The sequence below is a fragment of the Carya illinoinensis genome, chromosome 1 (assembly GCF_018687715.1).
Source record: "Carya illinoinensis cultivar Pawnee chromosome 1, C.illinoinensisPawnee_v1, whole genome shotgun sequence".
Taxonomy (NCBI): domain Eukaryota; kingdom Viridiplantae; phylum Streptophyta; class Magnoliopsida; order Fagales; family Juglandaceae; genus Carya; species Carya illinoinensis.
The window spans coordinates 46,523,667-46,595,409 of record NC_056752.1 but is presented as its reverse complement, the minus strand read 5'-3'; the positions used below and the strand labels follow the sequence as shown (position 1 = coordinate 46,595,409).

At 34.8% G+C, this 71,743-nt stretch overlaps 7 protein-coding genes across 11 annotated transcripts; 3 read left to right on the top strand and 4 right to left on the bottom strand.

Moving 5' to 3' along the window:
• Positions 1-21,157: 21,157 nt before the first annotated feature.
• Positions 21,158-22,553, bottom strand: LOC122277805. Its single transcript, XM_043087975.1, has 2 exons — positions 22,213-22,553; positions 21,158-21,454 (listed from the first exon to the last, which is right to left on the bottom strand). Exons 1-2 carry the CDS (start codon positions 22,339-22,341, stop codon positions 21,353-21,355), a joined length of 231 nt encoding a protein of 76 aa, XP_042943909.1. The 5' UTR covers positions 22,342-22,553; the 3' UTR covers positions 21,158-21,352.
• A 7,889-nt stretch (positions 22,554-30,442) lies between these two features.
• LOC122277798 (CBL-interacting serine/threonine-protein kinase 7-like) lies at positions 30,443-32,298 on the top strand. Its single transcript, XM_043087963.1, has one exon. It carries the CDS (start codon positions 30,678-30,680, stop codon positions 31,983-31,985), a length of 1,308 nt encoding a protein of 435 aa, XP_042943897.1. The 5' UTR covers positions 30,443-30,677; the 3' UTR covers positions 31,986-32,298.
• A 387-nt stretch (positions 32,299-32,685) lies between these two features.
• On the bottom strand, positions 32,686-36,545 carry LOC122277810 (pentatricopeptide repeat-containing protein At3g23020). Its single transcript, XM_043087988.1, has one exon. The coding sequence runs from the start codon at positions 36,285-36,287 to the stop codon at positions 33,705-33,707; it is 2,583 nt and encodes an 860-aa protein (XP_042943922.1). The 5' UTR covers positions 36,288-36,545; the 3' UTR covers positions 32,686-33,704.
• A 6,079-nt stretch (positions 36,546-42,624) lies between these two features.
• Positions 42,625-51,273, bottom strand: LOC122277781 (acylamino-acid-releasing enzyme). 5 transcript variants are annotated; one of them, XM_043087925.1, is made up of 18 exons: positions 51,099-51,273; positions 49,550-49,722; positions 49,122-49,431; positions 48,526-48,747; positions 48,223-48,441; positions 48,018-48,092; positions 47,551-47,689; positions 47,006-47,157; positions 46,824-46,906; positions 46,628-46,749; positions 46,446-46,524; positions 45,507-45,684; positions 44,797-44,857; positions 44,544-44,666; positions 43,996-44,193; positions 43,397-43,465; positions 43,058-43,134; positions 42,625-42,931 (listed from the first exon to the last, which is right to left on the bottom strand). In XM_043087925.1, the coding sequence occupies exons 1-18, from the start codon at positions 51,227-51,229 to the stop codon at positions 42,868-42,870; spliced, it is 2,475 nt and encodes an 824-aa protein (XP_042943859.1). In that variant the 5' UTR covers positions 51,230-51,273; the 3' UTR covers positions 42,625-42,867. The 5 variants fall into 5 exon arrangements, with proteins under 5 accessions (XP_042943859.1, XP_042943867.1, XP_042943876.1 ...); XM_043087933.1 differs by having other exon boundaries at positions 49,550-49,719; XM_043087942.1 differs by having other exon boundaries at positions 49,550-49,719; positions 51,067-51,222.
• A 672-nt stretch (positions 51,274-51,945) lies between these two features.
• On the top strand, positions 51,946-54,657 carry LOC122277776 (photosynthetic NDH subunit of subcomplex B 5, chloroplastic). The gene is made up of 5 exons (XM_043087915.1): positions 51,946-52,241; positions 52,324-52,384; positions 53,917-53,979; positions 54,058-54,116; positions 54,243-54,657. Exons 1-5 carry the CDS (start codon positions 51,990-51,992, stop codon positions 54,471-54,473), a joined length of 666 nt encoding a protein of 221 aa, XP_042943849.1. The 5' UTR covers positions 51,946-51,989; the 3' UTR covers positions 54,474-54,657.
• A 4,274-nt stretch (positions 54,658-58,931) lies between these two features.
• On the top strand, positions 58,932-63,253 carry LOC122277767 (serine/threonine receptor-like kinase NFP). The gene is made up of 2 exons (XM_043087902.1): positions 58,932-60,280; positions 62,368-63,253. The coding sequence occupies exons 1-2, from the start codon at positions 58,964-58,966 to the stop codon at positions 63,100-63,102; spliced, it is 2,052 nt and encodes a 683-aa protein (XP_042943836.1). The 5' UTR covers positions 58,932-58,963; the 3' UTR covers positions 63,103-63,253.
• Positions 63,254-69,474: 6,221 nt separating this feature from the next.
• On the bottom strand, positions 69,475-71,079 carry LOC122277758 (auxin-induced protein 22B-like). Its single transcript, XM_043087891.1, has 4 exons — positions 70,637-71,079; positions 70,277-70,482; positions 70,069-70,168; positions 69,475-69,976 (listed from the first exon to the last, which is right to left on the bottom strand). The coding sequence occupies exons 1-4, from the start codon at positions 70,843-70,845 to the stop codon at positions 69,901-69,903; spliced, it is 591 nt and encodes a 196-aa protein (XP_042943825.1). The 5' UTR covers positions 70,846-71,079; the 3' UTR covers positions 69,475-69,900.
• Between the last annotated feature and the right edge of the window lie 664 nt (positions 71,080-71,743).

Sequence of the window (71,743 nt, the reverse complement as noted above, 5' to 3'; positions counted from 1 at the left end):
TATATATTATTTTTTACAAATAATCATTTTATAAAATTAGACAAACGTGCTTTACACGTTACTCCCACCTAGTATATATATATATATATATATTATATCTATTAGGCCGACATTCATATTGTAAATTAATTAAATGAAAGATGTATCGAAGGTGGAAGACAAGTAGAAAAAATTGGCCATTCATGGCCGTCCGATCGAGGACGGTTGGAAAGAGCTCATGGCCCTACTCATTTATAGAGATCCATTTAGGTGTTAGAGCGGAAAACGACATAATTAATATCATTATCTTTACACCACGCACTGGCTATACATAATTTTTTTTATTTTATTTTTCTTAACAAATATATGATATATTAATGATGAGTAGATGAAATTAATTATTTTAAAAAAATAAAATCAAAAAAATAAAAATAAGTGTAATGTGTATTGTATGAAAATAATGAATATCAAAATTGTTTCTAGAATACAACCCACGTGTGAAAGCAGACGGCCAAATGGATATGAAATTATATATGGGTCTGGTAACAGGTATATTATTATATAAGAAATAAATTAATGCCTCCCAGCTTTATCTTTCTAAAAAAAATGCGTTACGTTTGAGGCACATTCATATGAAAACTACATTAAACAAACTGATCAAATTGCACCATTGTCTCTTAAATGCTCAAACTTCCAACCAAATCTGTACCAATTTATGTAATTTTTGCGAACCGAACACGGTTGGATACAACCACATCTGCCCTATATATAATTAGATAATGGATGGAACACCACACACACGATATTACGTCGTCACTTGTGCTCAATTCGAAGGAGCCATGCATCATATGCATGTCGTCCCGCTGATCTGCCAGCTAATTAGAAGGGCTAGTTGCTAGCTGCGTATGAGCCACATGATATATACATCTACGGCAGCTGAAAATTATAATTATAAAGAAACATTGTGGTGGGGTACGATGTAACATCATGAGCGTCCACAACAAGTTAGAAAGGTCGGTAGACAAGAAATAATCCCCACACGAAATCTTCCATATATACTATATATTAATAATATTCTTGATCACTTCTTTGACCTCGTACTTTCTTGGTGGGTGATACCTAGCTAGGTATGGTACGTACGTACTACTCCATTTTAATTTATAAATTCAAAAGTTGTTTATTTATTATTTTTGATTGTTGAGTGTTGCTTAGCTAAATATTGCCTGCATGTCCAACCACCTGCATTAATGTTGGTTCGATTAATCCTTGCTTAACAAGTAATTGATGGATGGCACTTTTTTGACTTGGTAAGTCTGTCCCTGCATTCTAATATGTAAGCTATGTTCGCATAGAACGTACGGGCCTTCATGCTCAGGAGAACTGGGAAAAAAAAAAAAAAAAAAAAAGGAAAGAAGGCAATTGCAAGGGGACCTCGAGTTCATCGTCATGGCCGTAAGGTTAGAAGTCAGCTGGCCTGTAGATGTGCTGCTTTTTTAAATTTCGGCATATTATAGGTCAAAGTGGCTAATTATTTAGGTTTAAGGTCAAAGCAAAGGAACTAAATAGAGCATTTATAAGATTATGTTTGGTAGGAGATCGAGGTCGACAACGGGTGGAATTATTAATGGAGAGAAGAATTAAAGGGATCAGGGACACATGCGTGCAGGTCGATCGTTTGGTATAGATATATTACTTTCTCCTTCCACTTCTATCAATTTATACTTACACGTTGATGTAACATTATTTATTAACCATTAGATTAGTTTTTTTTTTAAATAACAGAATTAAGGAATAATACACCTAATATCAAATAATTAATCTGCATGACAGTAGCATATATATCTATATATATTACAATTTATAATTTGGTGTATTAAGTTTTATTGTAATATGTTATTTTTACTGTGTCCTTACATGTAATTATGCCTGTCGTACATCTGGAGTTTTACTTTACTCTTTGTAACTAGTATAAATATCTTGTATTATTTTTACCAATTAATGCAATACATAAAATATTCCTTTCAACGTGTTTAGATTTAATATGGTATCAAATTTCTAGAGTCTTCCACCCAATTTCGCGATTTTCATTTTTCTCTCATGGCCTCAAACCCTCCTTCCTCTTCGATGGCAGAATCCTCCAGTCCTTTCTTTCTTCATCCAGGAGATAGTCCTGGCATTGTTCTTATTACTCAATCTCTCAATGGTGATAATTATCACTCATGGTCTCGCTCGATGCACATGGCGTTATCAGCAAAGAACAAGTTAGGGTTTGTTGATGGATCTATTCTCAAACTTTCAAATTCAACCGATCCAACGCTTGCTTCTTGGCTACGCTATAATAATATGGTAATCACCTGGATTCTTAACTCTGTTTCATTTGAGATTTCTGCTAGTATCATCTATATCAATACGACATATGAGATTTGGAATGATCTCAATAAGCGATTCTATCAAAAGAATGGCCCCTGTATTTTTTAGTTACAGAAGTCGATTTCGACTCTTACTCAAGGCTAGTTGACTATTGGTGCCTATTTCACTAAGTTGAAAGGTCTTTGGGATAAATTAATCAATTACAAATCGATTCCAGTTTCTTCTTGTGGAGTTGTTCAAACACTTAATTCATATGTTCAACAAAAGCATATACTTTAGTTTCTTGTTGGTTTGAATTAGTCCTAGAATGAGTCCTATGTCTCTTAAGGGCTCAAATTCTTCTAATGGAGTTGTTGCCTCCTCTTAACAAGGTTTTCAGCCTTGTTTTACAAGAGGAACAATAGTGTGAGATTTTGATTCTTTTTGCTTCTGCACATGATAATCATGCTTTTGCTGTTAAGTATGATGCTAATAGATTTGTGAACCTTGTGTTCAAGAAAGAGCATCCTCTGTGCAAGCATTTTGGTCTTGTTGGCCATGTCATCGAAAAGTGTTTCAAGCTTCATGGCTTTCTTCCTAGATACAAGTTCAAGCCACAGCAACAATCCATGGTCAATCAAGTTGTTTCTGACAACACTTGTTCGGTTGCATCTCCTATTTCATTAACTGAGTCTCAATATCAGCAGTTATTGGTTATGCTTCAGACTTCTGATCTTGCTATCCTCTGCCAATTCACAACACATTACTAATGCAGTTTCCTCTCTTCCAACTGTTGGTATAGGCTTCTCTCATATTCCTTCTATTTTTTCTTCCCCTTGTATTATACCTACGAACCTTTTTCTTGAATTCTTAATTCGGGTGCCACAAATCACATGGTTCCATCTACATTTTTTTTTTCATCCTTCATTCCAGTTCTTAATACTAAAGTCAAACTTCCAAATGACCAAAGTGTATCTGTAACACATATTGGCATTGTCCACATTTCTAAGGATTTGATACTTAGATATGTTCTTTGTATTCTAGTTTTTTTCTTCAATTTAATTTCTGTTAGTAAGTTAACCTCGACTCTGACTTGCTATTTGTCTTTTTTTTTTTGCTGATATTGTTTTTATATAGGACCTGACTCAATGGAAGCTAATTGGAGTGGGTAGACACAAGGGAGACCTTTACCTTCTGCAACCATCAGGCTTTTCTCCTAGTGATTTACTTCAATCTCACTATTTGTCTGTACTTTCTTTCAATTTAGCTAAACAATTACTAAATAAATCATCAAAGCATGCCTTGTTTGAACTTTGGCATCATAAATTAGGTCATCCTTCTGTTTCAAGGATGAAATTACTAAATAAATTTGTTCCTGATATGTTAGTTACTGATTTTCCATGCCTTGTTTGTCCTATGGCCAAACAGAAAAAATTACCTTTTCCTCATAACTCTCATTTTTCTGCACTTCCATTTGATTTAATTGATTCATTGTGATGTGTGAGGACCTTTTTCTACCTCTATTGTTGAAGGTCATAAATTTTTTCTAACAATTGTTGACGATTGTACATAGACCACATGGATTTATCTTTTAAAATGCAAATATGAAGTTTCTTCTCTTATTTCTCAATTCTTCAAACTCATTAAAACACAATTCCACACAAAAGTTAAGAAAATTCGTACTGATTATGGTACTAAATTTTTCTTAACATCATTTTTTCAATCTAAAGGTGTTATACATCATTTGAGTTGTGTTGAAGCTCCTCGACATAATTCTATTGTTGAGCGTAAATATCAACACATTCTAAACACTACTAGGGCCTTAATGTTTCAGCCTAATTTACCTCTTCCTTTCTAGGGTGATGCCATTCTTATAGCTATTCACCTCATAAACAGATTGCTTACGCCTACATTTGGCAATAAATCACCTTGTGAACTACTTTTTCAATCCCCTCTCACTTATGATTATCTTAGAACATTTGGGTGTCTTTGTTTTGCATCTTCTCTACTTAGATCACGATCTAAGTTTGATCCTAGAGTATGACAATGTATATTTCTTGGATATCTTTTTGGCATAAAGGGCTATAAGCTATTAGATCTTGCTACAAAAACTACATTTGTTTCAAGATATGTTGTTTTTCATGAACATGTTTTTCCTTATAAAGCTTCTCTTTCCTTACCTTTTGCATCACCTTCTAATTCATCTTTAGTGCATTTTAATTTTTTTTCCATTGCCTTCTCCAAGTCAACCATCAACATTTGAACAATATCTTGTATCTTCAACTGTGCGTTCACCTGCTGCTATAGATTCTCTCTCACTAGATATAACTTTTCCCAATTGTTGCCCAGATGACTAACACAAGAGGGGGAGTGAATTGAGTTGTATTAAAAAAATAACAATTATAAATCAAATATATAATATAAAATATAAACAAAATATGAAATAACAATAAATACAAAGAGTAAGGGTAAGAGAGAAGCAAACTCAGTATGTTAACGAGGTTCGGCCCTACTGCCTACGTCCTCGCCTCAAGCTACCCCTTGAGGATTCCCAAATTTACTATTCAACCTCCTTCAGGTGGAGATAGAAACCTATTACACTTTTGAACAACACCCTTACAAAGGATCCGTGTAGAACACCCTCTACACTTGCAATCACCTTACACATGGTGATTTAACTATTTCCCGTGTAGAATACTTGCTACACACACAAGGGTTATACACACCCTTTTTCTGATACAAGAGCTGATAGTGGGTAGGTTATCAGAAAACACTCCTCAATGAGTGACATAAGAACAATACAGCGCAAACTATATCTCTCAAAATGAACAAGGATTAAGGCTCAATGCTTAGAGAAGAGAGAATGAAAGTTTTGAATGAATGTCGTATGCTCTTGGTGTTGTCAATGTGAAGTTCTCAAATGATCTATTTATAGGCATATGAAACTTCATATTCAAATTAAAAAAGATTCACATGTCAAAAACAACATCATTCACTTTTTCAAAAAATTCAAATAAAAGGTTCTTCTTTTTCAATTGTCAAAGACAACATCATTCACTTTTTCAAAAAAATCAAACCTAATATTTTACTTTTGGCATATGACAAAAAGAGTACACTTTACTTTTCAAAAAATTCAAACCTAATATTTTACTTTTTGCATATGACAAAAAGAGCACACTTTCATTTTCAAAAAATTCAAACCTAATCTTTTACTTTTTGTATATGACAAAAGGAGCACACTTTACTTTTCAAATTTTTCAAACAAAATCATCTACCTTTTGTATAAGTCTAAAAAAGCATCAATCACTTTTGAAAATATTCAAATAAAACATGCACATGTGAAATATGACAATCAATCATTTTTAATATTTTCAAAGTTCAAACCTTTAATCAAGGCATGCACATGTAAAAGATGACAATCAATCATCTTTAATATTTTCAAAATTTAATTTTCAAAAATATTCATGCACATGTAGAAAATGTATTTTAATACTTTATGATAAAATATTAATTTTGAGCATTAATCTTAATTTCAAATTTTAAGAGATTTACAACATTACTCTATGATTTTAATGTGGACTTGTTTCCTTCTTGCGCATGCTTGGTTCTTTGATGTGCTTAACTCCATTGTGTGGACAACTTGAGCTTGAAACTCCTTTATTTTTTGAATTCATTTGTTATCATCAAAATCCATGTGTAGATTTATAATCACATGAAACTTGAAACCTTGGGTTCAACAATCTCCCCATTTTTTATGATGACAAACACTTGATAGAACTTGAAACCTGTATTAATACTTAAGCCCTCCCTGAAAATATGCATTAGTTTTTCAAGCAAAAGTATAAATATAATTCCAAGCATATATAACAAGTTTAGCAATTTAAACAATGTTAATGTTATAGTCTAAAACTTCTCTCCCTTTTGGCATCATTAAAAAGGATCCGCAACAAGTAAATGGACCTGAAGAAAACGGTGCGTTAGTAGACACTGTAGATAGTTAAAAAAAATAAATAAATTTCATCCGTCTGTGACCCGACAAGTGCGGCTGGAGATTTGAAAAAATCGCCTGATGTTGTTGACAAACGAGATTGAAGGCTCCGAGTTTCTAAAAAATGTCATTTTCACCGATTGGGAAAAAATACATTGCTCTTTGACTTGGATGATAGCTTGTCTTGTTCTTTATGCTATCTCTATAAAATCAGTCCTGAAGTTCATCCAATCCGCATCAAGTTTTCTTCTCATCTTTATAACTCATCTGCATTCCTTCAACATTCTCGTTTTAAGCCTTCTATTCTTTTCTCAATGGCTCATTCTTCTAACATTTCTCTAGATCCATTCATGAGGCATTCTGCATCTCAACCTCCTGTCCTTTCTGCAGCTGCCATTGGTGCCATGTTGTAGCAAGAAAATAATAATCTAACTAATAAGTCAGATTCTGATGCTATTTATGACTTGGTGAATCTTGGGACTCGCTACTCTTTCTCTATTGTTGCTTTTTCTCAGCGGCTATAAGCCAAAAATCACGAAGTTGAAAAGCTCAAAGAACAAATTGTTGTACTTCAACGAATTGTTTAAGAGTCTCACACAAGGGAAGGAATCATTCGGCAGAAGAATAAACAGTTGAAATCTTTATTAGATTTTTCATTCCGCTTGCCGGTTCCCATGGATAAGAATGATATGATATTGTATGAAGAGAATGAGCGTCTCAAACATGAGACTAAGAATCTCAAGTTTATGTAAAAGTATTTAAAAAATCTATCTCTATTTTTATTGACTTTGGTCTATCTTTTAAGAGATATTCATAGCATGCATCATACCTATTTCTCTTATGATCATACATAATCTATCTTCTGGTAAAGGTTTTGTGAAAATATCTGCTAACTGATCGTGTGTGTTTGTGAATTCTAGTACTATATCGCCTTTCTGCACATGATTTCGAAGAAAATGATATCTTATTTCAATATGTTTAGTTCTAGAATGTTGTATCGGGTTCTTTAAAAGATTTCTAGCACTTGTATTATCATATTTGATTGGAATGTAATTATACATGAGTTTAAAATCTTCAAGTTGTTGCTTCATGTAGAGAACTTGAACACAACAACTACCTGCAGCAACATATTCTGCCTCAGCAGTAGATAGTGCAACAGAATTTTGTTTTTTACTAAACCAGGAAACTAGTGCATGACCTAAGAAATGACATGCTCCACTAGTGCTTTTTCGATCTATTTTACAGCCAGCATAATCTGCATCTGTGTAGCTGATTAGATCGAAAGATGTGTGCTTAGGGTACCACTAAGATATCTAAGAATGCGCTTAACTGCAATTAAATGTGATTCTTTTGGAGATAATTGAAAGCGTGCACATAAGCACACACTAAACATAATATCTGGTCTACTGGCTGTTAAATATAGAAGCTACCAATCATACCTCGATATATTTTTGAGTCAACTGGCTTACCGGATTCATTTTTATCAAGTTTAGTTGATGAGCTCATTGGTGTTCCAATTTCCTTAGCATTTTCCATCCCAAACTTCTTCAATAATTCCTTAATATATTTTGATTGATTGATGAATGTCCCACTTTTTACTTGCTTAATTTGCAATCCGAGAAAGAATATAAGTTCTCCCATCATGCTCATCTCAAATTTTTCCTGCATAGTCTTAGCAAAAACTTGATACATATTTTCATTAGTAGCACCGAATATTATATCATCAACATAAATCTGAATCAAAAGAATATCATCATTTTCATATTTAATGAAAAGAGTTGCGTCGATTTTTCCTCTTGAAAAACTTTTTTCAATCAAGAAACCACTGAGTCTCTCGTACCAAGCTCTAGGAGCTTGTTTAAGTCCATATAGTGCTTTTGTGAGTTTGAAAACATGATTTGGGGAAATATGATTTTCAAAACCTGGAAGTTGCTCAACATATACCTCTTCATTTATAAAACCATTTAAGAAAGCATTTTTAACATCCATTTGAAAAAGTTTAAAATCTTTATAACAAGCATATGCAAGTAGCATTCGAATAGCTTCTAATCTTACGACAGGTGCATATGTCTCATCATAATCGATTCCTTCTTCTTGATTAAAATCTTGGGCTACAAGTCGAGTTTTATTTCTAGTAATAACTCCGGACTCATCTTTCTTGTTTCTAAAAATCCATTTTGTTCCAATAATAGTATGATTTTTAGGTCTAGGAACAAGTGTCCAAACATCATTTCTTTCAAATTGATTCAACTCTTCTTGCATAGCTAGAATTCAAGATTCATCAAGAAGTGTGTCATCAATATTTTTGGGTTCAATTTGAGATAGAAAAGCAGTATGATTGCAAATATTTCTAAGAGATGATCGAGTACTTACACCTTGTGAAGGTTCTCCCAAAATTTGTTCCACTGGATGATCTTTCACAAATTTCTACTGTTTGGTTGCATCTTGTATTAAATTTTGATGATCTTTCCTGATGGCTCCATGTTGAACTTCCTCTATTGTTTTCTCTTTGTTGAGATTGAGACTTTCCGTGTTATTTATACCTCTTGTTTCTTCATCAATAGATTTTTTGGAGAGTGGAGAATTAGATTCATCAAATACTACATGCATAGATTCTTGTACAGTCAAAGTCTTTTTATTGAATACTCTATAAGCTTTACTATTAGTAGAATACTCGAGAAAGATACCTTCATCAGATTTTGCATCAAATTTGCCTAAATTATCCCTGTCATTCAAAATAAAACATTTGCATCCAAATACATGAAAGTAACCAATGTTGGGCTTTTTCTCATTCCAAAGCTCATATGGGGTTTTATCTAACTTAGACCTTACCATAACTCTATTTATAACATAACATGCAGTACTTACCGTTTCGGTCCAAAAATAACTAGGCAAGTTGTTCTCATTGAGCATTGTTCGTGTCATCTCTTGAAGAGATCTATTTTTCCTCTCTACTACCCCATTTTGTTGAGGAGTTCGAGGAGCAGAAAAATTATGCACAAAATCATTTTCATCACAAAATGTTTCAATATTTTTATTAACAAACTCTTTTCCCCTATCACTTCGGATACTTGAAATAGTATAGCCCTTTTCATTTTGAATTCTCTTGCATAACTTGGTAAAAACATTATGTGCCTCATCTTTATGAGCAAGAAAGATGACCCAAGTATATCTAGAGAAATCATCAACAATAACAAATGCATAATATTTTCCTCCTAGACTTGCAATTTTATTTGGTCCAAAAAGATCCATGTGTATCAGTTGCAATGGTCTAGTAGTGGAAATATGTTTCTTAGTTTTAAAAGAAGTTTTTGTTTGTTTACCAAATTGACATGCATCACAAATTTTATCTTTAAAAAAATTTATTTTTGGTAAACCTCTCACAAGATCATTTTTTGAAAGTTTGGAAATAAGTTCCATGTTGGCATGACCTAATCTTCTATGCCATAACCAACTAGTTTCATTTTGAGCTGAAAAGCAAATAGCATCTTGTGAGGTAATTTCTTCAAAATCAATTGTATAAACATTATTTTTTCTAAAAACAATAAAACAAATATTACAATCATGATCATTCAAAATAATGCACTTATCCATTTTGAAAGTAACTGTAAATCCTTTATCACATAATTGACTTATGCTCAAAAAATTATGTTTTAGACCTTCAACAAGTAGAACATCTTCAATTATGAGAGAAGATTCATTACCAATTTTACCTATTCCCACGATCTTCCCTTTCGAGTTGTCTCCAAATGTCACGTGTCATTCTTCTTTAGATCTAAGATCAAAGAACTTAGTCTTGTCTCCCGTCATGTGTCTTGAACATCCACTATCTAAAAACCACTTGTTTTTGCTTGTGGATGACTTCATGCATACCTATAAAAACAATTAAAATGATTTTTCTTGGTACCCAAATTCTTTGGGTCCTTTATTTCTTAGTATTAGAAGAAACAAGATTTTTAAGTACCCATATGGTCATTGTATGATTTCTTCTAATAGGACAAGTATGATAATTATGACCATTTCTATTACAGAAATTGCAAATAGCATGTGACATATATGAAGAACTTGAATGATTATAATAATATCTTTTTTTGACAAAATTATTTTTATGAAAAGAATTTTGATTATTGGTTTTTGATATAAAAGGATTATCAAAGAAATTTTTATAAGGTTTGTATTTTTGTTTTGGCATATATCCCAAGTCTGACTTGTCAAAAACACATATTTGACTACCAAGAAATTTTTCAAAATTTCTTTTTCCATTCGTAAAGTTTTCAACAATATTTTCTAAATCGGTTTTTTTCTTATTCAATTCAAGATTTTCATCTTTCAAAATGATATTTTCTTTTCTTAAAATATCAATTTCATTTGTTAAAGAAAAAATTTTCTTTTTCAAAGCAGTATATTTGGTACCCAATTTTTCAAATTCTTCATAAACCTCTTCTAAAATATTTTGCAATTCTTCATATGAAAGATTTTCAATATTATCAAGATTTGTTACCTCAATGTCATCTTTAGCCATAAGACAAAAATTTGTTGATTCTCCATTGCTTGCTTCACTATCTGAGCTACTTGAATCATCATCTCATGTAACTTTTATTGCTTTCTTGCCCTTGTTTCGATCTTTATTTAGCAGAGTACAATCTGGTTTGATATGACCAGGCTTCTTACATTTATAACAAATTAAAGTGTCATTTTTACCTGAATCTTTCTTGGAAAACTTTTTGAAGGATTTCCTCGGAGGAATTTTTTTTTTCTTTAAGAACCTCTGAATTCTTCTTGTTATCATCGTAACTTTTTCATCTTTATCTTCATTTTCCTCATCTTCATCACTTTCACTTTCATGAGGAACAGCTTTAAGTGCCAAGCTCTTCTTTGGCTTTCCTTCTTCTTCTCCTCTTTTCAATGTGTACTCATGTGTGATAAGTGACCCGATGAGTTCATTCACTTCGAGTTTCTTGAGGTCTCTAGCTTCAAAAATCGCTGTCACTTTTGATTCCCAGCATTTTGGTAGAGAGTTGAGAATTTTTCTTACTATCTCCACCTTGGAATAAATTTTGCCAAGAGCTGTCAAACTGTTTATGATGTTAGTAAAACGAGTGTGCATACTAGAAATAGATTCATCATCATTCATCTTAAACATTTCATATTCATGAGTAAGAATATAAATTTTTGATTCCTTGACTTGCGAAGTTCCTTCATAAGTAACTTCCAAGTTATCCCAAATTTTTTTTGCCGTAGCACAGGTCATTATTCTATTAAACTCATTTCCATTGAGAGCATTAAATAATAAATCATAGCAGTTAAATTCAAAGTATAAAGTCTATCGTCTTCATGATCAAACTCTTCTTCTTCCTTTTTGACTTTTATTCCATCAACCACTTTTGTTGGAATATAAGGTCCATTTACAATACATTTCCAGATTTCTCGACCTTGAGGCTGAAGGAATATTCTCATTCTAACTTTCCAGAATGAGTAATTATCTCTACAAAAGAGTGGAGGCCGACTGCTAGATTGACCTTCACCAAATGAAGCTGAAATGTTAGCCATAAGATCTTAACTCAAAAGATAGTTAATCTTATAATAGAGCTCTTAGCTCTGATACTAATTGTTGCCTAGATAACTAACATAAGATGGAGGTGAATTGAGTTGTATTAAAAAAATAACAATTATAAATCAAATATATAATATAAATATAAACAAAATATGAAATAACAATAAATATAAAGAGTAAGGGTAAGAGAGAAGCAAACTCAGTATGTTAACGAGATTCGGCTCCACTGCATACGTCCTCGCCTCAAGCTACCCCTTGAGGATTCCCAAATTCACTATTCAACCTCCTTCAGGTGGAGATAGAAATCTATTACACCTTTGAACAACACCGCTACAAAGGATCCGTGTAGAACACCCTATACACTTGCAATCACCTTACACGTGGTGATTCAACTATTCCCCGTGTAGAATACTTTCTACATACACAAGGGTTATACACACCATTTTTCTGATACAAGAGCTGATAGTTGGTAGGTTATCAGAAAACACTCCTCAATGAGTGAAATAAGAACAATACAACACAAACTATATCTCTCAAAATGAACAAGGATTAAGGCTCAATGCTTAGAGAAGAGAGAATGAAAACTTTGAATGAATGTTATATGCTCTTGGTGTTGTCAATGTGAAGCTCTCAAATGATCTATTTATAGGCATATGAGACTTCATATTCAAATTAAAAAAGATTCACATGTCAAAAACAACATCATTCACTTTTTCAAAAAATTCAAATAAAATGTTCTTTTTTTTCAATTGTCAAAGACAACATCATTCACTTTTTCAAAAAAATCAAACCTAATATTTTACTTTTGGCATGTGACAAAATGAGCACACTTTCCTTTTCAAAAAATTCAAACCTAATCTTTTACTTTTTGCATATGACAAAAAGAGCACACTTTCATTTTCAAAAAATTCAAACCTAATCTTTTACTTTTTGTATATGACAAAAGGAGCACACTTTACTTTTCAAATTTTTCAAACAAAATCATCTACCTTTTGTATAAGTCTAAAAAAGCATCAATCACTTTTAAAAATATTCAAATAAAACATGCACATGTGAAATATGACAATCAATCATCTTTAATATTTTCAAAATTCAACCATTTAATCAAGGCATGCACATGTAAAAGATGACAATCAATCATCTTTAATATTTTCAAAATTTAATTTTCAAAAATATTCATGCACATGTGGAAAATGTATTTTAATGCTTTATGATAAAATATTGATTTTGAGCATTAATCCTAATTTCGAATTTTAAGAGATTTACAACATTACTCTATGATTTTAATGTGAACTTGTTTCCTTCTTGCTCATGCTTGGTTCTTTGATGTGCTTGACTCCATTGTGTGGACAACTTGAGTTTGAAACTCCTTTATTTTTTGAATTCATTTGATATCATCAAAATCCATGTGTAGATTTATAATCACATGAAACTTGAAACCTTGGGTTCAACACCAATACATCACAAATTTATACAGCTCTTGAACCATCCTTATCATCCGCAGATTCTTAAACACTCTCTCTTCCTATCCGTAAATCATCTAGACTTAAAGGAGCCCCTTGTTATTTGCAGCATTATTATTGCAACTCCCTTACTACACACTCTGCATCAAATTACACAGGTTTTGTTCCTATACCGGCAGGTACTTAATCCGAGATTCTAGCCTTCGAAAATAATAATATTTGGACTATTACCTCTTTACCTACTGAAAAAAAAAAAAAAAAAATCATTGGAAGTAAATGAGTCTATAAAACCAAATATATAGCCGATGGTTCTATTGAGCATTACAAAGTACGATTGGTTGCTAAGGGTATACCCAACGTGAAGGTTTGGACTACTCTGAAACTTTTTTCCCTATGACAAAAATGGTTACTATTCGTACACTTCTTGCCATAGCCGCTGTTCATAATTGGTTTTTTATTCAACTTGATGTGTATAACTATTTTTTAGAGGGTGATTTACTAAAGGAAGTCTATATTACTCTTCCTCCTAGTTTTCATACTAAGGGGGAGTCTAAAGTGTGCAAATTAAACAAATCTCTTTATGGATTAAAGCAAACATCTCGTCAATAGTTTTCCAAGTTTTCTAATACTCTTCTTGAACTTGGTTTTAAAGCGTTCAAAGCTTATTATTCTTTGTTCACTCGTTCCAATGGTGATTCTTTTATTGCACTCTTTGCGTATGTCAATGATATCCTGATTGCCAGTAATGATTCACATGTTGTTGATGATTTGAAACTGTTATTAGACACTAAATTTAAGCTAAAAAATTTGGGACAACTTAAATACTTTGTTGATTTGGAAGTTGCAAAGTCTCTTCAATGTATTTCTTTATGTCAACGTAAGTATGCACTTGAAATACTATAAGATACTAGGTTTCTTGGTGCTAAACCAACATCTTTTCCGATGGAACAGAATTTGAAACTTAGTAAAGACAGTGGTACCTTATTAGCTGATCCTACTGTTTTTCAAAAATTGATTGATAGATTGTTATATCTTACCATTACACGGCCAAATCTCACTATTTATCGGCTTAGTCAGTATATGGATAAGCCCCATGAGCCTCACTTACAAGCTGCTCATCATGTTTTGCAATATGTCAAGTCCACTCCAGGACAAGGTTTGTTTATTCCAGTTGACTCTTATTTTCAGATTAAAGCTTTCACAAACTCTGATTGGGGTTCCTGCCCTAATACTCGAAGGTCTGTCACGGGTTACCGTGTGTTTCTTGGAGATTCCTTGGTGTCCTAGAAATTTAAGAAACAACATATCGTTTCTCATTCATCTGTAGAAGCATAATATCGTTCGATGGCCACTACAACTTATGAAATTGTTTGACTTCTTTCCTTACTTTCAAATTTTAGAGTTTCTCATTCTAATAGTGCTCATTTGTTTTATGATAATATAGCTGCTCTTCATATTGTTGCCAATCCCATTTTCCACAAGTGCATATAACATATTGAGCTTTATTGTCATTTTGTACAGGACAAGCTTCGAGTTGGGGTTATTAAGACATTTCATGTTTCTTCCCAACATCAACTTGCTTACGTTCTTACTAAAGCTTTGGGCAACCAGCAGTTTTCTACATTAATAACTAAGATGGCTTCATTCCATTTACTCTACATATTGAGGGGGAGTATTACAATTTATAATTAGGTGCATTAAGTTTTATTGTAATATGTTATTTTTAATGTCCTTACATGTAATTACACCTATTGTACATTTAGAGTTTTACTTTGCTCTTTGTAACTAGTATAAATACCTTGTATTATTTTTACCAATTAATGCAATATAGAAAGTATTCCCTTCAACATGTTTAGATTTAATAATATATATATATATATATAATTTTGGTAAGTAAGTATATAACATGATTTTAATTACTTAAATTCGATGTGGGTGGTACGTTAGTTGGGGTAAGACTGGGCAAGAGACGGCGGCATGAGGGAGAGGGCCAAGGCGAACCTTCAGTGATCCTATGATGAGGCCTATCTCGTACGCTGGTGCAGGGGTCTTGGCGGGGGAAGATGCAGAGGAAGAAAAGAGGAGATACAGGTGGCGGCGGCAGAAAATGTTTTGGAAACCCTAACGAGTTTGGGCCCCCACAAGCACTCAATCTGGGCTTTTGTCTCAGGCTGGGCCAGTTGACTTTACAGCCCATAGCCAGTTTTTTATTTGTTTTTTTGCATTTGTATTTGTTAGTTTTAGTTTAGTTTTTATTAATAAAAAAGATATAGTTTGTGTCCCACTTCTCTTTTGGAGGATGAAGGTGGGTGTTAGTCATACTCCTCCTTTAGAGGAAGGTAGGTGTTTGTACTCTTCCTCTTTGGGAGGAGAGAGTGTGGTAGTACTCCTTCTCCTTAGGAGGATAGAGCGTAAGTGTACCTCTCTTCTTTGGAAGAAATGTCGTTTAGCTCTGTTTTGACAGAGCGCTTTCTCTTTTGACTGCTGTCAGGAGAGAAGGTGTAGAAATTTAGACAATGTCCGTCACAAAGAAATTTGTTGATGGAGAAGCTCCTGAGTAGTTTCATTAGTTGACTTATAGTCTGGTTTTCCTGTATTGATAAGTCACAGTTGTAACTTCGTTTATGAATGAATGCAATGAAGCATATTCCCATAAAAAAAAAAGTATATAACATGATTTTAATTACTTAAACTCGATGTGGGTGGTAATTTAGTTCTTATATGTATATATATATGGTGGCGTGGGGTTGGATTCGATCTACATGTACATCCCAGCTTTAATTTCCACTCTCTAGCTAGTCTTTTCCCAGCCTCTAGTTGATTCTACCTCTCCATGCATTCCCTTTCTGTCCTCGATTGCGCACATCCCACCAAACATGAAAAGGTCAGGCTATATATCATGTGCAATTAAAATGATCAAAGCGCACTAAGTGTGTGTGTGTGTGTGTGTGTATATATATATATAAATATATATATAATATAAGGTATATATATGTATATGTACGTATAAAACATGATCAACGCAGTGATTTAATCTATCCTTTTGTTGAATGAAAGAAGATTAGTGGAAGAGAATATCTTCCTGCAGGTCACGCCGGTCTCATTTCAAAAACGGCATCTAATAAAAACATGACACATAGACACCTCATTTTCATACAATGTGACCGCAATGCATACGAAATTCTCAACTTCCTCCCTCCCGCGACCTCCCTCTCCCCTCTCCCTTGAGCCCTAGCCCTCACCCCCTCCTTCCCTCTCGTGACCTCTCATCTCCCCTCTCCCTCAGGAACCCATCCCTCGAGCCCTAGCCCCTTACCCCCTCCTTCCCTCCCACGACCTCTCCTCCATCCTCTCCCTCTGGAACAAGCACCTGTAGAACACCCATCGCCAGCTGTGCTGACATTTCCGCGGAGGATACCCGAGGAATTGCCAGAATCGAGCTACGAACTCATTCAACGGCAACGAGTACCTGGAATTGGGGAAGAGCTTCGGCGAGTACGTACTCGCCGTTATGGCACGGCTAATCGTCGTAAGGCGATAAAGCTCGTCAGATCGACCTCATTATTCCGTTTCACAAAGCATACACATCCACATATCTAGTAAAACCCATAAAAAATTCCCACTTGTAGTCTAAGAGAACGATTGATTCGTTGTGAGTTTCAATTTTTAGGAAAAGAAAGAAATGAAGAAGAGGCAGAGAGAGATAATGATGGTGTTGCAGTGAGAAAAAAGTGCACAACTGGGTGGGTTTGCGCTTGTAGAAAGACGAGAGCTTGGTAAATAAGAAGCTACTACAAAGGCGTTGAGTGCGAGGCAGGAGAGAGGGCGTCGAGTCACGGCATGAACAGTTGTTGAAAACGGCAGAACTCTACGCTCCTCTGCTTCCTTCTTTCTCCACTCATCGATCAAATAATCACACTATTCCCTAATTAATCCGGACTACTAATTGTTTCCCAGAATGGGTTTCGATTACTCTACTTTCAACTAAATTAAAAAGGAGTCAACTTTAACATAATATATGAAAGAAAACTCAAATGGCACAAGAGTATATTTTCCTGCAGGTCACACCGGTTTGAACTGGAGGCTGCGATATTGAGAGAACCACCGGAACGATTTTCTCTTTATTTTTACAAATTTGATTTATCTCCTGTGGTGTGGTTCATGAAATTAGGATGAGAATCTCTTACGTGTCAGGCTCTTAATGGTTGTCGCTTAAGTGTTGAGAACGACATGACTGCTCATAAGAGAAACTGTTAATGGAAAGCAAAGCAAAGAAAAGGTCGACGAAATAAATATAATAAAAGAAAGAAAGATGGAGACGTACAAGATCTCAACCACCTTGAGACAAGAATCAAAACAACGTCGTACGTACAGCTAGCTAGCTAATATATGATGATCAATTGCTGTATGTTTGCGTACGCAAGCAATTAAGCTGCGTGGCGAGTGCATGCATGGGGTGATCAGTGAGCAATTATTATATATAGCTAACCCAATTTATAATAAACTTTGCTATAATATTATTAATATTGAAAGGATGATATGACCCAGCTTGAAGTGTACCGCTCTATATAAGTGACCTTAATTAAGCTCTACTTAAATGCCAACCCCCCAAGTCTAGGTCCCTCTGTACGAGCAATTGTCTACCACATTTTCGCGACATGATCTATATATACATATATATATTTATATTTATATAATATTAATTGGCTTTTATGCCCAGGTTAGGTATTAGAAGTGATAGATGATTATCCTCAACAATTTTGCTTCTTCCGCTTTTGCTTTCAAGAAAAGAAATAATATTTGTAATTATAAAGTACGTAAAAGTCATACAATTTTTTTAAAAAATAAATGTATAAATTTTAAACCTATATAAAAAAATTAGTAGATCCTACTTTTTTTCAATTTTCTTTTTTAAAAATGATTAAACAGTACTTACACATTTCACGACTGCACGTAATATTATTTAATAAATAGTTACTACACGTTGATTGTATATTTCTTGATATTATTATTTTCTATTACTTCGAGTTATCAAAGAGCACTAAGGTTTCAATAGAAAAATCTAGTTACAAGCACACGTGTACAAATATGTGCACTTATCTAATGTGATTAGTCAAAAAGTAAATTTTATTAAAAACAGTACTAATTTAAATTTTGAATATGAAGAAATCAGTATTAGTACGTAAATTAATATATAACTTTATTTGTATATAACAAAACTCTACTTACATTCATATATATTGAAAATAATCATTTATTTGTCAAAAAAGAGCTCCAATAGATCATGTATTTTATTTTTATTTTTCATTTTACTAAAGCGATCCCGCTACATTTAATAAGCATTTTTCATCCAAGTAAATTTTTTTTTTTATTCATTTCTCTTTATCTTAATTTTAACATTTGCTAGATGAAATGGGCTTTAATATTTTTCTAGATGCATGACTGGGAATGAAATGATCCATCTACTACTTCTAATTTTTTTTTTCTCATAATATATGTCACATTGTTTTTTATTTTTTGATTCTATTTTCAAATTTTTGCTTATAATTTTTTTTTTAATTTTGTGTATATAGGAAGAAATAATATTATATTGTATATGAATATCTATTGCAAATATAAAATATATATATATATATATATATATAAATATGGAGATATTGCAAAGTCATTTGTAGTTACAAAGAATATTTGATATTAATAAAATACCTAAAAAAATATTTAAATGATATAAAGAAAAACAGATAAACTAATATATGGTATATTGTAAAAATTATTAATTAAAATAGAAAAAATTAATTTTAATAATGTATTATAAAGAACATATTTTAGGAATGCTCTATAGTTTGTTGAAACTTCAATAAAACAATGAAACAACTACAATGTCCCACTTGAGTGAATAAAAAAAAAAAAAAACTTTCAATGTCCCAGGCTTCAGGAAGTTAGGTACACGAATTTCAAACCAACATAGTATAAGAATTATTCTTCGAAGAATGCGGCATGTCAATGAAGTGTGCCTCACAATGCCCGGGTGATCGATGGCTGTTCCTCATTTCATACAGACAAAATATTTTAAATAATAATAAAATTTTTGAGTAAACACGAGATAAAAGAATTTATTAAAAAAATATATTTAAACAATGATGTAAGATGAGATAATTTTTATTTTTTAAAATTTTAAAAATGTATAAATGGCACGATTTGGAGAGTATCCATTCACTTGATATTTTGACTATTCATTTATTGTTCACTTCTTGTTTTTGTTAGTTTTGTATTATTTATTTATTGTTTTGCATTGTTCATTATAAGTTTTATGCTGTTTTACTTATTTTTTTTTATTTTTATAAATGTTTTCAAAATTTAAAAATAAAATACACCGTTTGGATAGGCAAAGCTTCTAATACCTTACAGCTCCAAATGAGATAAGCTAACCAAACCTGGCCTAAAAAGGTTGTTTGAGAAATGATAGAATTTCAAATCTCAAAATTTTTTATAATTTTTTTTTCATAAACATCGTTTTATAAACATAAATACTTTTTAATTTTAAATATTTAATTTTTTTTTCATTTATTCATTACAACTTTTTCAAATTTCTAAATAATTTTTTAAAATTTTAAAATAAAAATTATATTCTAACAATATTATAACTGTATAATATTTTTATTCAACTTTTTCTCACTTTTTTTAAAATTCAATAAAACATCTTAACTTAAACCATTTCAATACTACTTCATTAGTATTCACAAAATTTTCATTTCATCCCACTTCCCAAACTTGCTGTTATATTCTTCTTCAAATCTTACAAAGGCATTTTCTCAAAAGTCTACAAAAATGCAAATTAAAACACAATCTTTACTTTCAAAGAGAGTGATAGAATTAAATTTTCTTTCATTCTATTAGAATTTATCATAATATTCAGTAGCTTATCACACTATTATAAGATCTTATAATTACTTTGTTGGGAAATATTTTTCAATATCCTAATTTTTGTCATCTATAATTACACCAGTTGTTGTGACGTTTTATAAGCGCCATCTCTAAGATTGCGTTTGGATGATGAATTCATTTGTGAATAGTAATATGTTGAAAATCCTATTGAGATGTATTTTAATGTATAAAATAGATCAAAATATATGTTTGAATGAATAAAATAGAATGAGATATATTTAAATTTTTATGAGAAGTTGAAAAAGTAATGAGTCCATTAATAATTAGTTTGAGATAGGTTAAGATGGGTTTGACGCCCTCGGAGCATTGTTTCTTTTACCTCGACCTGACTCCTTTCAACCCATCAATTCAGAAGTTCAAGAAAGTTCTATGGCAGTTTCCCGGGCACATCTCTGAAAACTTAACCGTAGATATAATAAACTCAGAAAGACCAACCACTGACTCATAGATTGTTACAAGTGAATCATCTAGCGAGCCTACATATATGAGAATTTGAGTCAAATAAGACAAAATTAGAGAAGGACTCAGTTGCAGTGGCAGTAAACTATATACGGGGCAACTGAATAATCACATCAAAATGTTTTTCAGCTTCAACAGAAACAAGTATAACTTAAAAAGTTAACCACATCTTCTCTCTCACAATTAGTCACACAAAGTTATTGTTTCTAAAGTTCCACACTTGACTTCCAAGCTCACCTTTCAAGCTAGTTACAGAAAGATCTCTATTTCGTATAGCGTCAGCATGAGATTGCTGTGAAATTATGCAGATCTTTGAGGTATACAGATTTCAAGGGTGGGTTCCATTAGAATGATTTCATCATGCAAGAATTCTTTCGCCAAGTCCCTTAAGCTTTGCCCATGAAGAAAAACACACATCTCTTAAGCCAATAAAAGTATAAACGAAAGTGATTTATAAACAATATGAAAACCATACAAATTATTCTACTTCAAAAATGAACTCCACTGGGTCCATTTTCGCATATTACATGTATTATGACTTTTTAAGAGGCACTAGTAAATAGTAATACAACTGAACAGACACAAATGGTCACTTACAAATCCAAAGAACATTGATCAGCGGTTTTTGTTCTTGCGAGCTAGTTCACGGGCCATCTCCCTTAGTTCCTCTGGCGAGGGAGGCCTTGGTCCCTCAGGGGGATACACTACATATGAACGCTTCACACCAAAAATAATCAACAACATTATCGGCCATTGACAATAGATCAAGAAACAACCCCACCCCCCCCCCCCCCCCAAAAAAAAAAAAAAAAAAAAACCATAAGAACCTATACAGTAATAATTTAGGCCACAAGATACACCTATAATCAAAGGGAGCAGATAATGTATCAGGCATAATGAAATGAAATGGTTCCATAAACCTAAACATGTTTCCAGTTTGTTAATTTATATATGAAATTCCAGCAGCATGAGGGCTCTCGCTAAATCAAATTCCAACACATGACCACATCCCAATGGGGATAACCCAATCTCTTCGTGAAATTTCGCTGAAAAGGATTATGTATTTTTTCGAGTAATGTTAGCCCAAAGCTAAACCACCAAATTATGCAAAAAGGACTCCTCTATATCACGCACACACATAAACTGCATGTGAATTGATGCATATTACTGACTATCAGTAAAGAGGACGTTTTTTTCCATCGTATAAGAAGTTGAATTCTTGCGAAACTTAAACAGAAATTGTTGATTCTGAAACACAAGCAGTACCACCTACCATAAATAGTAATAAATGTTTTTTATAATACTATACAATCGAAGATTTTAGCAATTCCTACAACACAAGACAAAGTTCCCATAAAACCACGACGCTTTCTCGGAAACTAATCAAATTCTGATCCGTAAATTGGAAAGAAAAGTCCAAAAACAAACCCATTTACAAAAACATTCAGACAGAGAGAGAAAGAAGGGGGGCTTACATTTCCCATAAATTTCTGAAGATTCTTAGTATTGTTAGCGAAGGCGTACATAAGAACGATCGGCACGGAAACATAGATCCCGAACTTCGCGATCTCAAGGACTCCCTTCGAAGTTCCCAGAGAGGACATTTTTCCACCGTCAAAATACCAATACTAAATTAAACGAAAACTACTTCGTGGAAAATTTAATTCAACTCCCACAACCCGAAAGTCTAGTAAAATGCTTCGCCCAGAGAGAGAGAGAGAGAGAGAGAGAGAGGAGCTGCACTGTGGTGAAGGGTTTGTAAAGCCGAGGATGAGGATGAAACCTTGGCGACGTGGGGGCTTCGGGAGAGTTACGAGTGTAGCTACGAAATTAGGCCGACTATAAGATGAACTCTTCACAGCTTTAAGTGGGCTCAAATTTTAGGATCCCATACGTCCATAATAAATCTGGGCCTCCTACCTAGGTCTCAAAAGTGGTGGAGTTATTTATGAAATGATAGTGTTTCCTATCAAAAAAAAAAAGTGATAAAGAGTTCTACGATTTCAATAATTATTTTTAATCAAATACTTTCAGCATTTATCGTTTTTAAAAAATATTCAATATTTTTTTTTATTCTTTTGTATCTAACCAAATTATATGTTTTGTTAACGAAATAATAACCATATATTTAAAAATATATTCGGGTTTTATTTTTTTTCTGTCTAAATATGCTTAGCTTGTACATATTCAGTCCAGGAGGTTATGGCTTTATGGCACAGATAATCACCCAAAAGAGGCCTAAACCGTGCGTTGTGATTGGTCAGTGGAGGTGTTAACATTGGTTTCGCCCAAATTAGAGCCCAAGGCCCATCATTCCTAAAATAGATAATCACTCAACTGAGTCGTGTAGTTTCATACAGGCTTAGGCTCCTAGCTATCCTGCTTATTAGGAGGGATGAAACCTTAGCCTATAAATATTCATGACATAACAATTAGATAATTATGATATATTAGGATAATCATTCTAATGGCTAAGTATTGCATAAAGTAATATATTTATGGCACTCATCCAATGGGTCTCTACACTTATATATAAAAGCGACAGATAATTCTTAAATCATTTTATTATTCATTCTTAAATTATTATCTCTCATTAGTTATTGATTTAAGTATTGAGATTGTCATAGGCACGTAGTAGCACGTACATAGCGACTTGCAGGTTAACAATCACGATTAATGGTGATACGAGTCCTTTACAAACAGTGTCAAATTAAAAGGAATACGTGCACTATAGACAATTTGAAAAATAGTTCTAAAGTTGCCTAAAAAATGCAAAGCAACTTCATGAGATTGGCCAAAAAGTTAAAACGTCTTTGTCAAATATACCATCAAAAAATGAAATATAAAATTTTGAGCAGTTAATTGCTTTATATATTTGGCTCGAGATATTTAGAGTTGGGATTAAGCAAAGCAAATGGTTTTACCTGAAGCTCATTGTTTTTGGTGTGCAATAATATTAAGCATTGATCACGTACATTATTAATTTATCTAACAGTCGCGCGCGCGCACACATATATATATATACTAGGTGGGAGTAATGTGCAAAGCATGTTTGTCTAATTTTATGAAATAATTATTTGTAAAACATAATATATATTTTATAAAAATTATTGATGTCACTTAATAATTTAAGGCATATTGGAGAAAATAAAAAAATTAGTTCAAAATATCATATAGTCCAATACATGTTTATAACATCTATAATTTTAGTAAAGATGTATACGAAAAATTTAATAAAAGTCTAACACAAACGGTAGTTCAAAATATGTGTCGTTTGACATTTGTATTATAATTCATCAATTTATGTCATCCTGTAGACAATCAATAGAGACAACATTGAAATTCTTATTTTGCTGTTGGTTGAGTCGATTAGGGACAACATAAAGTTAAAACATAATCTTTTTATAAAATTTGTGGTATAATATTTTCTATATATAGCATATATATAAATCATAAAATATATTTTGAAATTGTTGGCCGAATTTACTCTTTTTTTATTAGCTCAAGGATCACGGCCTTTGTCACGTGCCTATCATAGCAAACCCATTTATGGAATATGACTTAGCGGAAGCTACGTCCTACTACCATGGGGAAAAAAAAAACACTTTGATTAAACACACTTGTATTATATGTTATATGAGATTTTTAAATTTGGAATACTCAATAATCTGAGTTAATGAAACGTATAATACACGTATATTATACTTAGGATTCACGTCTTATGCACCTAATACACGTGTATATGTTAAGGAGAAAGAGAAAAATATAATAACTAATCTTTAATTACTTATTATTATATAAACTATTAAGTATTATAATTATTGAGATTAATAAATCATATAACAACATTGAATGTTATCTCTCTCAACATTTATGTTTTTATTTTATGTGTCAAACCGTTAAAACAAACGGTGTTAATTTTAACGGAAAAACAAGAAAAACCGTTAAAACAAGATTTTCCATTTCATACACACTTTTTATATATTGAAGATATATATATATTTAATACTCTATTCCAAGTGATCGAACGAGACACATGAATATTGGCATCTGAATTCATTAAAAAAGGGAAGGTCTACGCCTCAAATTAATTAAAATATAAGATAATGATTTAAATATATAATTATGTCAATGCATTATAGTTAACATGAGGTACTACTGGACGATAACTCCCAAACACATCTTGTTCTTAATCTTTTCTCTTTTAACAATCCATGTCGTTGCTCATCGCCACCCCAGTGACTGGAACCAATGAGTCAACTACAACTCGGACGACGCCAAACCGGCCGGTTCAGTTGATTCAATTTGGTTTTTGGGACAGAAACAAACTGACCGACCTATTTTTTATCCCTAATTTTAAACTAACTTTAATTAATAAATTTTGTTACATACATATAAAGTTACATACTAATCTGCATATCAATATTAATTACTTCATATTTAAAATTTAAATTAGTATTATTTTTAATAAAATTTACTTTTTGACTAATCACATTAAATTGATACACATATTAATACGTAATTATATTTATAATTAGATTTTTCCTTAATTAATTTATCGAACGTAAGAGTCTATATACATTAATCATTTCTTATAAAAGTTCCCATGAAAATATCTAAAATTTACCAGTTTTAAATAGCTTTTATGCCTTGACGGTAAATCGTTTTACCGATCGGGCTCCTTTTTTTGGTTCAGCTTGTCGTTTATCATACAGAAATTAGGCATAAACATGCATAGTTATTTCCAAGGAAAATTCTATGTGCAGTCATTTTTGCGGACTCCTTTGTGCACTCCAGTGATATGATTGGTTGTGTATTAAAAAAAAATTAATCCAGCCAATCATATCAATGGAGTGCACAGGGAGTACACAAAAATAACTGTATGTAGCATTACTCTATTTCCAAAAGTCTCAAATTGTTGGATGATAGTGAATCACGTCTTTTCATCAATTTTTTAAATTATAATCCGGTACGGCAGAAATTGAAAACATTGCTTTTCATCATCTTCTTCTTGCTTCGCCCAATAAACATCAACTTTAAATTGTTCTGGGTCCCTAGCTCCTTTCTTTGATTTGTTTGTGACATTGATATAAGAAATAATATAAAATACCATGTACCCCAACGATCGAGGCACACTAGCATGATCAAATAACCTGTTCTTAGGGATCCGAATGGATAGCATTGTCCAATCAAAACGACAAGGTCTATGGCCCAAAAATAGAAAACAAAATCCCCACTTGCATTATACTACAAGGATTTATATCCCCTTTTTTAAAAAAAAAAATCATTAGAACATAGTTTTCGTGAAGTAAACTATAGCTTTCCAAAACCACTAGGAGTGCAAGTGGAAGAAGGTGCATCGGTGGGTATATTAATTGGAATATTCAAGCAGCAATTCATGGTATATTCTCTGCACAGAAACCCCCGTCAACTTATCACATTCTCTGTACATACTGCTTTTGGCAATATGATAATATCCCCTGATAATGGCGATGGCTTCCCTCTCTTAATGCAAAAGATGACAAGATACATAAATTTCTCTCTCTCTCTCTCTCTCTCTCTCTCTCTCTCTCTCTCTCTCTCTCTCAATAATTTTCAACGATCGTGAATGAACCCCCTTTGTTTTTATTAAAGGTCGCAATCATTTATTTGCCCCCTAAACAGACCTTTTGTTTTTATTTTTCTTTTTCAACTCATTCCAAAGAAAAATTCATGTACGAATACTTCTATAACTCTGTTTGGACGGTGCTACAGGCACCGCTGGTGGCTCCCGCTGGGAGTCACCGTTAGGCAAAAAAATTTTTTTGCCTTTTTGATTTTTTTTTTTAAATTATTTTTTAATATTTTTAAACATTTTAAAAAAATATAAAAAAATTATAATAATATTATAAAAAAATTACTTAATCATTAAAAAAAAAAAAATTAAAAAAAAAATAAAATAGGGCCAGCGGTGGCCCCCAGCGGGAGCCACCAGCGGTGGCCTATCATTTTCCAACTCTGTTTATTTGTTTGTTTTTTTTCAAAATTCGAACGACATGATATGATATGGATGTCAATTCTAATAAATCTTTCAGGTTAGTCGTAAAAAGGGCCCATTCTACCAATTATCGACTCACTCTGTGGCTTAAAGAAGAAGTCTCTCGTATTAATGGACAAAGAGCCAATAACCGTTAAGCCAATAATATTAGAAGTCCCATAGATTTGATTACCCTTTGGAAAATATATACTCAACATATATTAAGCCTGGTTAAACAGTTAAAAATGAGATGATATAAGATAAAATATTTTATTAAAAGTTAAATAAAATATTATTATAATATAATTTTTTAATATTTATTTTATTTTATAATTTAAAAATTATTTTATTATATTTTGTATGAAAATTTAAAAAAACTATAATAATTATATGAAATGAGATAGTTTGATTTTAAACTAGTCTTAAGTACTAATATGAATATACAAAATCTCTAGTTCAAAACTCTTTATACACACATATATATATATATATATATACATATGATAACCTCTTGTTGGAAGAAGAAATGAAGAGAAGCTATATTGATACTGTGATATCTTATATGATAAAAATAAGGGTATGCAATATATAAAATCTCACATTATATAGAAATAAGAAGTTTTTTATTTTTATAAGATTTTAATGATATTTTAATTATATCATTAACTAATCATTTTAAAGTATAAATCATATAATTTAGACCTTACGTTGATACATTACATATACATACCAAAAGGTCGTGTCCATCCAACGATTGCATGCACTCAATCTTCAATGCACGACACATCTTGACAATTTGGCAATTGAATTATTTTATGTTTAAGTTTGTGTGTTGCCGTGTTGGGTCCAGTTGCTTAACACGTTTTTTCGTTGATTTTCCAAATCAAGTCGTTGATTAAATAGTTCAGATGAGATATTTTGAATAGTAAAAAATAAAATATTATTATAATATAATTTTTTAATATTAATTTTATATTAAAATTTAAAAAATTAAATTATTTATTATATTTTGTATAAAAATTTAAAAAATTTATAATAATTAAATGAGATGAGATGAGATAAATTTATTTAATTTTAGTTAACCAATCCGACAACTGCAACTAAATATTGAAACCGGCTAAAATTAATGGAGAACTGATTCATTAACGGTCCAGGTGAAAACTTATTAAAATAGACTCAATTCTCGATTTGCCGGACATATATAATTAGTGCATTAGATAAAATTTAATTTATAGGATTCAAATTATATTTTATTTTTTTAAATCAAATTATAACATATAAATATTTTATTACGTTTGTTATCAAAGTTAATTTATTTATATAACTTTTCTTGATAATTATGATGTTTTGTATTCAATATCTTAATTAGAAAGCTGTTTATTTGTTTTAACTTTTAATTGTATATTGTGAATTATTATTGAAAGATAAAAGAAAAAGAGTTTGAGAAGAGAAAAAAGAATTGGACGGTGCTAGTCCCACGTGGCACGTAGGAAGGCCACCGAAACACTCATCGAATAGGTCAATTTTTTTTTTATAAATATTTTTTAAAATTCATTAAATAAATTTTTTAAAAATAAAAAATTATAATTTCATTAAAAAATAGTAAAAAAAAAAAAAAAATCTACAGTCGGTGGCCACCATCCTTCTGTAGAAGCAATTCCCTTCTAACTTTGGAGAGGTACCTTCCAGCCCCTTCAATTTTAATATATTTTTTTTCCTTAGCTCCTACTTCTCAATTATTTGTTGGTTTTTTATGTTAGGTGCGTACAGTAGAATGCGCGCTCAATCTGTCAGTACTCAGAACACTTGACATGTGTCAGTACCCAGCCTTAAAAATGGGTCATGAGTTATTGACGTGGCAGGTTTTCCGCCGTCAACTGTTGATTCAACAACCTCGTCCTGGTTTTGAGACACAACAGAGACAGCTCGTATCTCACGCCTTGCGAATTGCGAATTGCGAGTTGCGAAACCTGGAGCACCCTTCTCAATAATTCTACTGCCCGAGTACCACCTTGGGAGAGTGATGAAACTCCTACGCAATTGCAAATACCCTTGGTCTCACTCTCACCCGTAATGACTGAAACGCCACTATGGCGGCTCCGGACTTCCACCATTTGACCCCATTCCAAAAATAGAGGAAAATAAAAACGTGAAATTTCTGCGCTATAGCCTGTGAAATTTCGGAGACAACTTGGAAAGGTGAATAGAGAGAGAGAGAGAGAGAAGGTGGGTGGCGATTTCAGATTTGACTAACATTGAGGTGCCAAGTTACGGCTCAAAATGGCCCCCTAAAAAATAATATCTACGAGTACGTAAGCAAGCCTGGTATGGTGATGGCCAGTTAATCATCGACTAGATGCTTGATTTCATTGATTTGCACTAACATTGATATATATATATATATATTTATTTATGAGAGAAAAGTCTCGCTTTTGTGGGCTTAAAAGGATAAACAAAAGATTTTTCTTAATTTTTCTAAGAGAGATGCCGACTTTCAATTTGGCATTAATGCCTTTATTATTAGCGCCAATACCTTTCACAGCCTGCCTTTTTCCTTCAGGTTTTGTTGATTTGATTTGCACTTTGTTTATTTCCACCAACTTGAAATTAAAAAAAAGGGCTTTCCCCTATCAGAATAGACAACCTCCTCCCCCCCTTTCTCCACCCATGTTTATTTAGCATTTGGTAGTCTCATTTCATTGAGGGGTTTATTATTATTATTAATTTTTTTTTATTTACCAAAAATTATTACCAAATTACAAAACAGTTGTATATTGATGTATCCAAAAATGAAATATAGATATCTTATGAAAATAAGGTTTCAGATAATATATCTTTCTAAATAAACATAAGACTAGCATATCCTAAAGTTGTTCTAAAAAATTGTGGTCCATAAAAAAAAAAGGTACAAAAACATGATCAATCACAAATTCAAGAAAAACTGGAGCATTATTTACCATAAAAGGGGGATACCAGTCTATTCAAATCAGATTCAGTACACAAATATTAAGAAACAAAAAAATCTTGAGCTGTATGTATCATCAAGTGCAAATTTGATTATTGGAAAGGAAGTGGAAAATGCTAGTTTGGTCTCTAAGTTTGATCTTTGAATTTGATCGTTATTTTATTTTATTTTATTTTTAAATGTTTTAAAAAGTAATTATTATTAAATTTGTATATTTTATAAAAAATTTTACTACATACAATCACTTTTATATATTTTTTATGTATTATACTAATATGATTAGTCAAAACAGTTATTTTATATTAAAAAAATGACGTAACTAATCATATTAGTGTAGTGTACAAAAAATACAAAAAAATGATTATATATAAAGTTTTTATTTTATAAAAAAATATTTAAAATAAAAAATGAAATTGAACTAGGGTACATGGTTGGCACAGTAGAAGGATTCAATCCCTAAAGAAAAATCCTAGTGTGCCTAATGAATTTGCCCCCTCATTTTGATTGATTATGTATTTTAATTTTTTATTATTATTTTTATTTAATAGTTAAAAAAATAAATATTAGTGTATTGAAATATATATATTTTTAAAAAATATTTAAAAATATTTTTAAAATGTGGAAAAATATTTACCATGCGCACGCCCAGCGGCGGCAGAGTAGCATTACCCATCCCTATATAAAGAAAATAAAGAGCCATTCATGGAGACACCATTAATGGGGCGATTTATAATACAAACAGTTATAAAGACGAGTGATAGAACAAAGAGCAAAATAAGGGGTAGTTTAGGAAATAAAGTAGAACCACACCGCCTGGATCTGAGCAAATGCCAGTGCTACTGCTAGCCAGCTCCAACTGCGTTATGCTATATATATGCGCAAAATACCACGATTCTTGAAACCCGTCCCGTGCATCTCTTAGGTTTTTTTCCCTTCTCTCTCTCTAGCCCCCTCGAGCTATGGAACCAGAGGTTGCGCCTACCCCAACACCATCACCAGCATCCAACACCACTACCCTACTGGGGAAGTACCAATTGGGGCGGCTACTCGGACGAGGCAGCTTCGCCAAGGTGTACCAAGCACGGTCAATAGTGGACGACACAGCTGTGGCCGTGAAGATCATCGACAAGTCCAAAACCGTCGACGCCGCCATGGAACCACGGATAATCCGAGAGATCATGGCCATGCGTCGCCTCCAGGACCACCCCAACATCCTCAAAATCCTCGAGGTCATGGCCACCAAGACCAAGATCTATCTCGTCGTGGAGCTCGCCACGGGCGGTGAGCTTTTCTCCAAGATCTCGCGCCGCGGCAAGCTGTCTGAGCCGTCCGCGCGGCGGTACTTCCAGCAGCTGGTATCGGCGCTGCATTTCTGCCACCAAAACGGCGTCGCCCACCGCGACGTGAAGCCTCAGAACCTCCTCCTGGACAAGGACGGCAACCTGAAGGTCTCGGACTTCGGGCTCTCGGCTCTCCCCGAGCAGCTCAAGAACGGATTGCTCCATACGGCGTGCGGTACCCCGGCTTACACGGCCCCAGAGGTCGTCCGCCGGCGCGGCTACGACGGTTCTAAAGCCGATGCATGGTCTTGCGGGGTCATCCTCTTCGTGTTACTCGCAGGGTACCTCCCATTCGACGATAGCAGTATCGTAGCCATGTACAAGAAGATTCACCACCGAGACTATCAGTTCCCGGCTTGGTTCTCCAAGCGGGCGAGCTACGTGATCTTTCAGCTCCTCGATCCGAACCCCGACACGAGAATGGGCATCGAAGCCCTCATGCAGAACGCGTGGTTCAAGAAGTCGTTACGAGATAGATCCCAAAACCAGAGTCTATTCAATTCAGCCAGTAACTGCAAATACGAAAAATTGGCAAGCATGAACGCGTTCGATATAATATCGTTGTCGTCAGGGCTAGACTTGTCGGGGCTGTTTGAAACGACGTCGAGCCGGACTGGGAAAGAGAAGCGGTTCACCTCGAACGTTTCCGGGGAGGTGGTGATAGAGAGAGTGAGGGAGGTGGGTGGGAGATTAGGATATAAAGTAGAGGAAGGGAAGGCTGGGAGTAGTTTAGGGTTGGGGAAAGGGAGGGTGGTTTTGTTGATTGGAGTGTCAGAAATCGCGACCGAGTTGGTTTTGGGTGAGGTTAAGGTGATCGAGGGTGGGGTGGAGTTTGAGGAACTTAATCAGTGGGGAGACTTGAAGGCTGGGCTTCAAGACATTGTTGTCGCTTGGCACAGCGATAATCTTAATGGTGGGGATGGTTAATTTTAATTTGCTGCGGGTGAATTAATTGCATGCGTTTGAGGTATAGGATGATTGGGATGGGGAGCACGGACGGTTGGATCTATATATGCACATGACAAATATTCAGTTAAGGTTGTAGGTTTTGGCCGGATGGGATTGACGAATAGTTTTAAGGTTTGTTTCTCGTATGAATTTGTACACTGAAAATCATCTTTAGCATCAGAATAGTAATAGTACTCTTTTCTATGTGTTTCTTTAGCCTTTTGTAGCTTGTTTAAATGTTGGAGGCCATTTTTCTTTCCAAATCAAACACGAATCCTTCCTTGTATTTGCAGCGCTGTGGCCTACCTACCTTTTTGTACAATTTTGTTTGGCATATATTTTATATATATATATATATGTTCTCAGAAATGTTCTAGCAATCCTGTGTCAGTACAGGTAAGAGCAAAAGAATTGGCGAAGTCAGCATATCTGCAATTCGAGTGTAAAAATAACTTGTAAAGGGGGAGTAGTTCTTCAGCTAGATGTCCTCCTGCCCCACTTAAGTCCTCCATATAACAAACAATAAGAGTACGATTATCCTTTAGAACTACTTACGGTGGTCAATCAAAGTTGCCTATTAATATGTGTCGCAGTTTCAGTAGCAAACATACTTGGGGTCTGCTCTGCTGCATGAACGAAAGCAAGTAGGGTTTTTATGCAAAAGCAAGTCTCTGGTATGTAAAGGAATGCATGGATGCAGGATGGAATATGCATAATCCAGTTTCAGATGTCTATACATTAGTGCTACAAAAGGAAATCGTAGTATAACGCAGCAATGGAGACAGAAAGCTACTAGGATTTTACTAATCAGATTTTTCAAGCCAACCACTGACGTAAGCGATTTACTAACTGGTGCCACGCATCTTGTAATATTCAAATAAGGATTCCAGATTATGAAAGATCCGGGACACTCTGCAAATTGATAGAGAAACCATGTGACACTCTCTGCAAATTAATATACAAACTTCGCTGCTCACGCGGGATGTTAAGAAGCTGCCATGGTTGCTACAAAGCAGCGACTGTTACAGAAAATCAGCAATTCCCGGGTCAATGGCATGATCCACAGCTTAATCACTGAAAACCTGCCCGGCAGAGGCTAGAAACAATGGAGAGGATCCTAAAGCTTGAAGACGGGCAAAATAGAGATAATGCTCCAATATCTAGTGCAAATATGTAATCTACTTCCTGGCCATATCCAGAGAAAGTTGAAGTCGCGGCCAAAAAATATTCAGACGAATCTGAGATTTCTATGCAAAAATGCTAGCAAGGACAGACACGTCAAATGCCCAGCCGGCAAATATTACAACCATTAGACCACACCATTGGCATCCTTTAGTTAATCCTGTTGTGTAGGTTTATCATAGAGGTGGATATACAAAACGCCCGATTTGACTCAACGAAACCTTTTTTCTAACCACTTGGGGGTTGGGTATACATACACTGTGTAGACAATCAACTCTATACAAGGCCATTTCTTCTACAAAGAACAGGCCATACGTTTCTCCACATAGCCTCGATACATGTACTTGTTGGGCTTCTTTCTGGTCCTTCTAGGCCCTTCAGATAAATTTTCGTTGACATGTTGAATATAGGATCCTCGACATTTTCAATATCACAATTGATTTCTAGCTTTACACTCGTGAATTGCAACCTTAAATCATATAGCCCTGTTGAAAAAACCGGCCGAGGATAAAGTAACTATATGTCTTCATAATTATCCACTCCAACCACAGACGAGAGAGTTGACACCCATGCCTGCAAACCACTCCGAGCATCCTTCTTCATATCTAGTTCCAGCTTTCCAACAGCTTGCTTTGGAACTCCACACTTCACAAGCACAACTCCAAGTAATTTGAATGTACAATTGTTGGGTTGAATCGCAGTTTCTATCATTTCATTGAAGGTTTCCACTGCCTCCTTGAACCTGCCATCCATTGCATACAACCCAAGCACATTATTATAACTCAACAGATCTGTTAGAAGTCCCAGCTCTCTCATTTGTCTAACAATTTGAATGGCTTCTTCAAGCCTCCCAATTTTCTTGTACATGCACAACATCATTGCAAAAGTAAATTCATTTGCATCCCCCTTTCTCTTCAAGCTGTTAAAAATCTCTTCTGCTTGTTTAACCATAGATCGCTCACAATAAAGATCAATCATGCAATTCGAAGAATATACAGCTGGACCCTCCTCTAATGATTGGAACATTTTGTATATTTCTTCTGCTTCCTTCAAGTAGCCAACTTTGGTATAAAGCTTAATCAGGGAGTTATATATAACCGTATTTCCAGGCAAACCTGCGCTTTTCATTGCATCAACATAACCAATGGCTTCTTTGACACTTCCAATGTCAGCAAAAGCATTTATCATTACCCCATAAACTATAACATCGGGCTGTACATCAAATCCGATCATCTCCTTGTATAGTTCCTCTGCCATTTCCAGTTGACCTAATTTTGCAAAGCCTGAGATCACAGAACAATATTGGATGCAATCACTTACAAGTCCTGCTTCCTGCATCCTCCTCAGATAGGGTCTTGCTATGTGAGGCATATCAGCGCTAGCCAAAATTTGTATTAAAGAAATATAGCTGCATTTGTCAGGAAACACCCCATAACTCTCCATTCTATCAAACAACTCACAGGCTTTATCATAGTGCTTTCCTATTCCATAAGCTTTAATCATCACATTGAACTGAAGGACACTCAACTTCATTTTGTCTTTGCAACAAATGAAAACCTTTTCAGCTTCCAAAATATGGCCACCCTCACCATATGCATCAATATTAGCAGAATAGCACTCAGAACTCATATTCCCTGCAAGATGAAACCTCCTGAACCATAACCATGACTTCTCAAGCATCCCAGCTCCTATATACATTCTAGTAAGAGCTGATTGACTGTATTCATCAATCTCAAACCCCCTTCCATCCATCTCTGATATCAGGTCTTCAGCTTGGGGAACCATATGCCTTATTGAGTAAGCATACAAGAGGGTGCGATAACTCACAAGGTCTGGCTTGAGGTGAGCCTCCTTCATCTTATCAAAGTAGTTTGCTGCCATCTTTATATCATCATGCCTAGCATGAAGGAAAATGAGAATATTATACGTTCTTGTGTCAGGTGGGCATTGGAGCTCCTCCATTTTCTGAATCAGCAAAGCCACCTCATCTAGTTGGCCATGGTTGCCACAAATGTGAATCATTGTGTTGAATGTTACTGTGTTTGGAGCTATCCCATCCTTGAGCATCTGCGCAAAAGTCTCTGATGCTTCTTTAAGTTGCCCGGCCTTCCCAAATGTGTCTATCAACGTATTATACGTATGTGAGCTCAAACTACCATGGGAATGCAAAGCACTCCCCACTTCAGTAGTAGTTGTAGCAGTACTATTCTCGTTCCTCAAAGCGTCAATGGCTGACCACTTCTTGAAAAAGTCCTCGGCCTTTTGAAATTCTCCTGACTTCTTATACAACTGAATAACAGTCCCCATAGTGACCTCATCAGGTACCATCCCCTGTTTTTTCATCCGCTCAAGCCAAAGAAGAGCTTCTTCCTTAAGCCCACCTTTGCTATAAACATCAATCAGAGTTCCATATGTAGAATTTATCGGCACAATTCCCTTAACTTTCATCTCATCCCACAAATTCTCAACATGGTTCCACTTTTGTGCTTTCCCAAGAACCCGAAGCATAATGTTATAGTGAATCACATTTAGTTCATAACAACCCTTTCTCTTAAACCACTCAAAAATCTCCAAGGCCCTCTTCCAACTCCGCTGCTCCTTCAAAATTATGCTCCTTTCCTTATTACCAATCTTGTCTTCCCATGGCCTCAAAGCCTCGTCCAAATCCTGAACCAAATCCAACATTTGTAATATCGCTGGAATACATCCACCGTAGGAGACCCATTTTGTCGAACACCTAGAATGCGCTTTCTCCAATAATCCATTTTCTACACCCAACCTAAATTTAACCTGAAAATCCCCCCTTTCCCCAATTCTACCACTATCCCGCTTGCCCCTTCGCTGCTTTCTATCTGGGTTATTCGCGGAACTCTGTTTCTTCAATCCTGGCCCAGGAATAACACCAGTTTTTCTGTGAACTACACCAAAACTTTTGGATTCTCCATTCGGACATTTAAGTAGTCTTTGTTCTCCGTGTTTCTTGGTAATGGGCTCAACTTGGTCTAGTCGCGAAACGGAGACTCCGATGCTGGGTGAGGTCCTCGAGGAAGCCAATATGTGGAGGCAATTGGTATCTAAAAGCTGGAACTTCACAAGCATTTCCACGAAAGGGTGCGTGCCAAATATTTTGAAGAAAATGTCGAGAATTGTTAAGAAAACAACACGGTTTCGGGGAACTAGTAGCGGGTAATTCACCTTCTTGGAAGTATTGGAGTGGTCTTCTGCTCGTTCGTTCGTTCGTTCAGGTCAGCATTTCAAAAGTATATATGATGGAATTTTGAGAAGTCCAGTAAAATCCGTAGTTGAGGCGATATCCTTTGACGTGATATCCATCCCAAGTCCGACTTTGGAGTTTTGAAGACTCCACTGGGTGGTCTTTGTTTTCACAAATTTTATCAATTTATTTTATTTAATTATTATAATTTTTTTTAAATTTTTATAAAATAAAATAAATAATTTAATTTTTTTAAATTTTAAAATAAAAATAATATTAAAAAATAAATTTTAATAATATTTTATTTAACTTTTATTTCAATTTAATAAAAACAAACCAGCTTTTAATATATACGGACCAACTTTTAATATATTCTGGTATTCAAAAGAGTAGTGCTAGAGGCAGGCACATATGTGTGCCTGCATGCGGACTCCACTGACGTGGCATTTTGCCACATCAGCATTTATATTAAAAAAAAAAAAGCAAACCAGCGAGAATTATGACATTTCAAGCTCGATGGATAGCAGGAAATACATTCAGAAGCATTGCAGATCTCTTCTCTCTTGTACCTTTCATCCTTCACTTCTCATAAAAAGTGTTCAAGCTTAGCATAGCAGGGGAAATCAGATTCTCGGTTCAGGAGGCAGAAAATCGATAAAAGAAAAGCTAACAAGGAGGTAATCTTCTCATATCTAAGATTTAGAAATTTTTTTTGTATATTTCTATCTCTAGATTTTTAACGTTTACCAATGGAGTATTTCTATAGAGTGAGAAGGTTGGAGAAGTGAATATAGAAGGAAAATGAAGGAGAAGAAGAGCATTGAGGAAGCCTTCATAAGGCCGTTTCTATTTTAGTAGATTCAAGATTAAGAATTTTAATTTTTCTAGATTATTTTAGTCACTAAAATATGATAAATGAGAAGGTAAAGAGAGTTCTGAAAAATTTATTAAATGATAAGGACACCCACTTGCTTTCAAAGTTGTTAAATAAATAATTAAATTCAAAATTAGTTTCTACCAATAGTAACTAATTTGAGGAACACGCTACTTTTGTCCTATCAACAACATTGAAATCCTTGTGACCAACCAATAATACGATGTTAAGTTTTGTATTTATCTTGCAATTTAACAACTTTCAAGGTCAAGATGGTTTGGATTTATAGGCAGTTTGTCTAGATTGAATATTGTCTAGATGTTTTTTTTTTTTTTTTGTTGAGAGAGAGAATATTTTCTAAATGTTAGTTCCAATAACCTATATAAAAACACACTTAAATTGCTTCTTTTGACTGAAAAGATAGGTGTATAGAGATTGATGGTGCAACTATCCACTCACAATAAATAGGAGGAGACAAAAAAGAAGAAAGTAAATGAGGTTAAGCAGGAACAATAAATGAAATTCTTAATAACATAATAAAAAAAAAGCAAGTTAATGGCACAAATGAAACATTTATCCATATTCCTTTTGTTGAACGCTATTTAATATGAAAAAAAGGATGAAATTCCATAGAAATAAATCTCCAATTTTTCAAATATTCAGTCCATAGTTTGGTATTTTTTACACACTTTATTAATATAATTATATGTGTCATTCTTGACAACCACCCACTCGCTTTCATTGTTGATGTAGTTTTATTTGAAATTGTGTAGATGGAAAAAAAGAAAGAAGACGTATCCTGCATAACACCTCCTATCACTAATCCATCAACCACGGTATTGTACACCTCTTTCAACAGTTGGCGTGTGTTTATTTTATGTGTAGTCATTGGTTACTTGAGTTGATTAACATTATATTACTACATGTTAGGACATATCACGACCACTTTATCCAAGCATTTCAAACTACATGCCAAGTTATTACGGTCCAGTACCTCATGCGTGGTTACCACCTTTTATGCCTCCTCCAAGTGCCAACCCATATCCATTGAGCAACCAGGTGATCGTTGGATCATAGTTTTAATTTTATGAACTTGAATATTTGGTCTAATTATTTATTTTTAAATTTTCTTTGGGGATAACTATAGCAACTGCCATGGAACTCTACAACTACTGCTGCGTCAAGTATTGCTGCCTTAAGTAGTTCCGCTACCTTGCATAGTTCCGCCATACCAATGATGGGACCTCCTCTAAATACCTACCCATATCTATAGAGCAATCAAGTGATTATTTCTTGGAATATCTATTGTAGTTAGTGTGTTTTAATTTTTTTTCCTATACAATATTTAGTTTAAGTATTTATGTTAAATTTTTATTTGAAAAACTGCAGCAACAAACATGGAACTCTACGATCGCTCCCATGTCTAGTTCCCCAACCAATGTCAGCTCTAGTGTAGCTGCCAGTTGTAGTGTACAAAGCAACGCTAGTTTAGCCTCTAACTCTTGTAAGGCTTTACCAACATTTGTTCCTCCGACGAATGCCAACCCATATCCATGTGGTAGCGAGGTAATGTGTTTGATTTTCCATTTGCGTTGTCTTTTACATTATTTAGAACATATATTGTCATATAATACTTTTTTCTCCTAATTTGCAGGAAAATAAAGTGCAGCAAAGTAACTCTATTGAAGAGATTAGTGAGGCATCTTTAGAATCGATAGACTGTGAAGAGGAGTCTACTGCCTCTTTGGGTAATACTGTTGAGACCAAAGAGGCTGGCAGTTCTGGGTCACTTCATGTCCAGCAAACTGATGGGGGTGATATCGCTGAGGATCCAAAGCCAAATCGGAGAATGCATTAATGACTTATTATAAACAGTATGGAAAACAAGAAGGTTTTCCGGTTATGACACAAAGGAGTAAAAGAGAGAAAGATGAGAGTATCAAATATGTTGCTCTGGGATGTGCTCGTGGTGGAAAGGCACGGAATAGGGCGTCAAATGTCTCGAAACCTCGGCCAACAAGCAAGACAGAATGCAAGGCAAGGATGAATGTGATGTTCAAGAATGGAAAGTTGTGTATCACATCAGTTTTTAACACACACAATCATGTACTCAGTCCAAGAAAAGCAAGATTCTTTAGATACAACAGAGAAGTTAATAAATCAGTTAGAAGGGTGTTGGATACAAATGATATGGCTGACATACGGATGAATAAGAGTTTTCAAGCTATTGTGACTGAGGTGGGTGGGTTTGAGAATGTACCATTTGGAGAAAAAGATTTCCGTAACTATATTGATAAGGCACGACACCTGCGTCTTGGTAAAGGTGGTGCTCAAGCATTGCTGAAATATTTTAGAAGGATGCAATACAAGAATGATGGATTTTTCGGCATCATGGATGTGGATGAGGAGGATAGGATGAAAAATATGTTTTGGGCGGATGCTCGTATTAGAGGGGCCTATAACTATTTTGGAGATATGGTAACATTCAATACCACATACCTGACAAGAGATGCTGAAGAAACTGATGATGACATCCTTAATTCTTTTCCTTGATGAATATATAGGACTATAGGTTTAGAACTTGATAGCTAGTTTGTAAGAAGATACAACATGTATTATTATTGGTCAAATAATAAGAAATGTAAGCTTTTTACTTTTTATCATTGTAGTGAAAATAAGGCAACTGCACGCATGCATATGATACTCCCGAGCCCAATAACTTCATGCATGTCATTTGTACATTAGTTGCTTAGCTTTTTAGTAGTGTTTTAATTTACTGCTTAATGAAGTTACTACCAAAATCAAGGAAAATATTAAAATAAAGAAAAAAGAATATTTCGCACAAAAAAATAGCCTGGTAATTAAATGACAAACAACAGACCTGAAAATAAGAACCTTTTCAAATGACAAGAGTAGAGGTCATGATATATATCCAGAGTAGGTGAATAGCAGAATATTCATGACAGTCCAAAGATGTAAAACAATCTCTATATTTTCCCATTAGCCTGTTTATTCAATGAACTTTAAACAATGTTCTTTAGAGTGCTTCAACCTTCCCATTAGCCTGTTTATTCAATGAACTTTTCGTTCCTATTAGGCTTATGGCTTCACCCCTATCCCATTAACAGAATCAAATTTCTGGTTACGTAAATAGATATTGTCATATGGATTGAAAAACAAACTGTGTGGGTTTGTACTTGCTTAATGTCTAGTTGCAAAACAATGAGGCTTTTTCTTTGTCTCCAATTTTCAAGTTAAAGCAAAAAAATTCCCTAGTACAAAGGCAAATCAATTTTCATATTGGACATTGCAACAAAACTCATTGCGAAAATAATTCATTGCCACAACCAAGTGAAAAAAAATTAAGAAAAAGTCTAAATGTAGGCACAACGGAGGCCTCCCCACGAACGGCATCCTACGTGGAGTCAAACGCACTGTTTTATTTATTCTAAAACGGTGCGTTTGGTTGAAGTTTGATGCCATGTAAGGTACGAGAGAGAGGAGATCTGCAATGCTTCTGAATGTATTTCCTGCTATCCATCGAGTTTGAAATGTTATAATTCCTGCTGGTTTGCTTTTTTTTTTTTAATATAAATGCTGACGTGGCAAAATGCCACGTCAGTGAAGTCCGCATGCAGGCACACATTTGTGCCTGCCTCTAGCACTACTCAAAGATTAATACCATTTTTATTGGTAGAATTTTTATTCACCGTACCTCGTTCAAAATCTAAAGTGGGGCTTTGCAGCCTTCAGAAAAGGGAGGAAATTAGTCATACTTTGATTCCTGGTTGGAAATGGAGAATTGTAAAAGTTCCCCCTACTCCAAAAAAAAAAAAAAATTTGTGACTAAATTAAAATTAAATAGCAATACAGCTCTCTCTGGTTCATGGTTAAAGAGCAAAACAAGTAGACATCCAAAAAGAGCAATTCATTGACTCGTGTCCAAACAAAAATACATGTAAGAATGGAAAGAAACAGAAACATCAACTATTATGGTTTCGTGCCTATCCCTGGAATATTCTGCTTTGGAAAATTCATGAAGAGAAATCAACCTCCCCATTTCCACAAAGCAGGCTTTGATGAAAATTAGCCTTTTATTCACCGTACCTCATGCAAAGATAAAAAGTGGAGTAGTGAGTTACGCACCTTGTTGCCACCATTTAGGGTGAGGGTTGGGTATGGGATCTCACAGAGGCAGGGAAGGGGAGGGAGGGTTAGGGTTGGGAATGAGAGGGAAGGGGAGGGAGAGCACGGTGTCCCTTACGAAATACCAAACACACCGTTTCGTGTTTGCAATTTACATGGCATCAAACTTCAACCAAACGCACCATTTTAGAATAAATAAAACGGTGCGTTTGACTTCACGTAGGATGCCTTTCACAGGGAGGCCTCCATTATGCCTGCATTTAGACTTTTTGTATTCAAAGAATGCGTCGTTACCAAGGAATTTGTCAGGAAGATAACCATAACGACAAGTTGTAGAGGTATAAGGGCTAGAAATTGTCGCCATAGTAACTTGTTTTAAGTGAAGGTAAATTTTTCACGCATTAAGAAATGAAAATATATTTCTTCAAATTTGTATTAGAAAACTCATAAATTCCAATTTTTTCAAATACCAGAAGATTTTATGTTTGATATTTATTTAATTTTAGTTTTTCGTATCTGAGTTTGTGATATACTCGTGATGCTAACGGTTAAAACGTGATTTGTTTATTCTATTGTTAATATACCCTTAAACAAAATATATAAGATTTACATGAAGAAACTAATGTGCATTATTTAAAAGCATGTACAACAGTGAAGAAGAGGATATATCTTCCATGTTAACTTACAAATATAATTTGAGCACTGCAATGTATACTTATAATTTTACGTATAGATCTCATTTTGTTAGTTTTCTTTTAAAATATAAGATTTGAATTTTAAATTTAATAACTTTTAGCATATCAATATTTGGTATGTGGAGAAGTAAATTTTTGTATAAATTCTTCTCATATAATTAAACATTTTCATGCCTTGATTCGTTTATAGTACATGAACAGACTAGATTGGTTTTATTTTGTACAAGACGTGTAGTAAGAGACTCGAGCTGAGTTTAATGTTTTTGATGGAATAACGAATGTTGGAAAATTATTCAGTTCGAAAGAGTTCTACTATATATAATCATTTTTGCATACTTCTTACACATTCCACTGATATGATTAACCAAAACAGTTATTTTATATATATAAAAAAAAAAAATACCAATTACACCAGTGGAGTGTGCAAAAAATATATAAAAATAACTGGACATAAAATTTTTGCTGGTGGAATGGAACAACGGCACGAAGCCAAATGGAGATGTAGCATTCATGCAATACGTATATAAATCTCTTAAAATAGCAACCAATAGAGTTCTAGAGGAAGCAATCAATGACATAAGTTTTATTATAAGTTTATTATAATAAACTTATAAGTTCACCTCTAAGATGAAGGTGAAGGGTTTTATACTTCGATTATAAGTTTGAGTCGACAACCTTTCAAGGTCACATTCAATACATTTGGACATAATAACCAAACCCATAGGCACAACACAGGCAGGCAACACCTGCTTATTTACAGTACTTTCGGAACCAAACCCCGATATTAAGAAAGCTTTCGAAGTGGGATTGTGGCCTGCAATTCAAGCCCAAAAAAAAAGGGGGAAGAGAATTCATCAGACTGCAAGATATTGTGCAACATCAGCTTTGAGATAAGTTGTATTGACTAGAATGTAGGAGCTCATGTAGGAATAATGTTCACCTTTCAATTCCATGAACATCGTTGGGAAACACAATAACTTTAACCTCGACACCTTTCTCTCTGAGTGCCCGGGCATACTGCACATTTCAAACACCAATATCTTTATGTAATCATATAAGGTAACAATCTATAGTCAAACACCCCAACCCCCCCCCCCCCCCCTCAAAAAAAAAAAAAAAAAAAAAAAAAGAACAAGAGGAGACTCTAAAATATATTCAATCGTCTCAGTTTTTGTTTTGATTCCAGCCTATCAGAGCGACTATCTGTGAAACAGAGATAATTGAAATAAAAACTTCAACAATGCCAGTCATCATTTAAAAGAGGAACAGAATATCTTACTTGCAATCCATTAGAAACCGGAACCCGGAGATCCTGGGCACCTAAAAGAAAAATTGTTGGTGTTTTGACCTGCGGAGACAATCAAGCTAAAGTAAATGACAACACATTTATTTCAAGCAGAAACCTCCTAAATATAAGTGTAAGGGTGAACAATTCGACTCTTTAGTTTGGTCTGAGGCTCAAACCATAAACCGAATTGAGCTTCAAATTTCTAGGTTTTGTCATCTGGACTGCTGTCAGTGGTGTGGTGCCACCCAGATTGCTACCAATTGAACACCCTCATAATTGTGAAAAGAATGCATACTACCTAAAAGGAAACTAGATGCAAGTTTTACGATTCCTGATTGAAGAATATAGACTTGATACCAGCAAGATGTTTACCCCATACAATATGGCATTCAATAGTGAAAACAAAGCAAAGCTTGCAGAATGAATCCTATCACGCCTAGTAGAGCTGGCATTAAAGATGGACAAAGCTATGTTACGTTGAGTTTTTATATGGCATTGTCTTTAAATAGAATTTCCTTTACATTCTATTTGCTTTTATCAAATGCCCTAAATAACCTTCTGATAAGGTAATAAGCCTCCATTAAGCATACCTTTGAGAGGTGTGAAATAGGAGACTTGCTATGAAAAAGAGTCAGAAGTTCAGCTGGAGGTGCTTCCGTAAAGTTCTCTTTCCCCTTGCTTCCACAGGCCTCCACGTAGCACCAATCTGGGATATCTGTAGTACCAACCATCAATGCTAAGTTACAAACAGGATTCCTCACAGCTGCAGCAACAAACTTATCCGGTGCCTGCAGCATTAGAAACAAATGTGATCTGTATTGAGTGAGTCCTTCAGTTGAGAAAGAAATATAAACAAAAGGTCACAAATCATAACTTCTAGTCTGCTAAGCATTTTCATGCCACATGTGCAAACAAGAGGCCCACTTTTTAAGTTTGACTGGCAAATGTCTCTCATATCTAAACCCCGATGGACGAGATCTCTTTATTGGAAACCACAAACTGGCAGTAGATAAATATAAAAGCAATAAGAAAAAGAACTGCAAGACTCAAAACAAATAGAAATTGGAAGGCACAAAAGATAAACAAAATTTTAACAAAAACCACTAAACAAAAATTACAATTTGTGGAATTACTGCACCTGGCCAATCAAGTGGGTTGACAGAAAGCCACCATGGGAACCACCAAGCACTGCAATTTTTGATGGACTGGCCAGCCCCTTGTCAATGACATGATCTATAGCTGTCAATACATCACTGACATCCTGTCCATAACACATCTTAAAGATTAGGACTTATATGCCATTCCCAAACTAGTCTGCTCAACAAGAAATTATTTTTAAAAAAATGTAACGACTTTAGCAGGTATAACAAAACTAGATAGGTATTAAGTACCTGAGACCCAACTTTTCCCGGAAGAGATTGGAGTGCTTCTTCACCAAATCCCAGTGAACCTCTGAAGATAAATTATCATGTTAGAAGACAAAATCGATACTACACAAATCTGATAGCTAAAAAGAGGCTCTTTTCAAGGATGTGACAATTATAACCCTGAGGACCCCAACAAAAATTAATGAAAGAATAAGTGGCATGAGAGGGGAGAGAATCCATACATTGCATTGTTCTTTTGACATAGACAAAACGTGAATGGAAGACGGGATTTTATCCATTCAAGGAATCTTATTGACATTCTTAATGTATAAAAGAAACTCATGGCATTTTAAATTTAAAATAATGAGTCGAAATTTAGGTCCAGATTAAGGTTAAAATATTCATTTCTGAATCCTATTTTCTTCCAACTTCATAAATAGTCAGATTCCCTTTCCTGTCAATTAGGTATGTAGTGCCACTGTGGCTTTACAAGCAACACCACCTCAACACAGAAGGACTTCATCCTGGAGAAGAAAAAGTTTTTTTGGGAGGTGTGCATGTGTGTTTGTGTGTGTGAGAGAGATAGAGATAGAGAGATCCACTGTGCTCAACCAGATTCTTGATGATCGGTGCGGAATGTGATAGTTAAACCCAATGTGTATGGAGGATAAAAATTCTGATTATTACGTTAAAAAGGTACCACCTCTCTTATTACTGCTACTACAACAAAATACCTATAGTTTACGATCAATAAGTTGTATCCAATTGAAGAAAGAAATGCCAAGGACTTTGAAAAGCTTGATATCGACACAGAATGTGGGCCTCCATGAAGGACTACAATTAACGGATTGCATGCATCACTTTCCTTACAGCAGGAAGATACAAAGATAGCTTCAAAAGGCTTGCTAGCACCTGAAATGAATTAAATACATACATGCCATCAAAACCAAATCTCTATAACTCAAGAATATTATGAGTAACGCATCGGACTGTTACTAGTAAAGGACCAGGAAACTAGAAAATATATTTCCCTTTCAAAGGGTTTCCAACAAAAGAAAAAAAGTTGGTTATAAAGAAGAGTAAGAGTGGCGCTATCACTTGTTCAAGAGCGAGATACTTATCGCAAGACAGCACCACCCAAAGGTCCTTTCAAAGGAGGGTCTGTTGTATTCAACCCAATATACATAACGATAAAAAAAAACCAGCTAAAGATAGTGGCTGTTTCGGTATGGTGATATCGTATGAAAAAAAATAATCAGAAATTTTAAAACACAATAAAATATTAATCAAGAATGCAATCTCAAATTCTTTCAATAAAAGAGTATCATATTGCTTAAATATGTTCGACAAGAATTGCAGAGTTTATCATTCACTTCTGGAAATGGTGTGGTAATAATCTAAAGTTTATATGAGAGTTGTATTGACCATAATTACTTTTTAATCACATTCACCTGGATTATTATTTTTTATATAAGAGAGGATGGAACCCCAATTTTATTGAACATCTGGTTTAATATTGGTCAAGAAAACGAGTAAAAGAAATACTTGTCTTCTCTACTTTTTTCAATAGTGTTCTTTCCATTGACCTATAAGGAATTATAGTGCAATGACCCAACAATGTATTAAATATGGATGAGTAGGTTTGAGAAAGAAATCAAAGCGGCATTTAAAACCTTTTGTCAGGCTATCAGAAACATCCTTGACTGGTATCTTCATTATACTGAACTGAAGAGGAGAGAGCAAAGATATAACCTGCAGCATGAAGACGTTCATTCACAAAGATGCAAGCATTCAGGATATATAATCTCTATGTGCAAAAATGATTTGCATGGAACAAAAGGAAACTTAAGTAAACCTTCTCAGAGCATTTAAAAATGGGGCTTGGTACGTCTAACCAACTCCATGCAGCAGCTTTAGTAGCTTCCTCAACAATATATCCATACTTGATTTGAGGAACATCTACTGGACTGCTAGACACTTCAAACAATAAAATCCAATGTAAAAAAATTTATTCCAACTGGGAATTGATAAAGATCAGCATTTGATGTTACCAGCAACAATATTGTCGCCATCCAATGTAAGAACATTCCACGAAAAATTTGAGTCAGCAGGGCTGATACGTAATACCTCCCCACTGTAATTTGATGGAAGATATCATGAATTGATTGCGCAAACAACATTATAAAGATCCGCCAACATGAAAATAACATCCGTAACCAGCCCGTAAAGTTACCTCAACACATTCACAGAAAGTATCACTTGGCTGCTGCTCCAAATGGAAGATATAATCATAGTGCAACCATCCAAAAGCCATGGATTGCTAAGAAAACTCGAACAGTAAAGTCCCGGCAAGCAACCATCCTCAGCACACATCACAACAGGAATCTTCAAAGATTTATAGATACACATATATAGTTATGAGTGCAGTGACATGGAATTTACAGAAAACAATTGCAGTCTAAATAGGCATTTTACTCTGTAATTTATTGCAAATACTATAAGAAAGTATGATATATATAATACTCTACAAAAGCTTCATGAATTGCAGTAAGTATGGACCAGAAAAGTTGCATGCACATTTCAAATTGGGAAGCTTCAAAACTAATCAAAATTAAGTTTAACACATAGATACATCAAACAATTCAGCTCATCCAAAAATATCATATGATTACCTCAGTCTGGTGCATGTTGTCATTAGCACTCATGGTGCATGATGGCAATATAAAATTCAGATGTAAGTTCTTATATAAAACCTCAACAAGGAATTTTGGCACTCACCACATCAACAATTTTGGCAGATGGCCACAACTTTACGTCAGTTGGCCAATCAATTCTGTGAAGTGAATCTGTTGCAGAATGTGCCCCAGAATCCACAGAACTTCTTGCACTTAGAAACACTAGAAACTTTCCATCTGGACTGGAAAAAAGAATTAATCATAATCATCAGGTCCCAAAGCTGGTGTTCAGAGTATGTTTAGTAGATGCATTCAACAACTAATATAGCTTCATAGTTCAGATACTCCAACTTTCCAGTTTATCGTATAAGTCAGTAGAAACAAGCAAACTGTACTCTATACATAACAGCACCGTATTAGGAGGTAATTTAATAGCACTTAATAATCAAAACAAGAGCCCAATATCAATCAACTTAAGAGTACTGATAAAGAAAGATTAGAATGTTAAATCCATTCTTGACCTGTCAAACAACATCACAATCATAAAACCATTTGAGATTAGTAGCATACCTGAACCGTGGAAAGAAGGCACTGGTTATCTGTTGAGTAAGATTAAACACAGGAACGTCTTCAGTAGAGCTATCTCTGGAACATTACACGTACTGAATGAGTGATTTATATATTGATGACAGAATACCCCATCACCAACATGAAATAATTTACATGAAGAAAGGTGTAATGATGAAAAAAGGGTCTTTTTACAAAAACAACCCACTTGAGTTCAAGTCCCTTGGTTTCTGATTCATAAAGTGGTGCCCTAACTGCATATAATGCACAGGGCCTATTATAGCAGTACTTAATACCAAGCTTTCTCGTATCATATGACCACCCAACGAAAACCAAATATTGATGCGCGCCTTTAGTCGATGGAGCCCACACAACTTGGCCAACGCTCAAGGACTTCTCAATTCCTTTAACAGCCTGTACCTCTCCACTGTACAACATAATTAACTTAGAATTAAAGATCTTCCATCTAAATAAAAGCTTTTATAAAAGTTACAAAGCAATGAAACTCGACCTGTTAGTATTGATGACAAAAAGTGCAGGCTGCCTTTTTCCTGCATAGGTTTCTCCCCAGTCCTCCTCCCATTCTCCCTGACCTTTCCAGCTACCGCAATCCTTCTCGGTGGAACCACCTTTCTTGTATCCAAGGTCATTAAATGTGGGCTTGGAGGGAGACGGTTCCTCAGCAACATAAGCAATGAGAGTTTCATCAAAATTCCAAGAAACCCCCTCAAACCTGTAAAATTAAGGGTATGTTTGGTAGTGAGGTGATATCAGATGATCTGTGTATAGTAGTGAAAAAGTAATGATAAAATATTGAATATTAGTAAAAAGTAGTGAAAAGTAATGATAAAATAATAAATAGTAGTGGAGTGACTTCACATTGAGCAGCATGTACTGCTAGTACAATTGAGAGTATTATAAGCATTACTGCTAGTACAATTGGTAATACTACAGCTACAAGCTATGATCACATTGAGCAGCATTATTAATTAGAAATGGACAACGTCTACAACTAAAACCATATACAAAAAAAGCCAATAGTATGCCAGGTTATAATTGAAAGTTAAATAAATTCATCAGATAAACTATATTGATCTTATTAGTTACCATCCATCAGCATATACTGAGCCATGAACTGATTGGGGAATATGGAACTCCTTTTCCAATTGAGATGGACCCCAAATTTCAAATTTAGAAGGAGACTCATTTTCAGGATTGCGAATTACAAGAAGCTTTGAGCCAGATGGTGATGGAACTATTGTAGACACTCCCGCCATCTCAATGGGAAATGGGGTCCATCTGAAGTTTACAGAACTTTTACTTTCATTAGATATATAAGAGGAAACAATAAATTTCCTCCTCTTGTTTGCCAAAATGTTTGGTTGGCTGAGTGAAAACATTGCCTGAGAACCTGTGCCTGCAGCAACGTTTTAAGGGCAAAGATTATTGTCGGTAACTCCTGTTGGTTTTTTTGGCTAGGGAAAAATGAGTAGAAATTGGAAGGAAAAAAAAGGCTATTAACTGAGTATTCATACCATCATCGGGCTTGAAAATCCAAGCCTTGTCAATATTGGAGATACTAATGAACTCTTGAAGTAACTTAGACTGTGAAGCATATTCTTCCTCCATTGTTGTATCTAATCCCAGGGGCATTTCCTTTATTGAACCAGCTTTAGAATCATCCATGGCCAAAGAGGCTGAAAATCTACTAAATGGTGAATGAAAAAGTAAATTAATAAATACGATACAAGCAAGAATAACGAGGCGGAAAAGGGTGGAAAACAGGAGAAAAAAAGAAGAAGAGAGAGCCCCAGTCTAGGAGAACAATGACAAGATTACATAAAATGAGGGAAACTAAAAGAACAAGGTAGGGTTCTAGATGTCCACAGAAATTCGTCGACCAATAAGTTTGAAGGAGTGGTGAAACAGTAGCTCAGAGCACATATAATCTGCAGCACTTAACTAAATCAAAGGTACCACGATACTTGTATATCTACGATCTTCGCATTACCCCTACAAATGGATTATGTATTTCCTATGAGGGAAACCGAATAGTATAGGAAATGGTATAGGAAAAGCGATAAAGTGATTCAAGATCTTAATAAGTATAAGTGCGGAAGTAAAATAAAAAATTTAAGGAGTGAAACATAATACAGCATCTGAAAATGAACCAAATGTCTTGATTACCAACCTTAAGGTGGCAGAAATAATACACCAATAAATTCGGAATGCAGAGAGCAAGGGGATAACAGAAGACAATCGCTTTTAATGCCAGAAATTTGATTTAACTTTTTATGATCTCAATTAGATGTGATCTCTTAGTTTGCTGGATACATAACAGGCAAACAATAATAAGTTTATCATGTAAGAATAATTTCTTCGTTTTCTGTGTCTTTTCCAGTCAAACTGTCACTCTTTTTTTTTCCCAGCTGCTTCAATCTCGCTTCTATTACTAATGATCTTGGCTTTCAGTACATTGACTTTTATATGCTTTTGAGCTTCGCAAGATCTGTTTTTTTTTTTTTTTTTGTAAGTACGAAATTCGCAAGATCTTAAGAGGTTATTTCAAAACCAAGCCCTTATCAGTGCAAATAAAGTTTGACGCAAGCATTTATATTCAACACTCTTCAAAGCCAAACCAAAATCAGCTGCTGAATATGAATAATAGCCACACACACACACACACACACACAAACTTCAATACTTGATACGACTCTCATGCAGAACCGCACTGTCTACAATACCCAAATCTCTCTAATCCATTGCATGTCTTGACCACCGAGTGCCCGATTCTAACCATGCACACAACTATAAGATTCTTTTTTGGGGGAAGAAAACCAATGAAACCATATATTCGTCCTCACCGCAACTATTAAGATTCATCCAAACAGAAAACCAAAACAAGAAGAGAACCCAGAAAAACACACACAAAGCCTTGACCCAGGGGTCAGAAAATTAAATATCACGGATACACTCATACAAGGCAGTATGCGAATACGTTCAGAAAAAAGTAGCATTCAACTTAGCATCAGTGAAAGAAGAGTAGCCTTACACAATGCTGTGAGAGAGAAAGATTGAATTCACCTTGAGATTGAAGAGGGTGCACAAAGTGTGTGGCGAGGAGGTGAAATGAGAGGAGAGAATCGAGGGCGAGGGAAGTAGTGGTTGAAGTTCACGCGCCAACACGAGGGGGTGACGAATAACTCCCTAGCCATTAGCAGTCACTTCAGCTTTGCATTTTTTTTTTTTTTCTACGGCTTTGGAGTGGCTCCTTTCGTATATGCTCATCCAACTTTTTTCTAGTGGCCAGCTTTTTTTCCTCCTTTTTTTTTTTTTTTTTTTTTACATATTCCTACTATATTAAATAAATTTAAATTTTATACGATGTTATGTGGGACAACTCTTGGATTTATGAAATTATGAAATATAATCTAGTACTATGAGTAATACCATGTGCAAATTCTAAACTGTTATTTAGATAGTGGATTGAGATAAATATTAAAAATTTAATAAAATATTATTATAATATTATTTTTTTAATATTAATATTATTTATATGAGAATTATTTAAATTTTAATATAATAAATTATATGAGAATTTAAAAATTTTATAATAAAGAAATAAAATGAGACGAACTTTTCGGTAATATTTTTAAAAAAATAACTCAATTAAATAATGAAGTTTATTATTTAAATTACTTTTAATAATCTATTTAAATCTTTAAAATTAAAAATAAAAAATCTATTACCACCTAAGGGGTGAGCCTGTGAGGCGAGGAGCGTAAACAACTTACGTACACCTTACACCTTACACCAATAATTGCTTCCAACACGCGTCACAATATAATTAGTCATTAGGCCAACTTACGAAGACAGGCCGTCACTATGAACATTATCATACCGTTGCCAATGCAAGGCGCGCATTTAACGCCTAATCAAATCGCCAATCGCCAAAAACCGAGGATAAAACAAAAAATGGCGGTCTGCTCTTCCTCGCTCCCAGTTTTCTCTGCCGTTTCAACCCCAAAACTCAGCTCCGATTCATTTGTTAGGACTGGGATTAGGGTTTCGAACCTCAACACCCTAGTTACCATGCCCTCCAGTTTTTACCGGAACCCGGGGAAGAATCGCAGGTCTACGAAGTTAAATCGTGCTGGACTGTCCGAGATCGAGCCCGATCTCAACGAAGATCCCGTTGACCGTTGGGGCATAAACAGTGTTGACCCTGTATGGTCTTTCACTTTCAGCCGCCACTCTTTCAGTGTCAGTGTGTGTGAGTGACTTTTTATGACTGTCTTTTGTGTTTCAGGATGATTTCAAGTACGGGGTGTACGATGGACACCACACGTATCACGAAGGCGAAGAGAAAGGTATATACTTCATTATCTATGGGTTCAGTGCGATTAAGTTTTATTTATTTTTAATGTTGAAGAGGTGGTGATCGGATAGTTTTGGACATATGAGTTTTTCTTTTAGGAAGAGGGACAATAACCCTAATATAATGCTCGAAGATTTATCAGGATTTTAAATTTATGGGAGTATGGAATTTAATCTCCCATTTTCCAAACTATTGGGGTTTCTTGTGTTATGGGAAATTGGATCACGATGCGGGGTTTTTGTCGCGGTTAACAAACCCTGCCATTGACAATAAATTTTTGGGGCTTCAAGTTTGCTCCTAGAAAAAAAAAAAATCAGAAAATTGAAGTTCAGAATAGTTTGAAGAAACTATGAATGAGGATATTCACGAGGATATTCACGAAATTCACAAGGAATAAAAAAGGGAGTTAGGCAAAAAGAGCACAATTTTTTTTTTTTTATAGGTAAACAAATTTTTATTGATAAAAAAAGTAGGTAATTGCCCAAGTATACGGGACATATACAAGAGCAATGGGTATGCATGCTAGTTTAATGATACAAGGAAATCATGGAAGGTCATGCTATGAAAATCAATTACAATCGACCAATGGAGTAAATTATTGAAAAACAAAGTTTTAAGCTCATCCATTCACCGCTTTTGGTCTTCAAAGCTTCTATCATTCCTCTCCCTCCAAATGCACCACCATAGGCATGTTAGTACCATCTTTCATATGGATGCAATATGAGAGTTGTCCCGAATGCCTCTCCAAGAAGCTAGGAGGTCACTTACTCTTCTCGGCATCGCCCAAGCTAATCCCAAACGAGCAAAAACTTCCTTCCACAAAGTTGGAGGGTAAAAAAAAGGAAGTAACATGGACAAAAAGAAAAGAAAGGAAGTGACTTTAAGGGAATTTTACTGGATGACTAGTACTGACTAGCTATTACAAGCTCTCTCTTTCACGTCCATCTGCTAAAAAGCCTCAATTGCCTCAAGTTTCCTCCACACTTACTTCCATGCCGATATTTTTTTTAACTGATACTTAAATGTATGCCAATATACACACGTTCACTAATTCTTTTAAGTTTTCCCATATAAGGGAAAGGGCAGCTAGTGCAGTATCAACTGAAAATATTATGAAAATGGGTGTCCTCTCCCCCACCTTTCTCGTTTTTGCAAATTGTTAGGCTTGTGCACAGCTTGGGGCCACATCATTTGTTCTCAGAGTGGGTTTTTTTTTTTAACTTTTTATGTAACTGGGGGAGTAGAAGGTGAAAACATTGTTCAAGCTTCTTAGGGACTTAAACCAAGACATAAGGTGGAAATACCCAACATACTTTCCTGTTGGTCCCGAAAGAAATAACTTCATGTAAGTCTGCTAAAACGTCAATTCTTTTACAAAAAGATATATGAATTTTCTCTGGGTCTATAAGTTTGACCTCTTTGTTAGTGAGACTTGGCCACAATCTCTCTTTTTGAAGAATCAATCCTTGTTTTCTGATCATGGAGGCTGCTTACATTAATTAGCTTTTACTGGGCGTTTAATAGGAACTTTTTGGGGAGCCATAGCAGAAGATATTGCAGCAGTAGAACCTCCTACGGGTTTTCAGGGTATGAATGACTACTGATCTTTAATAATTTGCTACTGTAGGAGTTACTAAAGATCGTTTGGGTTGATCTTCTTTGCAGGGTTAATTTCTTGGCTCTTCCTCCCAGCAATTGCCACTGGGATGTTCATGCATGTTCCGGTACTACAAATCCATATTTAGCACATACAAAAGATTATTAAAGCCACTGCTATGTACTTCGGAATGACCAAAACGGTCTTAGTTTGTCATGGTTTTGAAATCATTCTCTCATTGCTTGTCTTTCAGATGGTGTACTTATTCATCGGAACAGGCTTGTTTGTGACTGTATTTACCATAATTGAGATGGATAAGCCAGACAAACCTCACAACTTCGAACCTCAAATATACAATATGGATAGGGGATCTCGTGATAAGTTGATAGCTGACTACAATACCATGAGCATATGGGATTTCAATGAGAAATATGGGGACCTCTGGGATTTCACTGTGAAAAAGGACGATATAACAAAGAGATAATATCTCCTTAGCATATTGCATTGTCACAAGAATTCATAATCAAGATGAGAATGGAGGAATAGTTCTTTTCTTTCCCCCAGGTTTCTTCAATCTCTTTTCTTGTACTTTTTGTATCTTCCATTGTGTTATATTTATGGAGGGAATTAAGTGATTGTTATTCTAGAAGGAAGCATTAAATTTTAAATGGTGTGTGTGTGTGTGTGTGAGAGAGAGAGAGAGAGAGAGAGCTTTGGCAGAGCCTAGCCTTTCCCACTCCTCCCAAAAAAAGGAAAAAGAAGTTTGGAGGCAGCAACCAATTACATACCATTTGCTATTGGCCTTTGTAAATATGTATATGATACCTCAGAACAGGAGGACTTGAAAATGCTTGTTGCTGTCTATTAGTCCATTCCCCAATATCCTGAGAACAGTACTTTAAAAAAAAATGTATATGATAACCCCTAGCATTTTCAAATCCTTCTTTGAGTTGTTTGCTTAAATCATAAAATACTTGATTTTCAGTTTCTTTTTTTAATGGACCTTAATTGTTCGTTAAACTTGACTCAGTCAAGGCAAGGTTTGTTAGGGATCCTTTTTTTTATGATAAGATGGTTTGTTAGTGATCCTTATGTTCATCAAACCTTTTATGGTTTTGGGCTGCTTCCTAGTAGGTTCATGGTGCATTGGTCTAAAGGTGCATCGCAGTGGCAGTCCTTGTGGATTTTGATGCTCTGCCCCACCCCACCCCAAAAAGAAAAAAGTGCAAAAGGATGCAAATTTGGTTTTTGATATTGATGTTTTTATTCACCATATTTGCATTTATTACTCATAATATCCTTGTAGTTGGTGGAGAATGCTTGTAAGTGTGTTTGAGGGATCCATGCTGGTCCAAAACCTTGTCCAGTTACCACCAGCTTATGACCTCCCAATTGGAATCTCTTCCACAACCCAACCATCGCATTGGCCATCTTGGTTTACCTTGAGGCACTGATGCCCTAGTATGTCAGCTGGCAAATAAGGTTTAATATTTATTTTAATGTAGCATCGTCAATCTGCTCCCCTCAAAGGGATCTTGATTGAATCATAATTACATCTATAGATGTGATTGCTCATCTAACGTGATACCTCCTAGTACAACCATGCTAGTTAGTGCATTAGACTTGTCGTACTGGCACGTTTTTCCTAATTAGGATAGGGTACATGGTTGCAATATGTTTTTTATTTTCTTTTCTATCTTTGGGCCAAAATTTATCAATGTGGCTGAAATTTCCCCTTCTGGTTTAATTCTATCTTCTCTCTATTCTTAATATCAGCTTTCTGAATCATTATTATATATTAGATTGTAGTATTTTATATAAATTATATGTTTAACAATCTTGGTGGATGACATAGATTGAAAGTGGTGGATGGATGATGGTGGTAGAATGACTATTGCAGAGGTGGTACTTTTTTATATAGTCTATAGAAAATTAAATTAATAAAATTTGCAAAAGGCATATTGCAGAGATGGAACATAGCAGCAATGATATAATTGGAGGTCACTGGGGCCAATTTCATTTGCCAGCTGGGAGAGAGAGGAGGGAGGGATGCGGGATGGGCATTTATTAGGATATTTGAAGTTACCATTTCGCAGTTCCTAATGTGCTATGGATTATTACCTATCAGTTGAGTAGCTTTACGAGGAGTGCTCTGTGAGCTGACTTCGTGATTCTATTTTTACCAACTTGGACCGCGTCTACTGAATTCTGCTATTTGTCATATTTTGACAGTATTTGTTGTGGATGTTCATCTTCATTTCAGAGTTTTTGTTTATTCAATAATTTCAGTAAAGAATGTGCATGCCTTTGAGTAATAGCTTGGTGAAGAAGAAACTACTTATGTGCTCATGATTGAGATTATGTTTTGGATCTTCAAAGATTATTTCAAGAACACCTGTAATTTTTCCCCCATGTAACTTGTATACCTATCAAAGATACAGTTTTTGGTCCTTTTTAAGATTTTAGTTATCACGAGATTAGGATTTTGGAGCTGAACAACATTCTACTTGTGGGTGCAGCTTGGATGATAGAAGGAAATACATATAATCTTAGGGGAAACCTTAAAACCGATCGGGTGTACATTTTCATTTTAAACCCAGCAGTGAAATTTCACAACGTTGTAGACTTATGGTAGGTACGATGGTTGCACATCCATTCTGCCCTCTCCCTTTTCCCTTCTTCCTTCTCTCTTTCCTCTTCTATCCCAATCCCTTCATCTCAGCATCTTCTTCTCCCTTCGTTCTGTTGTCGGAAACCCCTCTCCCCTCTGCCGAACCCATCTTTGTCTCAACATCTTTCTTGAAGATATTCGAACCCATCTCCAAATTTGCCCAATTAAGATTAATGGCTTACCAACCATGGTGAAGATATCGGCAATCCCAAACAAGAGATGTTGAAGAACCTCAGATGGCCATTAATGCTGCAAAAGTTGAAATTGTGGAAAATGGAGTTGGAATAGTTAAGCTTATGGGCAGATACAGTGGTAAGTTTGGTCGGACTTGATGTGATCTGTGGCAATTTATAGGACAGCGAGTCTTTTAAGTGTTATATGTTTCCTCCTCTGTAGATTTCACATTTTCTCACCATCCAAAGAGCAATACATTTTTTTAACATCCAAACAGAAATACAATTTCTTTGCAAACATGAATTTACAGTTTACCTGTGTGCGAGAGGGGGAGGGGGCAGGAGGGGAGCAGGTCACCGGGTGGGTAGAGAAAGGGGGAAAAAGATCAGAGCAGTAAAAAAAATATTAATATGTGCGCGAGTCTATGTTATAATTTGCTGCATCTCCTAAGTGGTAGCTTGTGATTTGTAAACACCCGACCGGCCTCAAGTTGCTCTCATAATCTCAACTCCTGAGTGTATTGTCAGGGATTGTCGGAAAAAGCTGTCAAGGTATGTCACCCCAGCAACATCATCAAATTTGTGTAATCTTATTCTGACACTTTGGAAAGAAGACAAAGGAATATACCTTCTTTTAAACCTTAAAACATAATTGCAGTTAGTACAGCTGAGGAAAAATGAAGTTGCCAAGGAGTTTAGCCAACTGCAATCGAGCAGTATGGCACATCTAGATTTTTTCTAGTGGTCATATTCTTCAGATGTTTAGCTGCTTCTGTGACTTGATTTTCATTTTGTACATAATGTATTGGGGCAAATCTAGTGTTGGTGATGGATAGTCTTCTTCCATTGGTCATTATAAATATTTATTCATTGCAAGCGCTCTAATCTCTTTTTCTTTGCCGCATGATAGACTTAAAGCTTTGTGCCCAATAATTCATTTCGTCAAGATTGATGGTGTGACTAATGCATTAACTTACAGGACATAATATTACTAGTACGGAGTTCTAATCAGCAGAATGATAAATGTTAAGTGGAAGGCAATCGAGGGAAATGAATCCAGGTACACAATTAGAGCAGGCGTAGTCATCCATTCTTAGAAAAAAAGAAAGTGAGCTGAGGTGATCCCTCCTATCATTATTTAATTCTAGAGGTAGAATTTTGTGAATTATTGCACCTGCTTTGGTGTTTGTGAGACTAATTCTAGAAGTTGCATACATTTTCCCGTCAAGCTTTTGCGTGACAGATATTGTATTACAAAATTCAAGCCAGTCACAAGATTACAACCCACACGCATGATCTTAGACTTTGGTTCAAAATTTCTAGTCTTTAAAATAACCATGAGGATGCCATGCTGCTCGTTTTTCTTTGCTGTCGTAAATTTAATGAAATGTTTAGTCAGGCAATGTCGTGCTATGTCTGTTGCCAGCATAGAAAGTCAAGGTTGAAATTTCAATTGGGTGTTCAAAATTGTGCATATGCTTCAACGTGACGGACTCCTATGGATTACTGACACTGGCCATCCTGGTTGCTCTGTTCCCCTTGACGCAGGGTGCTTTTGTGTTCCCATTGAAAAGTCCATCTTCTCGCCCCAAGTTACCATGCCCATCTTATCTGAATCACAATTTATTTTTAGGTGTTTACACGCGGAGGTTTAGGTCTCGTTCGCTCTCATAAAATATTTTATTTAATTTTATCTCATCTAATCATTATAATTTTTATAAATTTATATATAAAATAAAATAAATAATTTAAAATTTTTAAATCATAAAATAAAAATATATTTTAATAATATTTTATTTAATTTTTAATTTTTATTTTAACTAATCTTATCTTATCTACAAAATAAACCAGTCTAAACTAAACTTCAAATTTGTTGACTCCCGAAAAAGAAAACATAGAAAATTTAGTGTGGATTTGAATTTAAAAATAAAATGAGATAATTTTAGATAAGAAATGAAAATGAAATAAAATATTAGATTTTAATATTATTAGATAATTAAAACTAAACTTCAAACCTGTTGATCCCCAAAAAAAAAAAAAAAAGAAAAAAAAGGAAAATTTAGTATTAGCTTGAATTCAGATATAAGACCATCAATTAACGTCATATTCAAGATGTGATGGTTGACGAATATGACATTAATGGTAGAAGGTGTAAAAGCGGAGGCGGCTTTGACTCCAGACAAAGAACTCGACAAGCAGTGCTTCTCCGGTCATTTTCTGCAATTGAGCTTCTATATTTACGATCTATCACAAGCACTTGTAGCGGTAGGAAGAGGGACGCAACAGAAAGGCAACATGGAAATTAAATCCCTTTACGCTTCTTCTCTCCCTCTCTTCTTCTTCTTCTTCTACCACCTCCTTCTCCACACATCAAATGCCCAACCCGAACCAACTACCACAGGCTTCACCTGCTCAGCAAACCAGACAACATATCCATGCCAAACCTACGCCTTCTACCGAGCCACGGCGCCCAACTTCCTGGACCTGGCCTCCATAGCTGACCTCTTCTCAGTCAGCCGCCTCATGATATCAAAACCCAGCAACATATCCTCCCCTTCCTCCCCTCTTGTTGCCAGCCAACCCCTCTTTGTTCCTCTCACCTGCTCTTGCAACTCGGTTAACACTTCCACTAGCATCTCTTATGCCAACATCTCATATACAATCGTTCGTGATGATACGTTCTACGTTGTCTCCACCTACAAATTTTTGAATCTAACAACCTATCAATCTGTCATGGTTGTCAATCCCACTCTCGTCCCTACCAATCTTTCTATTGGTGTGAACGTCATCTTTCCTATCTTTTGCAAGTGTCCTAACAGTACCCAGTTGCAAAACCAAGTCAATTACCTCGTATCCTATGTCTTCCAACCTTCTGATAACTTGTCATCGGTTGCTTCGAGGTTTGGAGTACAACCAGAGTCTATAACTGATGTCAATGGAGATAATTTCCAGCCTTTCAATACTATATTCATTCCAGTCACTCAGCTTCCAGAACTTTCACAGCCTGATGTGGCTCCTTCCCCTGCTCCTGTACCTCCACCTTCACCTCCTGTAGAGAGCGATGAGCGGGAAGGGGTTGTTAGAGGCTTGGCAATTGGGTTGGGAATTACCGGGTTCTTGCTGCTTTTGCTTAGTGGGTTATGGGTTTACAGAGAGTCTGGGTTGAAGAACAAGAAGGAGAGGGAGCAAGATTTGGAGAAGCGGAGGCAGCTTTTGGGTAAGGAAGGGAAGGGGTTGATGGGAACGGAGAACTTTATGGCAGATGTTTCAGATTGCTTGGACAAGTACAGGGTGTTTAAGATTGAAGATTTGATAGAAGCCACTGATGGATTCAACGAGAGTTGCCTGATTCAGGGGTCAGTGTACAAAGGGAGCATTGATGGGGAAGTCTATGCCATCAAGAAGATGAAGTGGAATGCCTATGAGGAGCTCAAGATCTTGCAGAAGGTATCAAAATTCTCTTCCCAAAGTTTAGTTTCTGTCATTCTGATGCTAAACGCTTTCATGAATAACATTGAAGTATCACTGCTAAATTACAACAATACAATGCACATGATTCGTATAGGGAAAGAAAGCAGAACAAAACCCTCCCCCACACTGCAACGGCAAAATGTTACGTATCGCCACTCATTTATTAAAACCACGGATTCTTGCAAATTTTTTTTGTTTATAAGTAATAAGAATTTTATTCATGTAAAGATAGGCATAAGCCAGGTACACTGGAAGTATACATGTGAATATACCTATTTAGGCAATAGAAACAATTACAAGAAAATCATGGAAGCTGAGACCATTCAAATCTAAGTATATTCACGTGTATACTTCTAAACTCTTTCAATGAGCGTTCATGACCCTCAAGATGTCAGGATTCTTGCAAATTTCCAACCAAGGAGGCTTAAAATCTACCGTTTTGCCCCCAGAAACTCCATACACATGCATAATTGCATTATCATATTTAGGCAGGCATTCTAACTGTAACACTTTAATTCTAATCGGTAAGGTTTACATTTGCAAATAAATGGTTTCGTATTGTGAGGGAAAGTTGCTTTTCAGAATAAAAATGCTCGTTACATTGGAAGTGTTTAGTGATGAATTGTGTTAACTGATGTCAAAACTTCGAGTACATCTATTTGTTTTAGCAGATAGATGACAATTATGTGGGTTTTAACGTGTTAGAATATAAATTTGATGATTTAATTCACTTCATTCCATTAGTTTTAATTTTTTCTGATCCAGAGTTTTAACTGGCCCTACACTTCACCTTAAGCACTTTTCTGAATGAATTACCAATTATGTCTCCAATTAGCACTATAAGAAGAATGTTTGGCAACACAGAAACGGAGTTGAAATACCGGAAAATACAGAACTACAAAATGAAACAAAACTTGAAACATTTTAAAAGATAAAGATCGGTGACATGGGCCGACGAGCCCCAGAATAACCCAATTCTTTACTACCAATATGAGATTAAAGAAAGGATTAAGGTTAGGTAAAATGATGAATGTATAATAACAATATGTGCAGGTCTTGTTGAGCATTATTTTAGAGTTATGTCAGAATGGTCCACACCTTTTGGTTGAAATATTCTTTAGATGCTCGTGGAAATGCCATTATCTATTGTTCATCTGGCAGATACATCCCTTTAGAAATGCTACCGAATATATTATAGTAATGATGAAAGGGGTTCTATAAAGTGAACCATCACCAAGAATGAAATAAGAAATATAAGTATTGTCATGGACTTTGGAAGAGACACAGTTCAATACAAAATTTTATTCGATTAACTTCCAACTTAACCTTACAATTTGTATTTTAGTCATTCCTAATTTATTGGTTGAGTCACATCTGACTTGGTTCTTTAGCTACGAGTCTAGGAATCTTTTCAATTCCAGTCTTATTGTATAGATTGTTCTTAAATGCATTATGATTTCCTTTTTATGGTATTCTTTTGAAAAAAAAAAATTGAAAGTGAAAGGAGAAAAGAACAAACAAGAAGATTGCTAGAGGCAAACAGACGAAACAGAAGGTCCGGATTAGATTTCTATGGAGGCCAGATGGGCCTAAAACTTTGCCGAGGAAGAATATCATTAAAGCTAAAAAAAAAACCATGGCAGAAAGCCTTGGATGCTCATGGGAAACATAAAAGACTTTCTATATTGAACTCCTATATATATATAAACGCACCAACAAAGGTAAAGTAAAAAGATTGACACACATGAAGCACCTCGTTCAATATCCATTTGGGAACCGAAAATTAGCCTATAAACTCCTGAAACGATTCTTAAACCAGAAAACTTTTATAGGATTTATTGTTGTGGGAATTGGGATGAGAGAGAGTATTTCTTTGAGAGTAGTGATTAATCTCTTCAGAAATCCTCCTAATAAATGAGTTTACTCTCGGAAGATCTTGAATTGCGCAGTCAATTACTACTGAGAATTTCTATTTTCTTTTGTTTTAATGAGTTTACTTTGAACAAAGGTTTCATTTTCTTTTTTAATTATAAATAACAAAATCTTCGTTTTCTCTTATGGAGGTAAACCATGGCAATCTGGTGAAGCTAGAGGGATTCTGCATAGACCCGGAGGATGCAACTTGCTATCTAGTGTACGAGTATGTCGAAAACGGGTCTCTTTATTCATGGCTTCATGGAAACAAGGACGAAAAACTGAACTGGAAAACAAGGTTACGAATAGCCATCGATGTTGCAAATGGTCTCCAATACATCCACGAGCACACCAGGCCGCGCGTTGTACATAAAGACATCAAAACCAGCAACATTCTCTTGGACACGAACATGAGAGCCAAAATTGCCAATTTTGGACTGGCAAAATCCGGATGCAATGCCATAACAATGCACATTGTTGGAACCCAAGGTTATATTGCACCCGAGTATTTAGCAGATGGGGTCGTCTCTACAAAAATGGATGTGTTCTCTTTTGGGGTGGTTCTGCTAGAACTTATTTCTGGGAAGGCGGCCATTGATGAAGAAGGGAATTTGTTGTGGACAAAGACCAGTGGGATTTTGGCGGGGGACGAAGAGAGGAAAGCGAGGAGAGTGCAGCAATGGATGGATGGAGTCCTGATTGCGGAGTCATCCTCCATGGACAGTGTGATGAATGTCATGACTATTGCCATTGCTTGTCTGCATAGAGACGCAACAAAGAGGCCAAGCATGGTGGATGTCGTTTACGCGTTGTGCAAGAGCGAGGACTTGGTCATTGAGTTGTCGGATGATACATTATCAACTCCACTGGTAATGGCAAGATAATTTAAGAGAATGGTAGTCAGTAAGCAGTAGACATTACTACTAGAAGTAGAAGGTCTACAATAGTAGAAAGAGGATGTTACCTTTTTACAGTAAGAGTACTAGTTGTCTATCCACTTCTCAACAACATTAAATAATAAACTTTTTAAATCTATCACTATTATATTAAAATATTAATTTTAATATTTTTATTTATTTTAATTTTAATTGTAATTGAAATATATATTTATAATTAAAAAAATACACATTTTATAACGTTCATATTATTCTAACGGATATAATTTTTATTTAACTCTTCTCTTACCCAAAGTAAGAAGAATGGAATAAGGGATAAAAACTAAAAATCAAAAATAAAATTATTGAGAAAGTGTATATTTTGCAACTTTTTTGTCTAAAAGAAAAAGGAAAGAAGTCTTTACGTGTGTGCAAAAAGTGAGAGAAAATACAGTCATTTCTTTAAAAAAAAAAAAAAAAATGAAGAGGGAGCCAATCAGTTTGAAGCCCACGCCACCGGGGGAGGTCCGATGAATGTTTGCTGTTTAGACAAAGGTTTGGTGCGCTATGAATACGAGGGAATGAATATTTTATGGCTAAAATATGATCTGTCTAGCAATTTGGGTTGGCTAAATTTGGCCAGCGGGTTTAGTGTTGGTTAGAAGTAATGTTCATTTGTTGAATTTGATTTAGATATATTTTATGCAAATTAATTAAAACTTTGGTCAAAATTTGACTATAGCCATTTCACTACTAATGCTTGGTTGTATGTATGTCTTTGTCCACAAAACATTGAATAAAGGAGGAGGGAAAATGAAAGGACGAGTAACTCTTTAAGTTTAGATATAAAGATAATTTAATTCATCTCTTTTAATTATTACAAATTTTTTAAATTGCCACACAGAATACAATTAACAATAATATTTTAATAATATTTTATTCAATTTTTAACTTTTATTTCAATTCATTTCATCTCATCTCAACTCACTATTCAAACATTATCTAAAATATATAGTTGCTACTTAGTCTGGTGGTTTCGATGTTGCGTGTTGGTGATAGGATTTGTGCTATGATGATTTTCAAATAAAATAAATTAAAATAAAAATAGTGATTAAAAAGCCATGGATTCAACTAAAGATGATGCTAGCAAGCCACCTAGCACTTACCGTTGAGCGTACATTAGTTATAGTCTGAAGATAATTTTTTTAATTATCATTGTTTAAAAGATTTTTTTAACTTTCTTAATCATTAAGAAAAAAAAAAGTATACAATATCATTAATATTTATTTCTTTAATTATAAAGTAAAAAAATAAATTAGAAAAATTAAAATGCAGAAACAGTAAATGAATGAGGGCATCCCCAAGCATTTTCGTTCAACTAAACTACAACCATGTGGGCTTGCTTTTGTAACTCGTCACATCCTTCAAAATGGACTTACCAACGATAGCTGGACTCAAATGTGTTCAGCCCATTCTTCCACCCCTTGAAAACAGAAAAACACTCCCTTCTGCCCTCTGAAGTGAAGCCCATATTTTCTTTTTCCAAATTTTAGTGTTCCGAGTCTTCTGACGGTCAATATTTCAGTTTCCTGGCACCATAAAATGGACAATCCCCTACATTAAGCTCAGATCCATGGTGTCCATTCCTCCCCCGTGTTAGAATTGTCGGGCCTTACTGCATATGACCCAGTATTTAAGAATCTCGTTTACGTTATTTAATCGTTCTTGCCTTGTAGATGTTGATGATGATCGCGAGCTGTTCGATGAAATTAATTACAAAACCGCCTTTCCATTGATAGCTTATATTCATGGCCATTCTAAATGTAGTATGGTCTATATTCAGAGGCTCTTGTTGTACGTCTGAAAGGATGGTGTGCCTGTCCCGTCATTGAGTTTCGCTATCCCATCCGTGTGCGGGGCATTAGTTTGGTATAATAGAGCCACTTATCAAAAACAAAAAAAGTCTGGTATAATAGAGCCAAAGGTGGGGACAAATTATAGAATGGGTTTGCCGTGAAATTTATATGCCGTATTGAATTGAAAGTTCAAGAATCAAGGGTTGACCGAGATTGAGATGTCCATCAATTCGTCCCGTAAGATGGGTATTTAATTGAGATTGAGACGTGATGTTCATCGCTTTGTCCTTTAGGATATGCCGAATTATGAGTCGAAAAGCGTATTATGTTTGATTTGCTCCGGAAGATATGAAGCATCGATCTGGGCTATCTACTGAACTCCAAAAAGAAAGAAGTACTAGATCAGCTGCATTAAAATGCAAGTCTTCTAAAACATTTCTGGAGATGATTTACAACAACACAAAAGAAATGTACATGAAATAGAAGAAAATGAGGCTGATAGGGCAAAACGATCTCCTGGAGTCTTGTTAATCAAAAGATCTTCTATCTAGTTATTATACATACCCTTAGGTGTTCTTAAATGATGAGAAAGAGATCCTCTAAGGAACCTAACTACTTTGGATTTTAGGAATGGTTGATCAGTAAGATCTTACATATTTATTCACATTGCTTCTTACCTTCTTAGTATTTTTTTAATATTTGAAAGGAATCTTACCTTCTTGGTATTGGTCTGATGCCAAACACTTCTAGAAGTTAATAAATCATGTATTATGGTTATTGTATTATACACATAATTTTTATTTATTTTATTTTTATCTGAATAAGCTGATCTTTTTTGCGTGATAGGCTTGATGATAAATTGATCCTTTATATTGCCCCGTACCATCTCTCAAGCCTATTCAAGTTGTTTATGACTGTGTTTGGCAAGTCTAACCATTAGTTAATCCTAAACTTGATCCTTGTATTGCGCATATTCTTTGATATGGACCATTTGATTGTGCCTTCAGAGTGCTTAAATCGTGCCCTAAACTCAGGCAATTCTAAACAACTGCCGGCACCGATACTTTGCCTTTCAGAGCATTGTTCATGCATTGTGTAGTCAATGCCTGCCTACCACCGCCCTATATCAACCATATGTCTGGCCTGGTCAGGCAACACCTTGATTAATTGTCCATACGAGGGTAGTGAGCAATTGATGCCAAGTAGCTGTGCATTTACTGACAATAGATTTGACCAACACAGCATGCTGTAGAACACATCATGTGGCTCTTTTAATTTGCATAATGAGAAGGGTGATGATACCCGTACTACCCATAACAACCGCTTTACCACCCATTAAACATTGGCATTATTTTTTCTTTGCATAACAACCGCTTTATCACCCATTAAACATTGGCATTAGTGATATCAGACCCTAACATAGGAGAGAGAGCAAAGGAAAGATAGAGAGAGAGTGGTCTGGTCTGTGCTTGGGTTGGTCTGGGCGGGCTGAGCAAATCGCGAGGGAACTATCATACAAATCGCTCACAAGTTCACAACCAATTTCAGAAGACAGAAGGTAGAGAGAAGAAAAGAAAAAATAAAGAATGGGTAGTATAGTAGTTGCTGGAGGTAGGATATCATTTACCTTGGTCAAGCATATGGATATTCTCAGTGCATGAAGTAGTCTCAACTGACATATATCTTAATAGTTTAGAATCTATGGCCTCATTTGCTTACATAAATAAGATAACAGATAAGATAAGATGAGATGAGATATTTTAAATAATAATAAATAAAATATTGTTATAATATAATTGTTTAATATTAATTTTATATTGAGATTTAAAAAAATTAAATTATTTATTATATATTATCTGGAGATTTGAAAAAATTATAATGATGAGTTAAAATGAGATAAATTTTTTGATTTTGATTAAACAAACAAGGCCGCGTGTCAGACTTCGTTTTTCCATCACCAGCTAGTCGTAAACCTCACACAACTTCATGTATTTCATAGATGAAATCCAATGAACCTTTAATTATCGTTGTTAATTGCATGGATAACTGTTACTAATAATCTTTCCTAAGAAGGGAAAGGAAAAGAATTTGTTTATTATATCGATAAAGTACATTCTTTAGACTAAAAGTAAATTAAAGTTGTTATATGCATTTTCTGGCTTAGTGGCTCCAACTAATCAGCCTTTTTAGTAGAATATTCACTAAAATGAAGTTTTCAAATTCCAAAAAATTTTCTCTTTGCTCGATACGATTTTCCAAAGAAAAGTATGGTACTGCTTACTGCCACCAACGGACAGAAGAACATGTAAGGTTAGATAGACTTATAGGTAGCTATGACCTAAAAATACCTAATTAAAATTACAGCCAACCAATAATGGTCTCCACATTTGTGTTTACCGAACACAATTACAGGTTTTGTTTGCAAGTGTTTGGAACAAAGGAGGGCTATCTAAGAGCATTAACATCCGATGTTTCAAAATATGGGATTCTCATCATCATTTAAGATTTATTATACGATTTTGATTAAAATATTTTATATATTTAGATTTTTATTTTTAAAAAAAAGTTTAGAAAATTAACAGTAATTTCTCATCTTTGAAGAACTATTATTTATTTCTTAAATTATTTTTTATCAATATTTTATTATAATACATAAAATAAATTATTCTTTCAATCATTTATATTTTTTATTATACTCATATTTGTTATAGTTTTAAATAATAATTTTAAAAATAATATCAATAATTAAGAAACTATAAAAAAATAATTTTAAAAATATTATCATACCCACAAAAATATAATTTAAATTTTTGTTTAAAATATTTACTAGAGTAATAGTTCAAAACATAACAAAAAAAATAAAAAAATAGAATAGTTAAGTCTGTAAATAAAAGTGAGAAAAAAAGAATAAAAAAAGAATAGAGAAATACTAAATGTACTTAAAAAAAAAAAGCGTACTTTTCCACATGTCAGTTATTAATATGTTGAAAGTAATAAAATTTGAATTTCAAAAGAAAACTAACAAAATTAGTCTTGTAAGTAAAAATGTAAGTAAAACTATAAGTGCATGTAGCACTATTTAATAGAATAGAGAAAGTATAGGAAATAAGATAGAAGTTTTTAAAAGATGAGTAAAATTTAGGAAAAACTTTTAAGAAATGTTATTTTTAGCTAAATTATAGGAAATTTTATGGAGAACTTAATGCGAATGCTCTAATATGTTTCCTTTAGTAGATTGTAATGCAAACTCACTTCAATTCGTTTTAAATCAATTATTAATATGATTTATTACTTTTTTAACTTTATATAAAAATATTAAATTCATCTTAACCTATTTCATACATTTAAATACATATCTTAATTTTTTTTAATAATACATATCTTAATCTATTTACATTCAAACACATCTCATTGAAATATATAAAATATTACCATTTATAAAAACAACTCAGATCATCTTGAGATTTCAACGTCCAAAAACACCCACGAAGTCGTGGTTTTACCATAAACTTTTACCTCACGTTATTGGTCTTTACTAACAGTTTGGGTGCATATTTAGCACCTGGTCTAGGTGCACCTTTCCTTTGGAAGTTGGAAGACAAACTGCAGTGGAAAATGTTTCTGAACTTATTGTTCTTCAATTTCACGCAGTCATGATGAAACCACGCAGGGATTCATGATCATGATTCATGGGCACACTTTCTGGTTGATCAGAAACTGACAGTACCTCAAGTACTGTTGTCTAGTAAAGATAATAAGTTCAAACTTTGATCAACATTTTTTTTATCGGCAAACTCTTATGATCAACATTAAAAGGAATTACTTTTATAAAACGGAGAAAAACATGGCAATTTCAGTTCTAATCTAATATTTCAGATTTGATTAAAGTCAGTGATTCAATTAGTAGTTAGCACATTAATAGTTCATATATAGACTCTGGTGGGAAATCGCTGTTGCTTTTTCTAACTCTGAAATGATTTTCGAAGAGTCCGTCTTCCGCATTATTATAATTAGTAATTTCTGAAGTCATACACTATAGTTTAATCAATATTTACGACGGTCATCTAACTAACCTGCCATCATTATCACGTTGATCATACTGGTTGTGTCCAATTCATAGAAATACTGTATGATGGATGGATTTAGAAATGAAAGGTATTTTTATAGAACTGGTAAAGGATTATTAATTGTACAGAGAATCTCTCTTGAGATTTTCTCGAGTGTGGACAAAGGTAGTGGTAAAAAAGCCTTATTAAGATAAGCATCCTCCAAAACCAAAGCCTCAGTACAGTACCCTTTAAAGAGTTTTTTTTTTATGCCGGTCTGCTTCTCTTGGCTGGGGGACACTCGTGAAGGAGGGTTTCGCACCACTGTAGGTGCTGCTGGACTAGGATTGAACCTGTCTATCTATCATGTAAAGGGTTTTGTATCATGACAAGCCGAACACATGGATTTTGATTCTTTCCCCAAGAGAGAATAACACATGCTATTTTCAGATAGAAAGTGTGCCATGGAAAGAGGAACAAAATCTGAATGCCACACATAATTTTTATCAGGTTCAATAAGATCAGAAATACATTGGGTAAACTTATAATATGGTATATAGTTTTATATCACTGTATCGATATTAACAATACAAAACCAAACTGAATAAACATGTCATTAAGTTTATACGACTTTCGAAGCAATAACTCCTTCCATGCAGTTTTGGCTTGAGAGAATCAGTAGAAGCAATACAATAGCATCAGAGATGCCACAAACCACCAGACTACCAGTCAAACACTATGTTTCTGACGCTTTCCAGCCGAACACTAGCGACTGTGAACGACGCGACCAAACTTCAAATCCAAATTTCTTTTTCGAGAACCCAAGCTGAGGGCCGGGATGTGCTCTTAATGGCAGAAATCGTTGCTCGACCTGCTTTTCTGGGTTGCTGTGAGTTGTAGGCAGCTCATACTCCACATCCCAAGCCTCTAGCTTCTGATCCTTTCATGATTCTGAGTCTTTTGCAGGATGACATAAACATACTGCAGCAAGAGTAGGTAATATCCGTAAGTAATGAGAAATACGACAAATGGAGAGAGAGAGAGAGAGAGAGAGAGAGAGAGAGAGAGCTTACTCCCACGGAACATCTCCAACCAGCATCCAATCTCCATCTTTGTCTTCATAAGTTGGGGCATATTCCGACCCCTTGTAGCCTTCCCTCTCGGAGTACTCACCTGGAAAATGGTAAAACCAAGGTCATTTTTACCATAAGAAACGTCGTCAAACACACAAGAACGACGTCAAAGCATAACAACAAAAGCAACACTAACCAATGTTCTTACCAATGGTGAATTTAAACATGCTCTCCAAAGCCTTTAGGAGTTCCGGGTAGCCCTGGTAAATCCCTAGGTCAATCTTTCTGAGGTAAGGGGCTCCGTCCATGCTTACTTTCACGTAAATACCAGCAACCTCAGCCTGATCAGACTTCTTCGGCTGCAGGTTGTTTTTCCTGTAAGATCGGATTGGCGGCCACCCCACTATCTGTGCCCTGTCATGTCAGACACGATATATGAGTTTTATTTATTTATTTCAAGATTCAAATCTAAGACCTAAACTCCACGAACTCTATCATTTTAGCCAAACTTATACATGATAAAAAAAAAAAAAAGAAAGAAAAAGAAAAAAGAGTTACAAGAACTTACTTCGTGGGAGGAGCAGTTTCATTGTCCACGTGCTGAGCATCAGACTTTTTCTTTGATCCGCACTCCTTGCTCGTGTCAGGCAGTGGCCGCTTGTTGTTTCTAGCACTAAAAAGCGTTTGTTCTTCTCTGTCATCTGTCCCCGGCAACCCCAATCTAAGCTCGGTTGCCTTGAGGTTGAGATCGTTGTCATATGCTACCTTGCTTTCCATATTCCCTATTATCTTTAGCCAAAAGATAAGGGCTTGAAAAGTTCTTGCTTCTAGCTTGACGGATCGGTGCACATATTCTGACTTCTTCTGCAGGTGTTTGTTATTTTCTTTGGAGGCTGCTAAAGTTCTTGGGAAGAAAGTTGAAGGAAATGTCCAATGCGGGGAAGGTGGGAATGCAAGGTTGTATTTTTATAGAATATGATAAAGAAGGTATTAAAGAGATGTGAATGACTTTGTTATTCCCAGAAATGCATGAATTATGGACCAAGGCAAACTCAGCTGTCGGTAGCAATAGCAGCACCCTTTAGGCAAGCTGTCCATGCAAAATGGGGACAAGGGTGGGACAGCCACCCATATGGAATACTGGGGATTCACTGGGACGGTCAAGATGCGTTTGGGGGGGTTGTGGGAGGGAAATCAGGAGCGTCGGTTTGAAGGAAAGGAGAGGAGCATGCCCATGTGAGGAGGTCCACATGGCTGTATGTTATGGGCATGGCATGCCCATGTGGGGCTCCAAGCGTTGGCAGGGTTTTGATTCTTTTGAATTGGGGTAATGGATTGTGGGGTACATCACATGTGGGATGGCATCTGTACATGGTCAGCCCTGACATTAAATTTTTTATATTTATTCTTTATATTTATTATTATTTCCTTTTATTTCTAACACAATAGTTTATATTTTGGGTCCGGTACGATTATAATTCATTGGGATTATTGAAATTCAAACCCGATATGGTGCAATTAAATACCTACATGATGGTAGATTAACTGACAATATTAACCTTGATATTAACATTACTTTGACCAAATTCTTTAGTTTTTATCTTCTTTCTTCTTTTTCATTATAATCTGCCATTGTTGGATTCTTAAGATATATAAATCATAAGAAGTGTTATAG

Coding starts and splice junctions, on each gene's coding strand:
- LOC122277805 (XM_043087975.1), bottom strand. CDS start 22,341: ATGTCCTCTCTGGGAACTTCGAAGGGAGTCCTTGAGATCGCGAAGTTC. Junction 21,455..22,212: donor TTCAGAAATTTATGGGAAAT/GTAAGCCCCCCT, acceptor TTTGGTGTGAAG/CGTTCATATGTAGTGTATCC.
- LOC122277798 (XM_043087963.1), top strand. CDS start 30,678: ATGGAACCAGAGGTTGCGCCTACCCCAACACCATCACCAGCATCCAAC.
- LOC122277810 (XM_043087988.1), bottom strand. CDS start 36,287: ATGCTTGTGAAGTTCCAGCTTTTAGATACCAATTGCCTCCACATATTG.
- LOC122277781 (XM_043087925.1), bottom strand. CDS start 51,229: ATGGCTAGGGAGTTATTCGTCACCCCCTCGTGTTGGCGCGTGAACTTC. Junction 46,907..47,005: donor CTTTCTGTGAATGTGTTGAG/GTAACTTTACGG, acceptor ATCAAATTACAG/TGGGGAGGTATTACGTATCA. Junction 45,685..46,445: donor TTCTGATAGCCTGACAAAAG/GTTTTAAATGCC, acceptor AATTCATTTCAG/GTGCTAGCAAGCCTTTTGAA.
- LOC122277776 (XM_043087915.1), top strand. CDS start 51,990: ATGGCGGTCTGCTCTTCCTCGCTCCCAGTTTTCTCTGCCGTTTCAACC. Junction 52,242..52,323: donor GCATAAACAGTGTTGACCCT/GTATGGTCTTTC, acceptor TTTGTGTTTCAG/GATGATTTCAAGTACGGGGT. Junction 53,980..54,057: donor ACCTCCTACGGGTTTTCAGG/GTATGAATGACT, acceptor TCTTCTTTGCAG/GGTTAATTTCTTGGCTCTTC.
- LOC122277767 (XM_043087902.1), top strand. CDS start 58,964: ATGACATTAATGGTAGAAGGTGTAAAAGCGGAGGCGGCTTTGACTCCA. Junction 60,281..62,367: donor AGCTCAAGATCTTGCAGAAG/GTATCAAAATTC, acceptor TCTCTTATGGAG/GTAAACCATGGCAATCTGGT.
- LOC122277758 (XM_043087891.1), bottom strand. CDS start 70,845: ATGGAAAGCAAGGTAGCATATGACAACGATCTCAACCTCAAGGCAACC. Junction 70,483..70,636: donor GAAACTGCTCCTCCCACGAA/GTAAGTTCTTGT, acceptor CTGACATGACAG/GGCACAGATAGTGGGGTGGC. Junction 70,169..70,276: donor CATGTTTAAATTCACCATTG/GTAAGAACATTG, acceptor ACCATTTTCCAG/GTGAGTACTCCGAGAGGGAA.